Below are 72,089 nucleotides of genomic sequence, written 5' to 3'. Positions count from 1 at the left end.
TTTTGGAATCTTTCCATAGGCTCTTAATAAAATGTTTAAATAAAACTTTTATTTTAACATCATATTGGAGTGTCATGAATACAGTTTTAGTCTAAAGTAAATTAACATCTCTACACTTTACGTTCATAGTTGTGACATGGAAATCTAAGCATCTACTGTATGGAATTTTTGTCAAACTAAAATTATATGCTGCATGTGAAAAAGTTTGTAAATTATGACATTTGATGAATTTCAGAAATCTTTATATGCCATGTTAACATTAAAATGGGAAAAAGAAACTTGTATTAATAGCAAATGAGTTTTATAGTGTCTAATGCCTTCACAAAATATAAGTTAAAATCATAATTTAAAAGATATGTGAAAAAACCTCATATATTCAAAATTGTGTGAAAAATTATTAGTTACAACAATAAATTTGACTTTAGCCTAGGTGATAAATTCTTGAACTGTAAACAATAAACTAAAGCTTTATTTATAATATAGCCGTGTGTCACCTAACAGCATAACGACATTTCCGTCAGTGATGATCACATGTATGACAGTGGTCCCATAACGTTAAAATGCAGCTGAAATTTTTCCAGCCCTTGTTGAAGTAGCCATTGCAATTTTGTAACACAATATGTTACTAGTGTGTTTGTGGTGATACCAGTGTGAACAAATGTACTAGGCTGCCCATCAGATAACAGTATAGCACAGAAAATTATTTACAGTACATAATACTTGCTTTTTAGTCAGATTTGGCAAAATACCTAATGTTAATAAATTAAAAGGAGGAAAATTTTATTTTGGTTTATGGTTTCAGAGGTTTCATTCTGTGGTCATCTAGCTCCATTACTTTGAGCCTGAACATCATGATGGTGGGAACATGTGGAGGACATGGTTGTTAATCTCATGGGACACAGAAAGCAGAGAGGAAGGGACCACGGACCAGGTATAACCTTCAGAAGAACATCCCCAGTCACCTACTCCCTGCAGTTGTACTCCACCTCGTAAAGTTTCTAGCATCTTCCATGGTACCCACCAGCTGGGAATTAAAGGTTCAACACATGAGCCTGTGGGTGACATTTCATATTCAAACCTAATACTTGTTAATAGTAGAAAAGACTGTTATTAGTTTATGTATTTACTACCATGCCTTTTGTCAGCATTTCAAGGTGCACTTCTAGTTATTTTAAAAAGCTTACTGCAAAACAGCATGCCACATGATATGGAGAGCAATTTGATACCTCTAGTCAAAATTGGTTTCTAGGACTATTGGTGGTTATGGAAGCAGATAAATTTTTAAAATTTTCTTTAGAGTATGTAAATGTTTGTAGCATATAGAATAAGAACTAGGAATATTATTTAATTGCATTCCATAGTTCAATGTTAAAACATATTTTTTGCTATTTTTTTTGTGTTAATTATAAGTGGTTGTAAGTGGTTGCTTAATTACATCAAGTACTTATAGGTAATGTTTTTACACATTTATGTCATCTAAATTCTATCTTTAATTCAGTCTTCATCATTGTAGAATTTTACTTTGGATCTTAGATATTTCATGAGGTTTTTTTGTTAGCATATAATAGTTATATAGGGTATACCCTGTGACATTTACACATATACTGCTATATATATTATATTCACCTTTCCATTGTTCTCCCTCATCCTCCATTTCCCCCTCTTAGAATAATTTCAATGGGTTTCATTCTTCTGTTTTCATACATGAATACAAAATACACCCACCATGTTCACCCTCCTTCATCCTTTCCTTATGCTCTTCCCTCTCCCACTGGTACTCATTCCCAGTCAGGACCTGTTTTACCTTCCCATCTTTCATTTTCTTAAGTGTATATTGATAGTTCAAGGGGATTTTTACCCTGGTATTTCATACAGGTATATATTTGGTTTAATCATATTAATTCCCCCATTCCTTACTCTTTCTCTATTGCCATGTTCCTCTATTATTCAGCAGCTTACAGTGCCTTGCATTATATTATCTCCATACAGAGGCAATGCTGCAATATTATTTACTCTCTGACATTTTCTTTCCTTCTCCTGTCTCTTGGTAGTGCCACCAGACAGACCCATTAATACAATCATGTTATCTCAGATACATAGGTAGATAGGTAGATAGATAGACAGATAGATAATGTATTTAAGATCACATATGTATTTATGTGTACATTTATCTTATAGGTCTAGCTTTGTGCTTTACTTTTAAGATCTCATGAAGTTCTTATATATGGTTCATTCGTGTTAATTTTTAAAAAACTTTTAAATTGTTAATTAAAGGAAGTAAGATTTAAAATCATTAGACAAATATTTATAAACCTATATGATTCATGAAGAAACTTTTATTCACTGCACTAAGCTTTTATTTTTAAGTACTAGGGATTTGACTCAGGGCCTTGCACATACAGGAAAGCACTCCACCATTTGAATCACCCTTTTAGCCCTTTTGTTTCTGCCTTCTGTTGTTGAGATGACCTCTCACTAACTTGGCCAGGGCTGGCCTCAAACTCATAATCCTCCTGACACACAGCTTTTAATAAAAGAAATATCACAGGATTCACATAAAAATGATTCTACATTCACATGTAGAATCAATTGACAAAATATGAACTGAAGCAAAACTAGTACTAGTTCAAAAGCATACTTAAATCTATTCTTTATTTCAGCTGTCTGTGTAAATTGGAATTATATATGATATATATCTATGTGTATATAAGTATGTATATATATATATATATATATATATATGCATCCATGTATGATATTTATTAGCATAGAAAAAAGAATGGCTAGAGTATTTTTATTGCTATAGCTCCAGCTGAACAAATATTCATTGAATTAACTAATATAAACTTATATATAGATAGATGTCACAAAAAAAAAAAGAACAATTCAAATGGGCTTATGCAAAAAGGGAAATTCATGAGGACACAGGAAAGTTCCAGGTGTTTCTCAAGTGTGAGACTTGGCTGGGCCAGTGGCTTACACATTGCCTGCAGGTATGGGTCTCTCTGTGTGCCTATCAGTTCTGCTTTCTTCTGTGATGGTTCTCAGACAGGACCATGTGACATGGTGGCATCAAGAATCCAACAATTGTTCTTAGTTAATGAAATAGTTTATTCAATCTATTTTGCTTTCTCAACATAATTCAAAACAAAAAGTCCAGAATTGCTCTCGTGTTTCCATCATGAAGCATTTACTTTGGCCAAAGAGCTTGAAAATGCTTTATTCCAGGCCCAAATTACAGCCCATCCTGGAATTCTGAGGGTAGATACTGCTCCAGATGAATAATGTGAACTAATATTATGGGAAGAACAAATGATTCTTTGAAATCTAGATGCCTTATAAAAAGAGGAATAAAGGCATGCTAGCTAAACAAAGGGACAGATTTCACTCTGAGACACTTCCTGATTCTGCTCTTCTCCAAAAGTCCAAAGATCAGAGGTTTGGAATAACGACTTAGGCCTTGAGTAAACTTTCACAGACATTCAGAAAACAGACTTTCATGCTACTAGGCATTGTTGACTACCAATATGTCTGAAAGTGCTGCCTTATACTCTAGGGATAGCACCCATCTGCTTTAATGAAAAGTAAAGAAATGGTGGTATCAGAAACCATAATTAAGACCAAAATGAAAAGCATAAGGCATCCAATATCACACTTAGGTTTGTAAAACTGGACTACTAAACTGACAAAAAATGACTTCACATTTCCTATCAAAATATAAGCATGAGACTATTTGGAAATTTTTTAAAAATATGAATGATAAATCATATTAAATAATAAAATATATTATAAAGAAAATTTATAAAACATGCTAGTATTAAGTGATATTAGGTTAATGATCAGAGAATAGATTCAATTATATCAAATATGAAAATCAACTCAAATAAGGCAATGTTTTCAAATTTATTCAGAAAAGATGATTATACAAAAAACAGTGTTAGGAAAAATAGATAGTCATTTGGAAAAATGTAGTTGGATTTCTCTTTCCCTAAGTCCTTATACCAAAATAAATTTTAAATTGATGCAACATTTGAATATAATAAGTGAAAAATTTTAAAGCACTACATTTAAGGAGTCTTAAACATTTCCTTGGAGCAAGATAGGACCTTTTTTTTTTTTTTATTCACATGTGCATACATTATTTGGGTCATTTCTCCCCTCTTCCCCCTCCCCCACCCTCTCCCTTCTTCCCCCTTTTAAACAAGACAAAAATTCAGAAATCATTAAGGAAAGATTTTATAAATAGCATATAAATTCAAAATAAAAAAGGAAAAAGAAAAGTGACTAGGAAACATGTTTAAATTAATAAGAAACTGTTAATTTTTCAATTAGAGTAACATTATGCTTAAAAGTTGACACATATGTGAACATATTCATCAACACACAAAGGTGTATATCTGTGACTGTAAATGCATCCAAGACAGTTTAATCTACAAATGGAAGCTGGAGTTTGGGGTATTAATGTCTTACTTTCCATTATATTTTCTTCAACTTCTTGATTTTTCTTACTGTTCTTATGGGTTACATTTCCTTTTCTGTGAAAAAGGTCAACATTTGTAACTGTTATTTCCAGTCATGGTAAAACAGTTTAATTTGGACTGGACCTCTGACACAAAATAAGTATAAAAGCTGGGAAAATTTTATAAAACATGTGTTTTAAAGTTCTGGAAATCAAGCAATTTTTGTAGACCTTGAAGGTCCATGATCCTTGATATCAGGGAAGTGTATAATATGAGCTTCCATCCTTTCTGGCCTTTTCTCTGAAGTTATTTTCCAAATGTCAGACAAGGAAAAGGGAGCATAAAGTAGGAAGTGGGGGTGCCACACTGATTGGGACATAAAGGGCAAGTACTTGGGGAGGAGAAACATGTGAAAAAGAGTCCAAAAATTGTGTACACATCAGCCTAAATCAATGGCTGACTCCTAAATTAGGTACTAACAGGGTAAGACTAAAATGAAACAAAACAAAGCCTAGAAACAAACAAACGAAAAATACTTAGTAGTAATAAGATCTGGTGGGCTGAGGGTATAACTCAGAAGTGGAGCAAAGGCTTAGCATGTGTTGGGTCTTGGGTTCGATTCCTAGTACCAGAAGAAGAAAAAAGAAACAAATGACAAAAATCAAGACAAAGAATAAAAGAGAAAGAGAAATCCACAGATGAGTTAGATATGCTAGTTACAGTTAGTTATCAGTAAGGTTGGTTGCAAAATTTAAGAGAAAATTAAGTGCAACAAAAGAAAATGATGCCTTGTTTTCAAAGGAGCAAATACAAAACTTCTAGCTGAATGGGCATTGCTATGGGAGGCAGAACAAGTGACCAAAAAGAAAAGCAAGCAATTCATCTAGAACTCTTTAGTAAAAACAATCCCTTAAAAATGAAACTAAAGTAAAGATATTACAGATAAATAAAAGTTGAGAGATTTTAGCACCAGGAAGCCAGCATTATAAGAAATTATAAGAGAGTTACAAATATTAAGTAAATGTAATAACCTTATGGGAAACCCAGAGCCTCAGCAAATAAAGATAACTGCTGGAAAAGGTAAACACAAATTTATAGTGATTATTTCAATGAGCAACAATGATAATGTCTTATAAGACACATCACAAACATAAAAGAAAAATTTATGATAAAAGAAGCACAAAAAGAAGAATGGAGTTAAACTGAGAGTGCTTGCACTAAGAGATGATGAATGCTCCAGTTTAAGGAGTCTGTATTTTTAAAGTGCAGACTACAGACTCCAGAAAGTACCAGTGTAAGAAAAATAAGAACATAGGGCTAAAACTTCAGTGGAAGAGGAAAAATGAAATAATTAAATGAAAACAGGTATAGTATTATCCATAATAGTATTCAATAGGTCCCCAAGTATTTCATAAGGAGGTATCAGTTGTCTCATAGCTTTTTAGCATGCTAAAGATATCATATATGTTGATTAAGAAGTTTTTTACATCTTAGAAAATAAGTTGGGTCAGCAAATAAGTCTCTAAATGACACATTATATACCTAATTAAACTTATTTCTTATTAGTGTGATGCTTACCATCACATTTAAGATGCTTATAATCTAACTACTAACACTTGATATTTTTATGAAGATGTATTTAAAATATTCAGGCATTAGAACTTCAATGTTTGGTTTGAGCTCTGATCTCTGCCTTCATCTCAGGGAAATAAAGAAAATACAATTAAGAATCTAAAGATATTATTGAAAAATTAGTCACAAATCTATGTGACTTTGACCACATCAATGCCTCTTTAGTTACTTACATCTACAACTGAGGGAATGAATGGTAGTTTAGATGAACACTGAGACAGTTTAACATACTATCAATCCATGAAAAATGTAAATTTATATACACACTTATCTTCACACACAACATAGACACAGATTTACAACTGTAGTTCCAAAGTAGCCTAAGATTTTTCTTTTTAGTCAAAACCATACCAAAGTTACTAGGAAATTTTCCAACATATGTGTTCTGGGTAATATTTACATAATTATTTCTTCCTATTGAGTATGTCGATAATGGCATAACAATAAACCAACTAGGAGTTAAAAAAATCCCATTATTAACGAGTTACAATGGGTTTGAATTCTTTCCTTCATTGATGTATGATAATTGAAATAATTTAAGGACATAGGTGCAAAAATCTTCACAAAATATTTTCAAAGCAAATTCAATGGTCCATTTAAAAGATCATAAGGGAGATTCCAAGATGGCAGCTAGAGGGAGGAAGCAGAAAGCGAGCATCCTATAGTGAAATCTTGGAGAGATGCTGGAAACACACTTAGCAGGCATAATCACTGAGAAGAGGCATAACTTTGACCCCTCCACACCTCCAGCCGGCACAGAGAATCTCCACTTCACGTTAAACGGAGAAACCAGGAGGGCCCCAGGGCTGCTAGTCGCCCATGCCCAGATGGCTTGGGAAGACGTGGACCAGGTGAGCTTCGCAGTACCTCAGTACTCCCACAGACAAGCCTGGGCCAGAGCAGCATAGCCCCTGGACAGACCGACCCCCACCCAGGGAAAAAGAGAAACTGAGTAATAAGCAATAAGAACAATAAAGACACGTGGGAAAGAGGGTGGGGTGCCCTGAGCACCGAAGATTGGGGGAAGGGAATCCTTCCTGGGACTGTAAATAAACAAGCTGGGCAGGCCGGAGAGGCTCTGGCAGGAGCAGGGGCGCACGCCTAGCAACCAGGAGTGGGAAAGCTTGTGAGAGTGGCAGAGGGAGGAAAACTCCACAGGAGAGGAGGGAAGACCCACTTCCCACGTGAGCTGTAAACAAACATGGCGGCTGGCAGGGGCAGCAGCACTGCCCAGTAATCAGGAGCAGGAAAGCTTGTGAAAGTGGCAGTGTGAGGAAAACTGCACAGGAGAGGGGGAAAGACCCACTTCCCACATGAACTGTAAATAAACACACAGGCCTGAGAATGCAGGGGCAGTGTCACCTTTCCCAGTGCTTGGAAAGGGGAAAGCTTGTAGCAGAGGCTCACAGGAAAACTCTGAGTAAACAATGCCTGCAGGGCCAGGTGAGTGCTAAGTTCACCCCAGAGATCAGCATAAATAACACCTCCAGCAGCGGGCAGACAAGCCACAGCTGCAGATACCATTCTCAGAACTGTCTCCAGACTCTTTTTTCTTTGTCTCCCTACCTTTGATGAGAGAACAACCGAATTACACCTGCATGCTGAAAAACTTACTGAAACTGTATTGCATTTGAACTTGGGACACTTGGTAGGGTTTGTGTGTGTGTGTGTGTGTGTGTGTGTGTGTGTGTGTGTGTAGTTTTGTTCTACTTTATGCGTCCCCTTTGATGAGACAACTACAGAACAACATCTGAGGCACCATCTCCAGGATTGGAGACTGAGACGGACACCAAATTATTAAGACTGAAACTTCATTGCATTTGAACTTGGAGGTTTTTTGGTTTTTTGGGTTTTTTTTTAATTTTCTACTTTTCATCTTATTTTAATTCATTTTTATATACAGATATTTCTTTCATTTACTTATTTTTTATTTTTATTCTTATCTTTTTTTTATTTTTGATTTTCAATCCTCTCTCTCCCTAATGTCTGTTCAGCTTACTGTCAATTAGTACACTAATGCTCCCTGTTTATACCTTTGAAACTTTCTTGTCTGATACCTTGTTCTGTTTTCTCCTTCTTGTCTGTGTATTTGTTTTCCCCCTTTCTTTAACTTCTTGCTTTCCATCTCAGCTCACCCTTCCATTCTAAATATTACCATTGTTATTATTACAAGCTAGAAAATACATAATTGCACACAGTACAGGGACAGTAACAACACCAAAGACAATGACGGGAAGACAGAAAAAACAGGGAAACCAGTTTCCCCACAGCAAAAAATTAGTACAGGAACCAGAGGGGAATGAAGAAAACAGGTACTCAGATCCACACTCCAACAAAATGAAGATAAACTATGCCAAAGGACCCAATGAAAACCACAAGAATAATTTAAAAGAAGACATACTACAGGTACTCAATGAGAATTTTATAGAGATAATACTGGATAGGGTCAACCAAAATGTACAGGACACACTCAAGAAATTCCAAGACAACAAAAATAGAGAATTTGAAAAAAGCAAAAGAAGAAATAAAGGAAACCATAGAAGCACTGTATAAACACCAAAGTGAAACAGAGAACACGATGAATAAATGGATAAATGAACTCAGGACAAAAATAGACAACATTAAAGACGAAACCAGCCAGGATATGGGAAACCTCAGAAAAAAGAATGAAACAGAACTGCAAAACAAAACAGAAGGCCAATTCAGCAGAATAGAACAAACAGAAGACAGAATCTCAGAACTTGAAGATGAAATGGTAATTAAAGGAAAAACCAAAGAACTATTAATTAAACAACTCAAGACCTGTGAAAAGAAAATGCAAGAACTCACCAACTCATCAAAAGACCAAACTTGAGAATCATGGGCATCGAAGAAGGAGAAGAGGTGCAAGCGAAGGGAATGCATAATATATTCAACAAAATAATAACGGAAAATTTCCCAAATCTAGAGAAAGATATTCCCATACAGATGCAAGAGGCCTCCAGGACACCAAACAGACCAGATCAAAATAGAACTACCCCACGACATATCATCATTAAAACAACAAGTTCAGAAACTAAGGAAAGAATATTGAAGGCTGTAAGAGAGAAAAAACAAGTAACATACAAAGGTAAGCCCATCAAAATCACAGCAGACTTCTCAACAGAAACATTAAAAGCAAGAAGAGCATGGAGTGAGATCTTCCAGGCACTGAATGAAAATAACTTCAACCCCAGGATACTCTACCCAGCAAAGCTATCATTCAAAATAGATGGAGCAATAAAAGTCTTCCATGATAAGCAGAAACTAAAACAATATGTGACCACAAAGCCACCACTACAAAAGATTCTTCAAGGGATTCTGCACACAGAAAGTGAAACCCAACTTAACCATGAAAAGACAGGCAGCACCAAACCACAGGAAAAGAAAAAGCAAGAAAGTAGAGAGTAACCTCAACTTAGGTACACACAATCAAACCTTCAAACAACTAAGACAACTAAATGACAGGAATCACCACATACCTATCAGTACTAATGCTTAATGTTAACGGACTTAATTCACCCATCTAAGGGCATTGCTTGACAAAATGGATTAAAAAGGAAGATCCAACAATTTTTTGCTTACAAGAGACCCATCAAACCGACAGAAATAAGCATAGGCTTAGGATGAAAGGCTGGAAAAAGATTTACCAAGCCAATGGCCCCCAAAAACAGGGAGGAGTAGCAATACTTATCACTGACAAAGTAGACTTCAAACCTACATTGATCAAATGAGATAAAGAAGGACATTCCATACTATTAAAAGGGGAAATAGACCAAAAGGAAATAATAATCATCAACCGGTATGCACCCAATTTCATCAAACACACAGTGAAAGACATAAAAGCATATATAAACGCCAACACAGTGATTGTTGGAGACTATAACACCACATTATCATCAATAGATAGGTCATCCAAACAAAAAATCAATAAAGAAATCCAAGATCTAAAATATACACTAGATCAAATGGACCTAGTTGATGTCTACGGAACATTTCACCCAACTTCTACACAATATACATTTTTCTCAGCAGCCCATGGAACTTCTCCAAAATAGATCATATCCTAGGGCACAAAGCAAGTCTCAGCAAGTATAAGAAAATAGAAATTATACCATGCATACTATCTGACCACAATGCAGTAAAAGTAGAACTCAGCAACAAAAGTAAAGACAAAAAACATGCAAACAGCTGGAAACTAAAAAACTCACTACTTAATGAAGAATGGATCATCGATGAAATAAAAGAGGAAATTAAAAAGTTCCTGGAAGTCAATGAAAATGAAAACACAACCTACCGGAACCTATGGGACACAGCTAAGGCAGTCCTGAGAGGAAAGTTTATAGCCATGATTGCATATATTAAAAAGACTGAAAGATCCCAAATCAATGACCTAATGATACATCTCAAACTCCTAGAAAAACAAGAACAAGCAAATCCCAAAACAAATAGAAGGAGAGAAATAATAAAAATAAGAGCTGAAATCAACGAAATAGAAACCAAAAAAACCATACAGAGAATTAATGAAACAAAAAGTTGGTTTTTTGAAAAAATAAACAAGATCGGTAGACCCCTGGCAAACCTGACTAAAATGAGGAGAGAAAAAACCCAAATTAGTAGAATCAGGAATGCAAAAGGGGAGATAACAACAAACACCATGGAAATCCAGGAAATCATCAGAGACTACTTTGAGAACCTATATTCAAATAAATTTGAAAATCTTAAAGAAATGGACAGATTTCTAGATACATATGATCATCCAAAACTGAACCAAGAGGAAATTAACCACCTGAATAGATCTATAACACAAAATGAAATTGAAGCAGCAATCAAGAGTCTCCCCAAAAAGAAAAGTCCAGGACCTGATGGATTCTCTGCTGAATTCTATCAAACCTTTAAAGAAGAACTGATACCAACCCTCCTTAAACTGTTCCATGAAATAGAAAGGGAAGGAAAACTGCCTAATACATTTTATGAAGCCAGTATTACACTTATCCCAAAACCAGGCAAAGACACCTCCAAAAAGGAGAACTATAGGCCAATCTCCTTCATGAACATTGACGCAAAAATCCTCAACAAAATAATGGCAAACCAAATTCAACAACACATCAAAAAGATTATTCAACACGACCAAGTAGGATTCATCCCAGGGATGCAGGGGTGGTTCAACATATGAAAATCCATAAATGTAATAAGCCACATTAACAGAAGCAAAGAGAAAAACCACTTGATCATCTCAATAGATGCAGAAAAAGCCTTTGATAAGATCCAACACCATTTCATGATAAAAGCTCTAAGAAAACTAGCAGAAGAAGGAAAGTACCTCAACATTATAAAAGCTATATATGACAAACCCACAGCCAGCATTATACTTAATGGAGAAAAACTGAAACCATTCCCTCTAAAATCAGGAACCAGACAAGGATGCCCACTATCTCCACTCCTATTCAACATAGTACTGGAATTCCTAGCCAGAGCAATTAGGCAAGAAGAAGGAACAAAAGGAATACAAATAGGTAAAGAAACTGTCAAAATATCCCTATTTGCAGATGACATGATCCTATACCTTAAAGACCCAAAAAACTCTACTCAGAAGCTTCTAGAAATCATCAATAGCTATAGCAGGGTAGCAGGATATAAAATCAACATAGAAAAATCATTAGCATTTCTATACACTAATAATGAGCAAACGGAAAAAGAATGTATGAAAACAATTCCATTTACAATAGCCTCAAAAAAAATCAAATACCTAGTGTAAACCTAACAAAAGATGTGAATGACCTCTACAAGGAAAACTATACACTTCTGAAGAAAGAGACTGAGGAAGACTATAGACAGTGGAGAGATCTCCCATGCTCATGGATTGGTAGACTCAACATAGTAAAAATGTCTATACTCCCAAAAGTAATCTACATGTTTAATGCAATTCCCATCAAAATTCCAATGACATTCATTAAAGAGATTGAAAAATCTACCATTAAATTTATATGGAAACACAAGAGGCAATGAATAGCCAAGGCAATACTCAGTCAAAAGAATAATGCAGGAGGTATCACAATACCTGATTTCAAACTATATTACAAAGCAATAACAATAAAAACAGCATGGTACTGGCACAAAAACAGACATGAAGACCAGTGGAAAAGAATAGAGGACCCAGATATGAAGCCACACAACTATAACCAACTTGTCTTTGACAAAGGAGCTAAAAATATACTTTGGAGAAATAGCAGCCTTTTCAACAAAAACTTCTGGGAAAACTGGTTAGCAGTCTGCAAAAAACTGAAACTAGATCCATGTATATCACCCAATACCAAGATTAACTCAAAATGGATCAAGGACCTTAATATCTAAACTCTAAAGTTGATACAGGAAAGAGTAGGAAATACTCTGGAGTTAGTAGGTATGGGTAAGAACTTTCTCAACGAAACCCCAGCAGCACAGCAACTAAGAGATAGCATAGATAAATGGGACCTCATAAAGCTAAAAAGCTTCTGTTCATCAAAAGAAATGGTCTCTAAACTGAAGAGAACACCCACAGAGTGGGAGAAAATATTTGCCAACTATACATCAGACAAAGGACTGATAACCAGAATATATAGGGAACTTAAAAAACTAAATTCTCCCAAAACTAATGAACCAATAAAGAAATGGGCACGTGAACTAAACAGAACTTTCTCAAAAGAAGAAATTCAAATGGCCAAAAAACACATGAAAAAATGCTCACCATCTCTAGCAATAAAGGAAATGCAAATTAAAACCACCCTAAGATTCCACCTCACCCCTGTTAAAATAGCCATCGTTAGCAACATCACCAACAACAGGTGTTGGCGAGGATGTGGGGAAAAAGGAACCCTCTTACACTGTTGGTGGGAATGTAAACTAGTACAACTACTCTAGAAAAAAATTTGGAGGCTATTTAAAAAGCTAGACATTGATCTACCATTTGATCCAGCAATACCACTCTTGGGGATATACCCAAAAGACTGTGACACAGGTTACTCCAGAGGCACCTGCACACCCATGTTTATTGCAGCACTATTCTCAATAGCCAAGTTATGGAAACAGCCAAGATGCCCCACCACTGACGAATGGATTAAGAAAATGTGGTATCTATACACAATGGAATTTTATGCAGCCATGAAAAAGAACAAAATGTTATCATTGGCTGGTAAATGGATGGAATTGGAGAACATCATTCTGAGTGAGGTTAGCCTGGCCAAAAAGACCAAAAATCGTATGTTCTCCCTCATATGTGGATATTAGATCAAGGGCAAACACAACAATGGGATTGGACTTTGAGCACATTATGAAAGCGAGAGCACACAAGGGAGGCGTGAGGATAGGTAGGACACCTAAAAAATTAACTAGCATTTGTTGCCCTTAACGCAGAGAAACTAAAGTAGATACCTTAAAAGCAACGAGGCCAATAGGAAAAGGGGACCAGGAACTAGAGAAAAGGTGAGATCAAAAAGAATTAACCTAGAAGGTAACACACATGCACAGGAAATCAATGTGAGTCAACTCCCTGTATAGCTATCCTTATCTCATCCAGCAAAAACCCTTGTTCCTTCCTATTATGGCTTATACTCTCTCTACAACAAAATTAGAAATAAGGGCAAAATAGTTTCTGCTGGGTATTGAGGGGGTGGGGGGAGAAGGAGGGGGCAGAGTGGGTGGTAAGGGAGGGGGTGGGGGCATGGGGGAGAAATGACCCAAGCCTTGTATGCACATATGAATAATAATAAAAAAATAATAAAATAAAAAAAAAGATCATAAATCATAGCCAAGTCAGATTCATGACCATGGCTCAACACACACAAATTGATAATTGTAATACAGCATATACACAAAATCAAAGAAGAGAATCTTATAATTTTCACAATAGCTTCAGAAAACACCTTTTAACAAAAACTATCATCCCTTCATGGTAAAAGCCATGAAGAATCTAGGGGTAGAAGGACTTACCTCAACTAATAAAGGACAACATGGTGAATGGAAAAAAATGAAAGCATTTCCTATAAAGTCACAAACAAGACAAAATACCTGCACATCCATGCTTTTCACAGCACTGTTCACAGCAGCCTAGGTGTCCATCTGTGGATGAATATGTACAGAAAATGTGCGTGTATATATATGTATATACACACACAATGGAGTTTTACTCAGTCATAAATTACAAAATTATGTCATTTGCAGGAAAAATGGATGGAACTGGAGACCATCATGTTAAGTAAAATAAGGCAGTCCCACAAAGATGAATATCACGTGTTTTTTCCCCCATAGGTGGATTCTAGGGGAAGAAGGACATGCAAGTGAAAGAGGGGCTACTAAGCATGTCAAGAATAAGGGTAGAAGGGTACAGTGAAGACAGGACAAGAAAGGGCGATGGAGTAAATACAATCAAAGTACGTTATAACCATACATGGAAATGTATCAATGAAACCTTTTACTTTGTGCAATTCATAGCCCCTAATTAAAAAGTTAAAAACAAATGATAAGACTTCAGACAAAATTTTTAAAAAATAACTTTATTTGTATTTTGTAGCCATCCAGGGAAACTTTTCAGTGAAATGCAAATATAGGTTTTGATTACTATATGTCCTTGTTTTCAATTATTGGTTTTCGTTTTTCCTAACCAGGAAGAAAACTAAATTTGTATCAAGACAATCAACACAATCCTATATGGTATCTTTTCAGTCAGCCCCTCAAGTTTCAAACTTTGCATATATATGTATGTTGGGGTTTTTATGACAGTGTTAGGGTTTGAACTCAGAGTTTTACACTTGCTAGGCAGCTCTACTGCCTGAGCCAGGCCTCCAGCCCTTTTTGTTCCGTTTATTTTGGGAATAGGGTCTTTTTCCCTCCAGGCTGGCCTGAACCTTGATTCTCCTGTTTATGCTTCCCACTATAGCTGAGATGATAGACATGTGCCCCATGCCCAATATTATCTGTTGAGATGGGGTTTTGCAAACTTTCTGCCCCAGCTTACCTCAAACTGTGATGAGGATTAGGAATGATCTCAGCCTCCCAAGTAGCTAAGATTATAGGCATGTGCTACCGGTGCCACTGAAGAGCGTTCTCCTACAGTGAGTTCTCACTCTACAGTGTGAGTGGAGCAGGCGAGGCCCTGGACTCCCACAGACTGTCAATAAGCTTGCAGGAGAGATCTGAATTGTCCCCCTTAGATATAAAATCATCAGAAGGGTGAGGGAGGGAGTACTGTAACATAAATGTGTAGCTGGACTCTGGATTTTGAAGAAATGATGAAGGAGTCCTACTAGAATAAGCATATACACTTGAACAAAAAGAGGCTCCTAAAAATAGAGAAAGCTATAAGATACACACCTAAGAAAGAAGGTGCCTGGTCATGTCAGAAGTGACAGCTACCAGGTAGGATGGGATATGAGCTGACAGCCCAGCTAGACGATGACAGCTGTGAAGAAAGATGGCTGCCAGGTATAGATATCAACATGAGAGAAGGGCAGAAAATTCTTACCTTGGAATGAAAACTGACTGGCATTTGACTTCATATACCAAACATTTTTTAGACTTTTTAAAACAATGAAGTCCTTGCTCACAATTCAAAGTGATTTTTGAAAACTGAGAAGAAAAATCACAAGACTTTCCCAAGCTTCCATTTAGGGACAGGCAATATATTTTAAAGGGATAATTATAAAACAAAATTACATTTTCCATAGTTGCTGGACTAATTTACATTCTCAAAAACAGTGTGTAAGTGTTCCCTTTTCTCTACATCTACACCAGCATATGTAGTTTTTGTTTTTGTTTGTTTTCTTGATAGTAGTCATTGTGACTAAATTTCATAGCTTCATTTGAGTTTCCCTAATGGTTAAAGATGTCAAACATCTTCCCCTGTTTCTACTGGCATTTCGTACTTCTTTGTTTGAGTACTGTCTGTTTAATGCACTTGTCCATGTATTGATCTTTTGGGTTTTAAATTTTTTAGTTCTTTGTATATTCTGGATATTAATTCCCATGGGATGAATAGCTGGTGAAGATTTTCTCTTACTCTCTAGGCTGTGTCTTAAGTTTGTTAACTGTTTGCTAGGCTGTATAAAACTTTTAGTTTGATGCATCCCTGATCTTATTTCCTGTGCTATTGGAGTCCCAAAGTCTTTGGTATATCTACATTTTTGAAGTGTTTTTCCTAGGATTTGAAATCATTATGGAGGTACCTCAAAAAACTAAAAACAGAAGTAACATACGATCCATATATAATACTCCTGGCCATATACCTAAAGGAGTCAAAATCGGTGTAGAATAGAGATAGCTACATACCCATGTCTAATGCAGTACTAATCACAGTAGCCAAGTTATGGAAGCAGCTGCCTGTCAGCATATAAGTAGATAAAGACAATGTATATATGAAAGCAAAGTGTTTCTACATTGGTGTACCTCTTTTGTTGGGTACTGGTGAACATAGGGTGTGTGCTAGAAGTAGACTAGAAGCTATCCTATTGTTATAGCATGTTGTGTGTGTGTGTGTGTGTGTGTGTGTGCGCATGTTTGCTTCCTGTCTAAGCCAGTTTGTTGGGTTTCCTGTTGGGGTCAGTAGGGACCCTGCAGTTTCTTCCTCCTGTCAAAAATCTTTCCCATTAAGATCTCCTGTCAGCTTTGGTTCAGTACAGTGATTGGTAGACTATGATCAACCAGAAAACTCATAGAAAAATAGCAAGTCAGTTCCCACTGTGCACTTTTAATTTTAGTGGCTAGTCTGGGTTTAAAGCATGAGCTATAAGCTAAGCTATGTGTTTTTCTGTAGTGATATCACTTAGTACTTTTGTAACATGAGTAAAATTTGAGGTGTTTTGCAAGAAAAATAAAAAAGAAAATGCCTATATATACAATGGAATACTATTCAGCTGTAAAGAAAAATGAAATCATGTCATTTTTAGGAAAATGGATAGAACTAGAAATCATTGTATTAAATGAAATAAGCCAGACTGAGAAAGACAAAAATCACATGGTTTTCTCATAGGTAGAATGTAGATTTTACAAAAAGACATGAAAATAGAAGGGGACAAGTTGAAGAGGAAGGGGTCCAGGGGGAGAAGAGAAGGGAGATAAAAGTGGGAATGGGGGTGAATACAATAAAAGTATGTTAAATGCCTGTATGAAAATGTCATAGTGAAATCCATTATTTGTGAAATTGGTATACATTAATAAAAAAAGTTTAAAACCAAGAGTGGCAGTGCACACCTGCCCAGCATTCTGGAAGCAGGAAGGTCATGAGTTCAAAGTAAGCCAGGACTACATAGTGAGACCCTACCTCAAAAGATAACAATGAAAAAAAAAAGATTTTAAAACTTATGTTTTAATTACAAAGCACATCATACCTGCTTTACATATTAAGTATCTTCTTATGAAAGTATGTCATATTCAGTTTTTATTCTTTTCTCTTTTGAGGTGCTAGGGATCAAACTTAGCACCTCATACAGGCTAGGCAGGTGCTTTATCACTGGCCTATGCCCCCAGCCTCTCAGTTTTTATTCTTGGTAACTGCCTGGCTCAGGGTCTCCATGTTAGATCCATCTGTCTGTTCTCACATATGTGGACTTACTTTGCATGGATTAACTAACTTTAATATGGGAAAGGACAATGCCATGAATAGCTCTGGTTACTTATGTTCTGACTACTGATCCTCACTCAACCATTCCAACGTTTCAAACAGATGAAAGCCATCTACCAATACTGGGAGACAATGTTTATCTGCTGCTTAAGTCAATCAGCTTGCAGCATTTTGTTGTAGCAGCCCTAGGAAACTAATATAACTGAACCAAATGCATAGTTGAAAGCAGACACTTTGGGGGGGCAGTACTGGAGTTTGAACTCAGGGCTTCACACTTGCTAAGCAGGTGCTCTACCATTTGAGCCACATCTCTAGCCCTTTGTGCTCTGGTTATTTTGCAGATAGGGTATCACATTTTGCCCAGGCCAGCCTGGACTGTGATCCTATTTTGCACTTCCTGCTTTAATTGGGATGACAGGTATGTGACACCACTCCAAACTTTTTGTCCCAATGAGATGGGAATCTCACAGACTTTTTTTGCTACATTGGTGTGGAACCATGATCCTCCCAATTTCAGCCCCCTGAGCTAAACTACCGGCGCCTGGCAGAAAGCACACATTTTTGGATCTAAATTTTACCTCAATAAATTTGATTTAAAATAATTGAATATAGTTCATAAAAAGCTGAAATAAAATCCATGCAATCTCTGAGAAAGTAATATTTATCTTTCTGTTCATGTATATATTTATGTATGTGTAACTTATAATTAACTAGTGTTCACAAACGCTAAGCAATTTCAGCTACGTTCTTTAATTCTCATATCAGTGCCATAAAGAAGTTACCACTCTGCAATCACATAGAAGCAAACTATATCTAAGAGAAGTTTAATAAAACTTATAGCAAACTAGAAAATGCAAAGACAAAATGTCTCACTAGAAACTCAATGTTGTGTCATGGTTTATTCTTAATTACATGACTATAGTTGGTAACATTAGTTATCATGGAGGCAGATGACTATATTTTTATCTTTAATAAGAAAGTTTGCCTTCTACTTCTATGCCTTTTTTAAAATTCCCACTTCTAGTCCAGATCACAACTGTTCACTTCTTAAGAGTTGAACAGCTGAAAGCTCACTCCTTTAATCTCTTCCAAAATCTGGTACTTTTCCTGTTCTCTGATTATTTCTTTTCCAGAGTAGTCTGTCTTCCAGACTCGTCCAAGGATATTACTCATAATATTCATGAAGGTGCTGTTTTCTGCAACACATGCTGCTTTTAGTGTCCGCTGACATGATGCTTTCTTATTTGTGCTTTTGTTGGATGACCTTTTGGTCTTCACATACATGTCTGAAGAGCTAGATCAATTAACACAGGAATCTCTTGTTGTTCACCTGTTGCCTGGATGATGGAGGCCTCACTTAAAGGCTTTTGTGGATCTGGTGGCATATTGATCATTTGGACTAATTTAAAGGTAGGTGGGGAGGGTGAGGCTGAAGAGTAAAGACTGAAAGTGGGGAGGCCACTTGACTGGAAGTAAGAAAGCAGATTCTCCAATCACTTGGTGTGTGGATTTTCCATAAAAAGGCCTCTTTTCTACCATTACCTTCTTTGAGTGGAGGTGGTATGTGCTCTGAATTAATTATCAGTATGACTCCAGCTGCTGTCTATTTTCAGGATATTGATTCATCTGTGAGCAAGTTTGTCTTTCTTTTTATTTTCCTTCCCATGAATTGCTGGAGGGGGAGTAATTCAGTCTACTATCTCTTTGAAAAAGTATTCCACTAAGTCAAAATTTATGGAACACAAACTTCATGCTTTTCTAATGTTCTCTTAACCAGTATTCTTTTTAACCTTTTTTATAGGCCACTTCTACAGAAAGTGAAATCTCTGTTCCTTTTCTATAATCTTTCTATATCTAGCAAACTTATGGTATATTCAGGATTATAAAATTTTAGATAAGAGTATTTCCAAGCCTGGTGTGGGAGAAGCTAGTGAAGTTATTCACAGTTCCCATGGAAATGTCTATCAGGAGTGGCCTACTAGCTGGAACAAGGGTTTTGATTTAAGAGAAATGGAGAGATGAATTATATCATTCAGGCTCAAAGCCTTAGACAATATTGCTCAGTCCTTTAGAATCAGTGTTCCAGGAATGGGAACACAATCTTGTCTCTCAGGTCTGTTATGAGAATCAAATAGCATATGAAGCACATTTTTCTAACACATTGTTTATTGCTCAGCACATTATTCCCTGTGTCCCACATTCAGTCATCTGCAATCCATTGCTTATAGATGTATTAATCACATAATAATCGAGTACCTGCTTGTAAAGTTCTATAAAACACTAAGACTGATAAAATGTATTGAATACTTTTGCTTCTCTGCTCAAACTCTGAATACTTGTCTTTTGAACATGGGGTCATCTCTGAGCTCCAAGCATGTATTTTGTCCCTAGAGAGATTGTGTCCCACCTTTTCTGTGCCTTCACTTACTGGTCCAGACGTACACAGTACATCTCTTGTTCTCTGCCCTCAAGACACATGACTTTTAGCTGCTATTGTTTCTAGAATGTTCTTGCAATAAAGTATTTGCACATTCTGGATTTTTTGCGTTGTTTTTAATGCAAGGAATCTCCCCCTCTCTCGTCTCTTCTTGTCCTTAAAATTTAGGCTTTAATGCCAATTCCTCAGGAAAATTATTTTTTGTCCTTAAAATTTAGGCTTTAATGCCAATTCCTCAGGAAAATTATTTTTTGTCCTTAAAATTTAGGCTTTAATGCCAATTCCTCAGGAAAATTATTTTTTGTCCTTAAAATTTAGGCTTTAATGCCAATTCCTCAAGAAAATTATTTTTTGTCCTTAAAATTTAGGCTTTAATGCCAATTCCTCAGGAAAATTATTTTTTGCTCTGTCCCCTACCCAGTAAAGTCTCATTTATCAATACTCTTGTGGTATTATCTTCGTAGTTATGCAGTCCCACCGCTATCATGTATTTGTATTATAACCTAAATAATATGTCTCTCATTAGACTCTAACTTCCTGAGGACGTTTTTGCTTATTAGCTTATCTACAGTGATTAGCAGATTTAAGAAACTCGATATTTTTCAAATGAATGAAAGCATTGAAAAAAGGTTCAGAAGAGGCCATTATTTGTTTCTTTTTTTGTTTCTGATTATATTGTCATATAGGTTTTTTAAAAATCTTATTTGTTTTACCTTAAGGACTCAATCAGGCTGTGTTTTAGCATTTCTAATGATAGTTTAAATTAATTCATGCATTTTAAATATACATCTTTGATTCCTACATCATCTTCTGTACATATTTTTTTAAAGTTGAGTTTATCCACAAGTCTTATGTAAGCCCTCTGCTTTTCATCTTCATGAATGTAGGCATAAATGAAATTGACAACTATTATGGCTTTAATTAGAAAATATTTTGTTGTTGTAGAAAAGTTGGTTTCTGTAACTTAATGAACTAGTTAAAGGATATTTAATTGTCAGCATTGTTTTACACACTGATTGTTTTGTTCGGTGTGACTTAAGAATTGGAAGAATAAGTAAAAATAAAGACTATTTCATTGTTTAGATGTTATAGCTGAGTTATAAAGAGTGTGCCTGCCTTTTGAAAATCTCAAAAGTGATATAATTTAGCTTACTTCCAACAAATTAATGAAAGAGGATCAGATTATTTCACTAAACTTATTTTTTCAGCTCCTGAATGTTATGGTGCCTGGGTGGAAATAGCACCTTAGCTAAGTTTTTAAAATCAATTTAAACAATGTAATTCTTTATGCAATAAATTTGCTTAAACTCCAAATCTGAATGTGGCATGTTCACAAAAATGACAGCTTGTTTCTTTGCTTATCTTACTACATAAATTAAGAAGAGGTAACATTCCTTCTAAAAACATTGTAGAAATGATAAAGAACAGTAAAGGTTTTTTTAGGTACAATATTGAATGGAAAAGTGAGCAGTATAATATGAAAATTATCTAACAGATTAAGAGACAAATTTCTCTTCTTTGAAATGCAGAGATTATTTTTAATAGATAAAGAAAACTAAATTAAGATATGGTTTAGTTAACTTTAAAAGCTAAAAATAATGATGTTACTACGATTGTATTAGCATGGACCTGTTTTAAATCTACAAACAGATGTCTATCATTTTCATTAGCTATACTACTTTATCTTAGTGTTGACATTCCATTCTGATGATGTGTAAGTATATTCACCTATGGGCTAGCAGAATGGCTCAGGCGGTAGAGCACTTGCCCAGCAAGCACAAAGTTTTGAATTCAAACTCAATTCTGCTAAAAAGAAAGTGCGTGTTATCAAGAATAAAATCAGGAATTGTTGGAATATTTATTCAACTACACAGACCCACCCACTAACTAAGTAAAAATCACTCAGATAATTGTGTTCTTATGCTCCTCTCAAGGAGCTTATACATAAAAGTTTGAAGAACTAAATACAACACAAGGCAAATTTATAAATTAATGTAGTCAAATTAAAAGGTCATTATATAGATAGCACTTAATTCTTATCAGGAGAATTACAGGAAAATTCATGGAGGATTTCACTTTTGGTGAACCATCAAATGATCAACAGCATAGTACAATAGGTGCATAGTTTTGCCCAATGTAAATAATCACAAAAATAATGATAATAAAAACTATTACATACTGACTACACATGATGTGTTTAATATTCTTTTCATAGTATATTGTACAGCATGTCTCAAATCTTAGATTAATCTCCCTGACACATCATGTATCCCATTTTACAGGTGAGGTAACAGAAGAACAGAGTTAAATAACTTACGCAAGGTCACACCTTGTATAAAATACATATAAACAATACCATGAAGGTTCTTAAGTGCTTTTATGATGGGGTTGGATTTTCTTAAGCAATGGAAATGCAAGAAATTCCTTTGGGAAAATATTAATATGCACTGAAAGAAATAGAGGACACAATGAAGAAGTTCTGGGTTGAGACATTGTAACACTATAAGAAATTAACAATGGAGATAGAGATAAATTTTAAAAGCCTTATAACTGACAGACTGAGGGGGATTCCCTGGTGAGGATGAAGTAGTGAGGAACAGAAGACAAATCTGGATAGTTATACATACACTATTTAAGAAGATGGTAATATAAGTCTTGGAAAAACTGTTCTAACACAATCTATTTTAAGGTTTGAAATTTTTAATGTATCACTTTTTATTACCTGTATTTTGAACCATGTAACTGCCTGTCAATTCTTGACTGGTGATCATGAAATTTTGTTTATTCAAAAAGTGCTTTTCTGCAGCTATGTTTGTGAATCTACCTTTTCTTCCTTTTTGTCTCTTTTTCATGCCCAACTCTCTTGCTTTCTCTAATCCCTGACTGTAACTTATCTCCCTCTTAACTGCTCCTAACCACCTTCTGAAAACACTTGAAATATTTATTGCCTTATCAATTCTTCTATAATTCCAATCACTTGTTTTTCAGATTCTTCTGCTTTATAAATTCATCTCTGATTTTACTCAAATTTTCTCTAGTTATAATACTTCAAAATATAAGACTGTTTTCTCTTCCATGTAAAAATACCTAAACAGTTAGGGTGACTTTGAAGACTTCTGGTTTAAAATGTTATTTATATTAATGTCAGTAAGTCAAATTGAGACTTCCATCAATTGTGCTCATTTATGTCAAAACAATTTCAAAATTAAAGCATCCATGCAAAGGGAGCTAAAAATAATCCTTTAAAACATGATTAAGTTTAATATGTTTATAGGAAATGGATAAATTCACCATCAGAAAAAAGTACCAAAAGTAACATTTTATAGGATTTTAGTCTCAAACACAATACATTTTTCATAGAAACAAATATACCACCAGTATAAGTACCATAATATGGCAACATTTATACACAGCGCCATTTGCCGTCATGAAACTCAGTGGCAGTGGTGATGCAGTACATCAGTTCATCTTTGTTAGACTTTTTACTATTATACTTCCTGGCCTGCAGGAGTATGTGCCAGGATACAAAAGAAAATGCTGACCTCAATTTTAACAATATGTAGAAAGCTCTGGCTGTTCATACTTAAACTCATATTAACTGTATGATCACTAGGAATATATTCACATCACTACTTTGATTTTATTCCATTTACTGTTAAGACAATTCCAAAGCAGCAAAATATTTTAACAGGTTAATTTGGACATTCGAGGATTATTTTATACAAAGTAACAAGTGCAAAATCAGAACTTAAGAATCCATACACCTAAACTTAACAAAAGAGGAAAACTGAATAGGTACTAAGTGGAAAACAATTTAAGATTGAGAGTAGGTAACACCATAGCATTGGATTGGGGAAAACATGATTAAAAAGTTTCTTTCAATTTTAAAATTGATTGTTGTTAAATGTACCAGATAATTTTCTGAGGGCCCTTCACATTCACCGTTTAGACTTGCCTTATTAGTGGTATATACAAAGCACCATATACTATACGAAATGTAGAACAATTATGACTATGTAATTAACTGTAGAAATAACTGCTAAGAAAATATAGCAATATTTAACACAGGATTTCTAAAACCATTACATATTCATTACTTTCCCCAAACCTAATGTCCCATGTTTTAGTTTATAGACTTTGTCTATCAAGATTTATATGCATTTGTCATTCCTGGGGGACTGAAAATAGTTGCTATCTTCTGTACAATAATGTTACAGTTTTATACAAACTTCAGAAATATGGCATTTGGAATAGTCTTTTTGATCCCCTTCCAAGTGTTCCACTTCACACAACAGCAAATATTCTGAATGCCTTTCCTCCTGGAGGATTTTGTAAACTGCAAAAATACAAAAAAAATATTGATGTCATCTGCACATATAATCCTTCTAATAAATCAAGCTCTCTTATGACAGCCAAGAAAGTGGTGCTATGAATCCAGATGGTCAACTTTCATAGGTGACTATAATTTATAGCTATTGGAAAGCTCTGGTGAGATGACACAATTCTTTATATCTTGGTTGTATTCTGGACTGCAAGTTTACTAAAGGAATGTGAGATGCATAAAAGAAATGATAGTAGTCTATAGAACTTCACAGATTATAGACCATGCTTTCATGTGTTACCTCCTTTGAGTCTAACAAAATAGAGTTAGGCAGCTGTTATTCTATTTCACTGGGGGGGTGGGTGGAGTTTGCTGAGACTCAAGTTCAAGACTGATTTACATAGTCAAAAATTAACTCCAACTAAAAAGATAGCTGATATTTAAGCAACACTGTGGAGTACTAGCTTACTATCATTTTCTATGTTTGACAAAGTTAAATTATCTAATTTATTAGTTCTTAACATCTACAGTTTCAAAAAATGTTAGTGAGGAAATTTAATGGACAAAGTTAGAAGGACCTAAGAATTTCTTCACTAAAATGGAAATACACACACACACACACACACACACACACACACACAGGCCAGGTTTTTCATACAAGTGGATGGCAATCTAAAGTTGCTTTTATTTATGGAAAACAGACTAAAATCCCCAGGAAGTGAATGCATCTGGTGTGTTTCTTCTTTGTACACAGTGATATACTTGGAAAAATGTGTATCTTTGAGCCCCCAGACCTATTGCTAAACCTAAGCTCTGAGATTCATTAAATTACATGATCTTGAGCACACCAGATATTTAATCCATTTTAGCCTCAGTTAACACATATATAAATTAAGCTTTATGCAAACAAGATTATTAGGCTGTTGATGCATCTGAGCTAGTATACTTAAAAGAGTCTTGTAGTGTTTAGTGTCTGAAATATTCATCGTAGGTACCCAGAAATAGTTATTATTCTCATTTTTTGAGATACCATCTATCAATTCACAGTTTTAAAATAAACTTAAGATGTATGACAGGTAAATGAACAACATCACTTAGTTTAGATATTAAAAGGCCATATCAGGTTCTATAACTCAATAGTCCATTTTATATGTCATATCTGCTTACCCAAGCCATAAGCCAAATTACAGAAAAGTAACTTTCTTAACATCAGCCTCTTGACATAATCCCATCTAAAAACAGATGCTAAATGTAGATCTTTTTGTGAGATGACATCCAGATAGTATGTGGAAGACAATCTAGGTACCCTGAAAGTGCATTTTTGCTGTTCTCTAGAGAAACTATTAGCTGTGTGAATCCTCCCATGGCAATTTTGAAGAACATAAGAAATATCTAAAAGGCATTTTTTTGTATCTATGCACCAATAAATAAAACTTAGTAGTACATCCATGACCAATGATTTTTTTAAAAAATCACTAACAGTTCATTTCTCTTAATGCATACTAACACTTGATAAAGTGAATCATGTGAATGTCCTCAGATTACCAAAATATATAGCAGTAGTAAATTAAACTGTTAGATAACTCAAAGGTCATTTTACACTAGGCTAGGCATCCAACTCCCAATAAAACGAGAATTTGGTTCTAGGGAAAATCAAACCCACTGTTTTTGTCGAATACTTTGTCAGATCACTGGATTAGAGAAATATTCAGTGCCTTGCTCTCTTAGAAAGAATATGTAAACTAATCTAGAAAATTCAAAAGAGGATAAAGGAAATTTCCTAATTATGAGATCAATTAACAAAAGAGTGCTTCTGACTCATAATCAGATTTTCATGTTGATTTTTATAAGCCTGCAGGAGACAGGCACCTCTGGTACTGCAGCTCTTCCCATCCCTGGAAGACCAGTTGTTACACCAGTGTGAAAGGAAACACTAGACTCAGCCACATCACTTACAACCCACCCTAAGGACAGTCTGCTGGAAAGCAATTGGGAATAACAAGATAGACCATATGTTAAAAATTTACATAAATGTATATTGCTTTATTTTTACCTTTCTGAAAAGATCCCATTCTGAAAAGAAGCGGTGTACACCTTTCTTTTGTCCACAGGCATAACATCAACATAACCACCATGATTTCGAACCACCCCAGCATGTAATGCTGCTCTGCAGATACTGGACAGCTGAGGAGGTAAGGAGAAAACCTGCCATTATTAAGAAATGCCAGCTGCACCTGCCCAGACTACTCCTCTCCTGGACTGGCACTGCTCCCATCTGTCTGTATAGCTGGTGAGCAGATATTAGACGATGTGTTACACGTAAAAGAATGCCACAGAGATCACAAAAGCAATCCCAAGCAAGTCTGAAGGCAGATCTTAAGGGTGGTTGCTATGGAAAAATCCCTCCACCATCTAAAACAGCAAACATTTGTCCTGTCCAAATGACAGGCTTTTATCATCAGACCAATAAAAAGCAAATTAGCTCCTTTTAACCCTTTAAAAACCTTTGCCATCCTTAAATATTAGCCTCTGCTAGTGTATATTGTATACCTCATTCATGCTATATTAAATAATGTAATCTATGCAAGAGTTTTTGCTGAAAGAAAGGCTTCAAGGGAAATAAATTTCCTACCTAGACTTGCAAAGCCTATCATTCAGGTTTGAAGGATATGACTGATGTAATACTAAGAATATTTCATGTATATACTGTGTCAGCTATAAAATATGAAATGAACAAGATTGCTATGGAAGAGAAAAATTAAGTTCAATACTTTGAAATTTTTAAAACTACAAACTTCTAAAAGTCCAATAATTTCTTTGGCCCACTAAAGTCTTCCCAAGATCTTAACTGCTTTTATTCCAAATGTTCTACTGAAATTCACTGGTAGTTGAGTATAGCACAAGGAAATCCCACACAGGAAATACTTGAACTGTCTCAGGTCAGAGCAACCTACCTCAGATCCCCATGGGCACTTTCCCTACCCCCATGGTGTGCTCTGTTCTTACCTCTATGCTCATGTGGGTGATTAAATATGCTTTTTTAAGTTCACATAAGTATGTGTATCTTGCATGACCTTGCTTTGTTACTGTGCTCTGAACTCTGTGGCATCAGTCAGTATGTATTAGCAAAGAGAACCTGAAGGCCTAGCTGCGAAATCCTTTTCATGCTTTTGCTATGTCACAAAATGCCATAAATCTAAAACCTTGTGGCTTTACTCTGAGAAGTAATTTATTCAGCATTTAAAAATACCAAACTGAATTCATAATTGTATTCAATATGGCTCCTAACAGATGGTATTAAAAACGATTCTGTACATATTTCAGTATTTATCTTGTTCTGTTAAAAAATATTGCCAGCATTTTTGCCCCAAGGCAACAAAAGTGCTTGGATATAGCAGTCACTAAATCGCAGCACTTACTGTGTTTTGAGAGTATTGCTTTGCTTATGACTATGCAGGCAACAGGCATTCCTACTGAATTCAAAGGTTGGGAGAATTTGTTTTCCATATCCATACTTTATAAGTATGTATTATTGAAAAGAAAGAATAATTAATCTGTAGATATAGTGAATTTTTTAACAAATGCAGAAATTAACATAGTCTGTAAGAAACTATAAATAAAATTTAAAGTAGTAGCATGCACAAGTTCTAATTTTATAAGTGGAATGAAAGAGAAAGTGTGGTGGGCAAGAAAGAGTGAAGAAGGAAAATGGTTGGTTCACTTCCACCTTCCCATAGAAATCTTAATTGAGGAGATGATATCTTTTGTAGGAGCTGGAAAGATAGGTAGTTAATGGTTGAATCTCTGACAGAATTTACCATGTGATAACAATCTTTACACTTTCAACTTACTCTCCAAAGACCTATATAATAATACATATCACCTACCCATTTAGATAGGAAAACAAAATTATCTTAGGATATAAATTCTTGCAAAATCCTAATTAGCAAGAGATGATTTAAAGGTATAGAAATGTATAAGATATTTTAAAAATCTTACCAGACATGACTAAAATTAAAAGTTCTGGTGCTTAAAGGGAAATCCTGTAAAGATGATTTCTTTGGAAATCTCTGATGAATTCAGATATGCACACTTCTACACATTTATTTTTTCAACACATATTAATGTAAATGGTACTTGCTCAAAGGCTGATGTCACTGTGTGTTCTAAGTTCTGTTAAGGCAGGAACAAGCCAATCTTGTTCACAGCTTCGCAGTTATACAATAGGTGATGAACAAATTGTCCATCTGCTTCCCTCAAAGAACTTATAAACTAATAAAAGAGATAAGTTAACAATCATAGCACCTAATAACACAGGCTAAGTGCTAAAAGAAAAAACAAAGCAATAAGGGTTGAAAGAAGGATGATTTCATGCTTTCATTCAGAAAGTCAACAATGTACTTTACAGCAAACGTGGCAATAATTAGGATATAAAGACCATGATTTTGAAAGATAGAAAAATTTCAAGAAAGATGATTTCAAACAGAAATAAGATAGTAAGACAAACAAGAGGAACAGCAAAAATCCAACTACCTGCCTGCAAGACATTTAGGTTGCAAATAAGAATAATGCCAATCTGAAGTAAGAGAGACTCAGAATTGGGGGATTTCAAATGTGAAGCAATTGAACTGGAAAATACTTGGACTTATACCTCATGAGAAAGGCAGGGTAGCAGAAGGAAGTTAAGAAGGTGAATATGGTTGATGTACTCTCTATACAAGACTGAATATAGAATTTTTAAACTGGTTGAAAACACCGTAAGAAAGGGACTAAAGCAGAAAGAAGAAAAATAGAGGAGATGAACCATATCGGGCTATAATACATATATACATGGAAGTGCCACAAGGAAACTCCCTGTGTAGCTATGTTAAACAAGAAAAATGTCATTTTTTTCATATATAAAAATTAGGGAACAGGAGGACAGAGTAGGTCCTGTCTAGGGGATTGGTACCTATGGGAAGGAGGGTGAATATGGTGCAAATACTGTGTACACGTGTACATAAATGGAAAAATGATACTTGTTAAAACTTTCCAGGAATGGGGGGAGAGGGAATGAAGAAGAATGGTGAAGGGGATGAATTCAAGTATGACATATTTGATATATTTTAAGAACTTTTATAAATGTCACAATGTACCTCCACTCAGCACAAAAATAAGAAAATTAAATTAAATTTAAAAAACATCAACCTGAATGAACTTGTCAAAAGAAATGAAGTGGGAATGTACATATCTCAAGCCTTTCCTGTTGTACAACAATGAATATGTTCATCAAGGTGAGCCTTCCTAATTTTGTTTTTGTGACTCTGTCTTGGAAACTGCTAATGGTTTGCAAATATCCATGGCATAAAATTTGAAATCTTGAGTGTGCAGATCCATGCTGTCCATCTACAAGTTTCAAAGGAGGACTCCTCTCTCTCCTAGACTAATTTGTCTGTTGCCCCTCTTACATCCAGCTCTTCTCAGCTCAAAAACAAGCAAAACTGTCTCTTATGCTCCAGGAAGTGCATCACTCAAAGTCTTTGAAAATGACATTCTCCCCGCCCAGAATGTGTTTGCTAATCCTTTTCACCAACCAGCACTTCAAACCTAGCTCAAAATGCACTAATCCATACTGAAGTCATCACAGCTAGACTTCCTTGTCCAACCCACTAATGTCATCTATTACAACATGCTCCAGACTAGTTCCCTTCTGTGTATGTTTTAAGGAATTATCTGATCTTGGTCCGATGTTATTTCTCCTCCTTTTGCAGTGAAGATATTGTTTACACATCTGACAAATTCTTAATTGTCCAGCTCATACTTAAGATAGTGACAAGCCAAAGGAACATTAAAGAAAAGCCAACTGCATTTTCCTTCCCAAGAATGCCTCCAGCCTATTTCTCTTTAAATGTCTGATATGAGATGCATGGGGAGGATATGAAGAAAAATTAGTCAAAATAAGTGATTCTACACTCATATTTGCATGTAGATCTTGATTTTTCTATTAAATTGACAATTAGATTAACTCTTCTGAGACTATATGCATCAGTTCAGAAACTGCTGCCTTGCCCTGTATGTAAAGGCACATGTATACACTTACATGTACGAATATGGAGTTACATACACAAATATGGAGAGCCATAGAGCCATATAAATTAGGACACTTACATCAGAATAAATGCGAGATCCAATTACACGAGCATAATGTGGATTTGCTTGCATGCAGTTACGAGGACAATACACTCTGAAAAAAAATAGGTATAAAGTAAGCTGGTTACATCAACCTTTCTTATTCTTAAAACCAGAGCATTCATACATAGAAATAATTCAACATTGTAAACCATATTCATGTTTTTTTCTCTCCTAAAATGGGTCAATTGCACAAGCCAGGGAGCTGACACAATTTCTCTGTTTACTTTATCCACTTCTAGGTTTGAGTAAAAATATGATTCTTTTTTCTTTTTAATTTAGCCAGGGAGCCTTCTAACTTGGAGTGTCAAAGTAAAAACATCAGGAGGCATCTCTGTGCATCTGAGAATTTGGTTCTGTGTGTTTGTAGATTTAGTAAACTTGGAAAATCTGAGTCACTGTCTCACCTGATAGTTTCTCTTCACTACGTTCACAACTTTTGCATCTTTTTATGGCTTTAATCATTATCTATAAAAGTTGAGCTCCAAATTTGCAAACCTTTATTCTACCCTTATCCCTTCCTTTATCTCACACCTTACATTCAAACCAGCAGTAATTTCTACCACTTATACGTTAAAACATATCTGAGATCAGGGCATCCCTAAGCACATCAAACGCTGTATCTCTGGCCTCTTTGTTCTACTGTCTAATAAACTGCAACAGGCTCTCTTTGATCTCCCTGCTTGACTTGGCCCTCTCCAATCTATTTCCACACACTTGTGGGGAAACATACAAGCTCAAACATGCATTCCTCTGCTCCAGATATTTTAGTGGCATCCATGTCATTGAGAATAACTGACAAGATCTTTAGAACAAGTACGGCACATTTGGTAGCCTCCTTACTTAGCTTTATATCCTGCTCTTCTCGTACCTTCTCACCCTGCTCCAGGCACATTGTCCAATGGTCATTTGGTCATTCCTCAAACAGAAACAATGTGCTCCTATCTCAGGGCACATTATCTTACTCTTTTCACAGAGTGCTCTTTCTCAGATATCCTACTGACTTACTGATGTTTTACTGTCTCAGCTCATTTAAAAGAAGTTTTCAGAAGTATTTCTTTTTTAAATATATTGACCATTAATTAGTGTTTAATAAAACATTAAATCTATTCCTACAGTTTAAGAAACTGCCAATTGGTTCTCTCTCTCTTTCATACACACACACACACACTTTCTGTAAGGTTTTATGGTACTAAATAACAGACACAGTTTATTTTGGGGTGTCCTGCCAGCTATGAACCTCCCAAGAACATGACTGTGCAAATAAACCTGGTCTCTTCATGTTCCTCTGAGCTAAGTTCTTTTAATTTATTTACTCCTTCCATTCTCTCCAAAGTAGACTACACCTCGAGGTCCTTGGGGATATGAAATTCCAAGACAGACATCCTAACCATATGGTTTCCTAAAAGTTATAAACTGTCACATAAGTAATATCATTATGACATAATTTATAAAACTATGAAAAATTTTATGAGAACGGGTAATCCTGGTTTCACCAACTTCTAAAATTAAAAAAAGTTAACATGGGGAAGAGGCTTTCCAGATTACTTAAGGTAAAAATTATGCATAAGTCATTACTTCCCTGGATTTGTTATATTGGTGAAAATAAGTCAAAATTAAATTTTACATCATTTTCATTTCCATTTTATATCCTATTTCATTCCTGAATAGGCCAAGAAATAGTAAATGTTAACATTTTACTAGAATTTTGTCTTTTGGAGTTACCTTAATAAAGGTAACTTTAGAGATATAAGGTTGCTATTTATTGAGAATCTGCTAAAGAGAGGTTTTGTTGTACAATGCTCCACAGAGATTACCATTGTTATTTTTGGTCCTCAGAAACCTAGTCATATGGGCAACATATGCCTATCATAATACATAGAAATACCTATGAATATATAATTATAAATTCCTGCTTTTTTACATATAATGATGCTAAAATTTACTTAGCATAGCAATACATCTTTCCTTCTCCTTATAAAAATGTAATAGATGACTGTAGACATATGAGAAATCTGAAAAAACAATTCAACGAAATTGTCTAAGATTAGAAAACAAACCATAATTTAATCAGATCTGTGAGCCTTATAGTAGTATAATTAGTAAAAAAAAAAAAGTCTACTAACAAGAGACTACATTATTATAACAAAAACGTTTGACAGATAATTTGTGTTCAGATGCTAAAAAACCCTAAAATGTATTTCGACAGTAAAGGATACTTAAATTACTCCTCACATTTTGTAATTTGATTTCAGTGAATATACATGCTGAAGAATTTCAAAATTCTCAGCATACAACAGGTTAGCTGACCAAATATTACTACAGTGTTCCTGAATTACAGTAAAGACAAAAAGATGTGGTTCTCAAAAGGAAGCAGATTTGCTATTCCTATGTGAAGCAACTATCATCTCTGTAATGGAGAAATTCCCTACAGACAGAAAATGAAGTATTCACTTATTATGTCAACATCACAGATTCTGTTACCTTGTAAACAGCCAATCTCATTCTTTAAGTGAATCATTGCTTTAATATTAAAAGGGTAAGTGATGAGGTTTTTCCAAAGTAAATAAGTCTTGCCATAAAAATTAGGCACCTTACATTTTTTAGCAAATATAGTTTGTCATAGTTTGTCAAACTACAATTATATTAGTGGTTTTGGAAGTCACGTGAATATTTGCACTAATGAAAGTAGTGTGAGAAGAATTAAAACTAGATATGTAGGTACATATTTCATTTTTCCTGTGTACAGATTATGGCTTATGGCCATAATACTTCTAACAGTTTCATCTTAGCTTGGTCAAGACAAATGAAACTCTTTTTTTTTTTCATTGTTTAATAGTAGATAAACGCTATTATAACTCTTTAAAGTGGAGAGATGGGCATTTTGACTTACCACTTGTAATTAAATTAATCTACTTTAGGAACTGGATAACAATGTTAGAAAATATGAGCTATATCATTTTAGTGTCTGTTAGAACTTGTTATAGAATGAATGTTGCCATTCCAAAATTCATACTTTGAAGTCCCAACCCCCAGTGTGACAATATTTTGAAAGAGGGCCTTTATGGAGGTAATTATGCTTGAGTGGTTCCTAAGTGTGGGGCTCTTTTCCAATAAGATTAGTCTCCTTATAAGAACACATACAAGAAATGAGGTCTTTCTCCTGCCACCACATGAGAACAGAAGGAGATGGTAGCTACCTATAAGCTAGAAAGAAAGCCCTTATCAGGAACCCAGTTAGCTGGCACTTTGATCTTGGACTTCCCGACCTCCAGAACTGTGAGAAATTCTCTTGTTTTTGCCATTCAGTCTGTGACATTTTGTTGTAAGAGCTCAAGCAGACTGATGCAGCACTATTTGCAGTACATATGAATGTACAGATAACATGCACAAACCTTTCTATTATGGAGTGGCAGAAAATAGTTCTGCATTTAGAGAAGGCACAGTAGGACAGCGTGGAGTGCACACAGTTAGTGAGGTCCCACTGCTCCCTCTCGCTCAAGAGTCCAAGATCATACAAAACTTTGAATCTTAGAGGCACCAGAATTTCAGGCAAAAACAAGCACCGCAAACCCAAAGTAACACACACACACACACACACACACACACACACACACACAATTACATTCACTGGTTAAAAAAATGAGAAAATTTAGAACACCTTACCTTGGACAGTGTGAGGCAGGCTTATGAAACGGACAGAGCTGTTCCACAGTGGTTTCACAAGTCACAGCTTGAACTGAAGAATTAAAGTGGGGAACAGTAAGTGAATATGTTAAGAAGCAAAAACATACTACACAGTAGTAAGGATAAGATAAAGAAAGCACTAACCTGTTACTTTAGAAACTGTGAAGGAATTAGCTGACCGATATTTGCTGAAGATAAGAAAACAGAAATGTCCATCAATTGCTTACAGGAGCATGATTCCTGGCACTTTGAAGGTCTATGTGTACTTAAAATTTGAAGAACTTTTATTAAAATAGCTAAATAAGTAGTGATAGTAAGAATACATAATTTATTTCATACTAAATCCACATTTCCTTCATTTATGAACCAGATCATATAATTTTTAACATTAGAGTATGGTTTATTTTCATTATCAAAATTAAAAATTTACAGAAAATAGCATAAAGCAATATATATTATGCCTACATATTTGTCTCATATCAAAATTAAAACTCTCAAACACTTATTCTCTGTTTCCACAGAACCAATAGTAAATACAAGGTAATACTGTAAAAAGAGTACAAAACAGTAATTATCTTAAAGGAATATACATTATTTATTTTTTGTTAGCTTTGGTAGCTACGTAATAGGTCTACATACAGCAAATGAATAAACCTCCTCATTATATTCATTATTAGAAAGCAGGAATATATGACTATATATACTATATATATCAAAAATTTAATTGGCTTTTCCATACCCAAATTTTTTTTTTCATTTTTCTTTTATTATTCATATGTGCATACAAGACTTGGTTTATTTCTCCCCCCTGCCCCCACCCCCTCCCTTACCACCCACTCCACCCCCTCCCTTACCACCCACTCCACCCCCTCCCGCTCCCCCCCTCAATACCCAGCAGAAACTATTTTGCCCTTATCTCTAATTTTGTTGTAGAGAGAGTATAAGCAATAATAGGAAGGAACAAGGGGTTTTGCTGGTTGAGATAAGGATAGCTATACAGGGCATTGACTCACATTGATTTCCTGTGCGTGTGTGTTACCTTCTAGGTTAATTCTTTTTGATCTAACCTTTTCTCTAGTTCCTGGTACCCTTTTCCTATTGGCCTCAGTTGCTTTAAGGTATCTGCTTTAGTTTCTCTGCATTAAGGGCAACAATCCATACCCAAATTTTGAGAAAAACATCTGTTACAGAGGTAAGGCTGCTATGTGATTGCATTTTAACACAGTACATATTCTGCATACATTAGCTCACAACTAAAGGTCTAAAACACAACAACCTTTTATTTCTCCCAATTTCGAATTTATTCAATGATTATTTTTCATCATATCTATAATATGACCTCCACCCACACTCCACCACAATTATAACTCAGTAGGTGTAGTGCATGTCACATTTCAATAGAATTTCTATAAGAGGCAATAAAAACTTAGTTTAAGAGACAAAAGTAAATAATAGAACAAATATTCTTTAATTCAACATCAAGTGTTTGGTTTACTAAATCTAATAAGCACTAATTATTTATTGGTGGGAATTGATAAATGCTTGCTGAGTGAAGAAGCTAACAGATATTTCACTAAAGAGTTATTACTAATGGTTAAAAAACACACATCAGGTCTTTGAACAAAACTGCACATAGAAGATCATTCTACAAATTGGTAAGAGTTTTTAATAAATTATTTTTTATAATTATGAAAGCTAACTTAATTCTACTGTGAAGTTCATATAATTATACACTTTTAAAGGAAAGAGACTATGTCATATTTCCTAGAATAGCTTTCTGTATGAGGTTCAATGTTTATTTTCTTACTTTGAAGAAAAAAGACACCACACAAAGATATTTAAAGAGTCCACGTTGTTCTACTTCCTATAGAATATATATAAAATTGTGCAGTATTTTAGAATTAAAGTATACTTAATGTAAGAACATTTTAAAAGTTAATCAATGCTTTTCATGTTGTGTTAAATTACACTTAAGTGGACAAAAGGCAACAGAATCTAGTACATATTTAGATAACTTTTAAAACGATCTTTTACCTAGTAAACTAATTAATCTTAATAGCAAGGTTACTGTTGCATGAAATAGCCATTTTCTCTAAACAGAGCAAAGAACATGCAAATTAACACACCTTCTCTGGGTATTTTCTGACATAGCTAAAAAATGCATAAGAATTAACTGAAAATTTGTACATTTTAATGAAACACTTGAAAATTCAGAATTTTAGTACTTTTATAAAGCAAAAATGTTGAATTCTGAATTTATGTCTTTTTCTCTATTTTATCTATGGAAACTATGTAACTAAAATGAACCTTGAAAATTATCTTCGTTCTTCACATATTAAATTCTTTTATGCTCTGCTCTAAAAGAACGTGCCAGCTCATTTCTATAATTTGAAATGATCTGTTCTGAAAGATCATTCAGGTACTTACCCAATGGTTTGAACACCATTTCTATTGGATTTGATGAAATAATGTTTTCTTCCTTGTCGAGTGACATCTACCCAGCCTCCTTCATTGTCTATTATACCATAATGAATTGCAGCTCTACAGATGCTGGATTGCTTGAAGGAAAGGAAGAGACACAAGGACATTAAAATATTCTAACTCTGCATAAGATAAACACAACTTGTAACTTCTATGACTTTAATTAAATACACATTTATGAGAAAACATCTATACTTAATTTAAGTTGCATATTCCACATTAAAAAGTTAAATATTTTATGGAAAGATTCTACTCCTGAATAATTATACTTGTAATACTTACCATTTCATAATGTACACTGCCAATTACTTTTGCTTTACTATCCAAACAGCCAGCAGGGCATTCATACCTAAATGAAAGCAATTGGGAACAAAATTGAGTTTCTCTGAATGTCAGTACAAAATGAAAATATTTCTTCTATTTTGTCAGTTGATTTTGAGAATAACGGTAACTATTACCTATTACAGGTTGTTCCCTTACACTGGTCTCGTAGTCTTACTTCACAAGAAACAATTTGGGCTAAGAGGAAAAAAATATACCAAAATAATTCTGATAATATAAAAACTTATACAATTTATTATAGGTACTATAATGACATGCTTTTTTTCCATTCTAAAAACATTTAGGTAAAATATAAATGGATATGCCATCTATGTAAACTTGAAAGTGTTTACAAGTGATGCACAGGTCTTACACATTTGCTGTGTGCTGATGACTTCATTTCTGTTACTGTCATCTGATCTTGTCCGAACATGGGTGTCATGGACTTGTGCCTGCTGCCTCTCAATTTCATTTGTTTCTTCTTCCCGAGCAGGATAATACCTGTCTGATCCTTCTGTTAGAGAGACAATATGAATGCCATTTTGCATGAGTACAAATTATCAAAACATGAAATGCCTTTTTACACATGTTTAATATTTAAAATAAGAATAATCAGTACTTCTTTGGCACAGGTTTTGGCTTAAGGTCATGACCTCATGTACTGCATTAAAGTAAATGAAGTCAGCCTTTGGGACCTTGATTCACTCATGTTAGCATCTAGCTGTTATTTGATGGGATCATTTATAAACTATGCTTATATTTCAAAATGGAATCATATTCTTAGTATTTTCAGGCAAATCCAGTTAGAATTCTGCAAATTTGAAATACGGCCTCAAGACGGATTATCATGGCACAGTTATTGACTAAGATACAATTTCCTTGAGAAGGTTTTATTTTCCTCTCTCTTTTAGAAGGGACTTCAACGTATAAAAATTTAAACTGGATAATAGAGAATAACTGCAAGCATTCAATTTATTTTTTTTCCAGATTGGGATATATCAAGAACTCATTATTTTGGAGAGGTACTTATTTTCATGTGTGTCCAAGAACTCAGAACCTAGAAAAAAGGAAGTAGGAATTCAGATGAAAGCAACATTAAATAAAAATAGTGGTCACTGATAAAGGCCAGGTAGGTTGCTGGTTTGGGGACAGAGAGAAAAAAATATACTCACACAATGAAAAGATGCTGCAAATGTTTCCAGGACTTTAAAAATGCCTTGCACAACAGGGTGACATAAATGAGTATTTCTTGTCTGCTCATTACAGCTAATGAACATTCAGTCATTAAAGGAAGACAAGATATATCTCTTTGTGAGCACTGAAAATAGGCTACATTTATTCAAATATTTTCTAACACACTCAATCTAAACCACCTTCATTTAATAATCATTTAAAAAATGCAAAGCAATAAAAATGTCTGCTTGAATGCCCAAGAGTGTGACTTCTCACAAAGCTTTATCACATACATTTTATCTTCATGCACTTATAAATGGGACACCATATTTATATTTACATTTTATGACTTCAAAAGCACTTGAGAGCACTAATTTTATGAGTTTTATAGTAATATTATACTTTTTTGTTATATTAGCGTTAGAAATTAGCATGGGCCAGTAAGATACATGGAGGTATGTCTATACTTTCAAAGCACTCAAAACAATTCGTGTTAAATAGCTGATTCCTCAAAAAATTCTAACAGTTAGGAAAATGACCCTAGTCAACAGAATTGGCTTTTTAAGAATATATATTTCACTTAGAGTTATCTCAAAGTAAAATTAGAAATGGTTATCTGAAATAATCATGAATCCTTCCTTTAAATACACATTGATAAAATAAACATTAGTATTTTAATAATTATCATTTAAAAATAAACTTTAAAATAATTACATGTATTTTTAAATGGCTTCTTCAAAATACTTGAAGGAGAATTTTGGGAACTATTCATGTAATAATTAAGTGTACTTTTTGTTAGTTATTTTTGTTTTTGTTTTTCCGTGTTATTTTTGTTGGTTTATTTTATTTGGTTTTAGTGGTTCTGGGATTGAACCCTGAGCTACAACTCAAGCCTTACTAGGTTTTTTTATTTGTTTGTTTTAACACAAGTTAATACAGAGTTGGATTAAAATATAAGACAAAGTGCATGTTACAAGAAGATAGCACCTACCTTTGTAGCAGAGATTTTCTCTACAACCCCCTCCAAAACTAGGTGGGCAAGCAGAACAGGGCCTTCCATGTTTATAAGGGGCGTGGCCCCACCAGTTTCCCCTTAAAAAAATGGTACACTCTATTAAGAGACAGTCTAACAGCGTGATTCATAAAATGATACAAAATAGCACTATATAAGGTTTTCCTAAGTAATGATCTTGATGTGTTAAATTTAAGAGATTTAAGTTGTAGTATAGAATACCTTAGGTTACTAGGTTTAAATATAGATTACTGTCACATTCTTTTGAAAATTTTCAAAGAAATTGTTATATACACATTTAAAACTTAAAAACTCAAAGTTTTAAAGAAGACTAAACTCTACAATGGGGTATTCACCTATATTCCATGTTTTAATAAAAGCAGGTAATAGATTTAAATTTGACCATAAGAATATTTACATAAAATTTTTACTGTATTCATTCAAATGGTTTTACACAGATGAAAATATATTTTGTAACTAATCCATAATTGATCATCCTTAATCAAAATTACTGAATAGTTATAGAACAGAAAAGCTCAGTGAGTGAAACTGAAGATATAAAGATTCCTGTCTTCTCAAAATTGTATTTTCAATTTTCATATTCCTTCTAAAAATTGATTTTTGAATTGGGAAATTATTGTAAGTGCCATATTAGATAAGATAGTAAAAACAATATGTTTTATTTATTACACTGAAAATGAGAAAAAATCAGGAAGACAAAATTGTCTTCATGTTGTTAGGAAAAGTTTGTATATCAAAGTCTACTCACTTTGGGGAATAATTGCATACCAGGTAGACAGCTTTGGGCCATATCTGCCCCCAGATGTTCATGTTGTGGCATAAATTAATGGCACAGCCTATTCTGCTACTTGTTGCCCATACCACCTGTATTAGAGAAACAAAGGCTCAGAAAAAGCATGCTGAAATGAAGTAAGACAGAAACGTGTCTGAGAGGAAAATGGATAAAAACTGGGAAACAAACAGTAATCATTCAAAATGGAGTAGAACAATATCCAAGAGGGTATTTTTCTTGGTACTTTGTGTTGCACTTAATTCCAACTTTAAAAGAAATAAGCAGGTAAACAGTTTGATCTGTTCAGCATTTGCAAACTGCAAACTTACTAAATAATTCAAAAGTTTTATCTTCACACACTCATCTGTTTTATTAACATTTCTATGAAGAAACTCAGCTAACAAAGGACCAGTATTTTACATCTTAAACAGAAGGTAATGGAGCAAAAATTTAAGTGCTTGAACTTCTTCCACAGCAGGATCTGTTCATTATGCCACTAGTATTAACTGGTTTGAAGCTGGTCTTAATCTCGTCACATGGAAAGGCCTACAGAACATAAGTCTGCTTTACATTCACAGATAATTGGTCATAGAAATTCCAGAAATTCAGATCAGTAGTGAGCTTCCTCTAATTGAATCTGCCTCGCATTGTTTAACTTAGAAGTTCAGAACATATCTAATATCAAATATGAATACTGAATATAAAAATATACATACAAATGCTGCATACATATAAATATTGAATGTCACTGGTAAATAAGGCAATTTTTATTCTTGGAATAAAACTGTGACTTTGAAGATGGTAAACTGCTCCTCATATACATATTTACTGGGGCCATATTAAAATATATTTCATATGTAAAAATCAATGAAATAATGTCTTTTTAAGTAAATATATGGGCTTTTTGTGATAATTATTTTTATTATTTATAGATTTGAATACGCCCATTCCATGTAATCAGTACCTATGTAAGTTTTCTTTAAATAACACTATCAAATAACATAAGACGCACCTTCAGTAGCCTGTATTCTCCTGTAGCTATTACAACTCAATAGGAAGGAACAGGATATAATACACTCAAAGCATACCTGTGTATAATGAGTACATACAGGACCAGAACATCTGAATGGACAATATGGGTTGCATTCATGTTCGTATGGGTAGCTAAAGTCTCTCACTTCATCATACCATGCTTGTACATGAAACGTTGGGGGCCTGTATCTATTACAAGAAAATAATCACAAAGAACAAATAAAATTGGAGAAAATATAAAACCAAACATTTCAAAGTAGACCGATGAAACTTGGTAGAAATATCTTTCTATGGAAGTAGCAAATTTTAAATACTTATGTACATTACATTACTAATATATCAGTGGCTTCAAAAAAGAAAAAAAGAAAAAACCCGATGATGGTTTTAGTACAATATGTTTTTTGTTGTTTGTTTACTGATTAGTTGTTTTTCACACAGGCACTACATCTTTGAAATTTTGCAATAATGAGTTAATAAGCATTTTATTTCAAACATTTATGTCTTCAGAAACAAAAAGCTGTACTTTAAGCTACCTTCCCCAATGTGCTCCCAAATTCTGTCCAATGGATGGCAGCAGGTTTGCTGGTCCGTGTTCCCACAAACAAGTTTCAGCCCAGGATTCTGCAGATCTTTCAAGCTCTACATCCCATGTCTACAGGGTAAAACGAAAACAAAATACAAACATGCAATGTACATATACAGAGTTCCGATATGTCTTCACAATGTAGCACTACTGAGTTCTTGCAAAGTCTACATGTTGGTCTGGGTTATCATCTGTCATCTAGATTTTCTCTAACCTCCTAATTAATTACATGTTTTTTCTCCTTCAATTTTCCCTACAAATGTTTAGAATTATTAAAATGATCACAAATACATTTCTGTGATTCCTCTCCCTAAACACATCCAACAAATCCCATACACATGAAGTGTAAGGTCTCGGTTCCATTTCATAAAACACTCTATTCTTTGCTAATGCTTTTTCCACTGCCTGACAACCTCCAGTTAGTTGTCAGACAAACTCCTATTCTTTTTCATCTTCCAGTCTTCCATAACATAGTCACTGTGATACCCCTCACAAAGCTATGCCATATTTCTCTGCTTGGTACTTACTATGCTGCAGCGTTAGGGCTTATCTTTCTCTTTCATAAGACTGTGAGTTGCCTGGGTACAGTCACTTAACTCATGCTGTTATATTTGGCCTATTTTCACTTGTCTGTCAAATAGTCCAGACAATTAATAAATGCTTATTAAATACATGAATACATCTGATTTCTATAATATATATATATATGAGTTTGATATTCAACTTGTTATTAATTTACAAAATAGTCAGTGTGCTAAGTGTGGGAGTAAAATCATAGATGCCAGTAGAACTAGATTTGATCTTGACACAATCACTACAGCACGCTGGGCATGTGCAGCTCTGGGAATAGAACACGAAGACAATGTAATGGGTAACAATGAGGTTATGGAGAAGCAGACAGACTGGAATGATATTAGATATTTAAATTCCTTGTAGTTGATGGATGACTGAGGGAAAAGAAAAGGTGAAGACTGATATGGTTTAAAACGGGGGAGAAAGAAAATAGGGGAGGGGAAACATATTGTTATAATATGTTTATGTTGTTATTCTGTGCATTACTCTGGTGCAATTTCAGTAAGAATGAGTACTAGAAAGATGCAGGCCAAGTACACAGTGAGAATATATGACTATATTTCCAAAGAAATATTATGTGCTCTGAAGACATGAATTTTGGAGTTATTCACCCAGAGATTAATTTCTTCAGAAAAAACAATGAGATAGTAAAAATAAGCCAGGGAAATGAGATTTACAAAGTTAAAGGCAACTTAAAGAGGATTCAATTATATAAATGATGGAACAAGAGATTTTAGGAGAAGAGAATGGGCAACAAAGTCAAATGCCATTGAAAGGTCAAGAAATACAAGTTTTGCTAAGTAATAATTCATAACTAAGAATGAATCCACGACAGGTAGACAAATCAAAACACATAGGGTTCAGAAGCAAATGGAAAGAAAATCAGAGAAAGCAAGTGTGGGTGACTCTTTCAGTATTTCAGAAGGGAAAAAGAAAGATGAGGCAGAAATTAAGAAACACAAGAGCCAGAGTCTTTGGAAAATTTGTTTGCTTGCACTGAATTCAGGAAATGGAAAAAACATACCCATGACTGTAGGCTGAAAGAAAATGAACATTTATCCCTCTCCAATTGTGAAAATGTAGAATGTTTTCAAAATCATGAAGAACAATTTATACAAAATTAAAATGAGTACAAAGTATATTCTTATGATAGTGCATCACTGTTATCTACCAAAAATACAGAAAATCATATTTATATACAACCAGAAATTTAAAAACAGTCAGAGTAGTCAATTTTCTAAAAATTTTAATTTTTATTTTGAATTAATTTCATACTCTAGATATCCAGTTTCATATTTACCAATATGGGCATGCTATCAATTATTTGTTTGACTGAATTTTATTATGTATTTTATTTATTATACAAAGATATAATTCAAATTGCTGCCATCTTTCCAAGAAATAATCCATTTGGATGAAGTCCCCAAAAATGGCCAAAATGCTGATTTCTGTTTGTGTCCAGAAAGTTGGAGAAATAAATAGGCTTCCAGTCAGAAAATAGGTTGTCCTTAACTGACAAACAAAATTTTGTCTTCAATCAGGTTTTTGCATAATCCTTTAAGTCATAAGCAAAACTACACTTATCCATAGGTTTGTAATCCAGTACCTTTAGGTTTAGAGGATAGCCAGGAACCAGAGGAAAATCATAAATAGATCCTAAATGACCTTAAAAACAGCCTAGAAACCACTGTGGTGGTTTTAAAATCCCTGTCTACAAAAGGTATAGACAGTCAAATTCCCCTCTCTTCCTTCACTCTGAGCTGGACAGTGTCTCACTTCTAACAAATGGAATGAGGCCTGGAGACTTCTAAAAAGCTAGGTTAGGAAATACAGCTTTATCAGGTTCTCTTTTCAAGACAAATCTTGACTAATCTGAGTCAACAAATTAGGAATTGAGCCATAGTGAAGAGGTGGCAGAAGTCAATGTGGAGAGACCACACAAAGAGACACCACGAATTGTGCCAGCTGTGTGAGATGCTCCAGCCCAGGAAGGAGTCCTGTGAGTGCACCTCTGGGGAACAACAGTTAAGGGCTCAGTAGTACGTGAGAGACTCTGAATGAGGACCAAGCAGAAGAGGCCCTAGAAGAGGCCTTTACAGAAGGTAAAGACCTTTACAGAAGGTCAATCTACGCTGGTTTTACACATGATTCTACAATGTTAGATTTCAGGGTTTTTTTTCATACAAATTGAAGATGGACCTTCTTTTTTTAGTTCCAAACTCACAAATCTGTTTATTTCAAGTTTGTTTATATATCTGTTATACAGCAACTGGAATAAAATCTAAAATACATCATTCATATTCTATAAGCTAACTTCTTATTTGTAAAATGTGTGAGTTAAAATACAAGGTAATTCAGAAAGATCACTTCGAGGACTAAAATTCATTTATTCTGCACATACTATGGCTAAACTGTTTTTAAGGCATGACTTAAGTTTTTTGTTTAATTCATTGAAAATAGAGAGGGAGATATATTGAATAAACTATAATATTTATAAAATAAGTTCATATAGTATTTTAAAATAAGAACTAAGGTAGACCTGGCACCAGTAGTTTACAACTATAATCCTAGCTACTCAGGAGGCAGACATCAGGAAGATCGAGATTCAAAGCCAGCCCAGGCAAATAGTTCTGTGAGTCCCTATCTTGAAAAACCCTTCACAAAAATAGGGCTGGTAGAGTGGCTCAAGGTGAAGGCCCTGAGTTCAAGCTCCAGTACTGCATAAACAATAACTGAGGTAGAAGGGGCATGCAACTAAATTTAGTTAATTAAATTTGTTAAACATTTGTTTAACAAATATTAATTAGTGACAATTTAAAAGTAATTAGTTAAAGAATTTAATTAAATGTAAGTGTTTAGGTGAAGACCTATAATACAGAGAAAGAAGAGTCTTGAAAAAACAAAGTATAGAAAATATAGCTGTCCTAGAAGCACTATCATCAAAACCTGATGACAGCATGGCACGTGTATATTTTTATTCTACAACATGACATTTCAGGTTTTAAGACTGCCAACAATTCATACCCATCCCATTTAAATGCAGGTTGGTTTCCATACATTTCTTCTTAAATTCAGGCTTGTAAATTAAATCAAGATGGCCTCAGAGGCTTTTTTCCCACTCTGAACTATTCACCCAGCACTAATTTAAAGTCAACCTCACTAAAATCACTATTTCTTCATAATAATGGGTACTTGAGGTTTGCAGAAATGAAAACATCTCTATTCCCAACTGCGTTTCTAAGTCGTTCTTTCTTTGAGCACAATAATGGCTTCAATGAAGTATTATTACTAAAAGAAACACTGAGAATAGTGTTGACAGACTTTGCTTCCAATGATATTTTAAGCCAATCCAACATGGAGACTTTCTAGTTTCAAATGTGTGTTATGTGGCCTGTTTTTCAAGTAAAAGTCAAATATTCATTTCGCAAAGAATATCTATTGTAGTTAATTATCAAAAAAACATAAATAGCACAAGAATACAGAACGGCTTATGTTTTTGCAAAGCAGATTTAGCTTTACTAGATTTCCAAGATAAATGCAAAAAAAGTCATAACTGGTTTTTAAGTATCATAATATTAGTAGCTTCATTAAAAGACAACTAAACAGCAGCCCATGATTTAATTTACAATTTAATATAGATTTTTAAAATATGCACTACCTTCTGGCAAAGTAATGATTTAATGTGTCATTGAGAAGGCAGATGCTGGAAGTCTAGATCTAGTCTGGAAGTTCTTGTCTTACCTTCCCAAATTGATTTTTAAAACCATTTAAGCATTTGGAATAAACTGAAAAATGATTTCCACAAACATCCTGTAACATACGTAACTCAGATTACCACCCTGGTACTACAAATCCTACCTACCTATTCTGAGCACTACTGTCAGAAGTAATGACAGCTGTTGTAAACACCCCTCCCTTAGTGCACTGTGTTCTGGACATATAAAAACAAGCTCACTAGTGATCAATTGTCCTCCCATTTTCTTTTTCATTTTTTGGTGTTACTGGGGTTTGAACTCTGGGCTTCATGCTTGTTAAGCAGGTGCTCCACCACTTCAGTCACAGCACCCACTCCTCCTCCAATTTTCTTATATACATAGAGACAAAAATAAATCTCCCCTTGTCCAAAGTACTCAAACCATAGGCAATTTAAACACATGACACACCCTAGAAGAGTTTTCTTTCCTATTTAAATTATGTATTTTCAGGGCTGGTGGAATGGTTCACATGGTAGAGTGCCTGCTTAGCAAGTGTGAGACCATGAGTTCAAACCCCAGTACCACCAAAAGAAGGAAAAAAAAAATTAGGCTCGCATGAATCATGTATTTTCAAATCTACCTCCTTGTTTATGTCAAGTTTGGCTTCTGTTTCCTAATCTGTTATATCAGAAATTTGGAATAAGTCTTTTAAAATTCTTTTAGCTTAAAAATGCTATTATGTGTACTGAGAATTTCTTAGAGAATGTCCTGAATTAATTATTAATTGCAGCTCCCCAGAGGAACTTAACAGTAAAATGATATTTCTGGTGAGAATTAAGACATCTCTCAACTAAGAAGCAACAACTATTTTGTGATATGCAAGATCACACATCCAAGTGGTTTCACAAGTTCTGATTGAGCTTAATCCCTGATGCAAAAATCAGTTGTTTCAAGTCATTAGTTTTAATGTTATTCAAAGCAGACAAATATAACAGAAAACAGTAAAACTTTCCAGCTAATAAAAACATACTAAAAAGTTAAAGCCAGGCTCTTCTTCAGCCTTTATACTATGGTAACAAATTTGAAATAAGGCACAGATTTCTACATGGAATTTTTCTGCACAGCTGACAAGAACACCAAGATTTTTCAGTTAGCTTATGAATGTAGATGTGGTTAAAGAAACCAAGGACATATAGGGCTATCTTTTTCTAAATGGCACCAATATAAGATTTTTTTTTTCTCGAAAAATAAGTTTATAAACTTTCTATCTTATTTAAAAATTAAATCATGTGTGCTCTCTTTAAGTCAAGAAACAGCAATAAATAAAATCTGATGAAGTTTGTACAAGTGCTCCTCTCTCTAGAGATGCCTCTAAGGCATTCCAATAATTTATTATTTTATGGACGTAACACTTTGGACAGTTCAGAAGACAACAGATTCAAATTCCAAACACAATTCTTCATTATCAAATCATTAAAGCCACCTTCTTTTCTCCCAGGCAGACATCAATGAAATAAATAAGTAAACAATTCTGTGCTGAAGAGTGTCTGATGTTTTTGTGACTAAATTATCTGGTATAAAAAAGCACTGTAGAGAAGAGCTGTAACACATTCCATAAAATTTGGAGATTACTCCTGGTATTTAACTGCTATGCTTCACCTACTCTAAAAGACTTTGTAGTTAGAGGGAAAAAGCACAAGGCTCAGATTTCAAAGGAGATCCTTATGTTACCATGCACAGAAGCACTGCCAGCTACTGAGAGAGAGAGAGGGAGAGAGAGAGTAGCAACATCACCTCAAAGGTACACACTTTAGGCTTTCCTGGACCTTACAGAGATGTGGGACATGTGAGCCAATGCTTCACTTAAAATCTACTTTCAAACAAAACCTATGACCTTAAAAGAAGTAGCAACCTAGCCTTGTAGAGGGACGCCTCTTCATTTTATTAAAATTAATTTCTGAAATGGAAATTTAATATGCAGATAACCCCATTAGATGATTTCAGTTAAACCCATTGTTTCAATATTACATGAATACTATATGCAAAATTATAACAGAAGCAAAATATAAATATAGGATTTCTACTAATTAATCTCATCTCATTGTCAAGGCCCTTATATTCCACACCTCCTCAACCTAGACCCTCTAAAGATGACTCTAACAAACTTGAATATGCTTATAACCACAAAAGGATCCTGTAAAATGCAGATTTTTTAATTCATTTATTCACATGTGCATATATTGTTTGGGCCATTACTCCCACAATGCAGATTTTGATTTAGTAGTTCAGGAGAGAAATCCAAGTTGATGACCTGTCTAACACCTGGTGCAGTCTGCCACTGAGTGACCACACTTTTGGATAGCAAGGTATGTAACACTTGACCATTCACATTTCTGGGCCACTGAATCCATTAGAGGTGTTCTCCAACAGCAGTGTTCTTTCTTTCCCCTTCTCCTTTACTTAAGCTTTACTATTTTTCCAAGCAATGTCCACATTCCTTCTCCTCTTGGAAGTCAGTCCAACTACAATACTCCCTCTATTTCACAATCCTCTCAATCTCTTTAAACACAGAATTGATTAATTGCTATATATTCTCCTATCTCTGTCTCTATTGCTTTGGGTCTCAATTCCAAACTACAATTTTAAATTAAAACCATGTTTCCTACTTTTTGTGTTTTTCCTGGCAACTAATAGGAAATTTGGCTTAGACCAGAATAGATCATCAATATGTGTCAATTATTTCTAGTCTCAGTTGGCCTAAGAATGGGCTGACACAAGAACCAAAATTCCTTACCTCAAACACATATGGCATACTACTCAAAATGCACCTATGATATGCACAAAGGTCAGGCAAATATGAGTTCCTTTTGTTAATGTCATATCTTCCTAAAACATTTTGATAAATCAAAGTCTGCAAAGCCTTCATTACTTTTACTGTCATTTAAAAGGGGTATTTTCTTGCTATTTGAGGAGACTTCAGTATTCAGGGAAATCCTTAGTAATTAAAGTACAATCTAATTTACCAGTTTTTTAGCTCTTGATCTAATACCTATGATATTGGATCAGTTTATACAAATGATTACCTGTGTTTAGCTTATTTATAGCTCAGTAAATTTTAGATAGATGGAGGATTGACCTAAAAGCCCAAAATCGACTTATAGTCTAGTTTGTATTATACTTATGTGTCAATAGTAACATAGATTTTGAAGGTAATTTTGCAAAATGATTTTATTTACTGCACTTGGGTATGCCTAATTTAAAAAAAAGGATGGATTAACAAATGGAAAACTTCCCTTTGGACAAATTAGTAGAAGAAAAAGTTTATGGACACGTAGAAACTGATACCTATAATTTAACATCAAAACTTCAAATTAAACCAAAGACTAATTAAGAAATATTCAATAGGCTGTCTTTGAACATATGCATGTAGTATATTTTGGTCCTCTTCCCTACTCAATATCCTTTCCTTTCCCCCTTCTACCTCCCATTGTTTCCCCCTCAGACTGTCCCCTTTCACATTCATGTCCCATCCTCCTTCTCCTCCTCCTCCTCCTCCTCCTCCTCCTCCTCCTCCTCCTCCTCCTCATTATCATCTTATCATCACCATTTTAAGTCTAGGTTCCATAAGTGAGTGAGAACATACAATATTTGGTTCTTTGACCTTGGCTTATCTCACTCAATATGATGATCTCCACTTCCATCCATTTTCTTGCAAATTACATAATTTCACTTCTCTTTATGGATCAGTTATATATGCCATATTTTCTTTATCCATTTCATCATTGCTGGGCACCTTAGCTATTATAAGCAGAGTAGCAATAAACATGGTCAGGTATCTCTCTTGTATATTTATTTGTATTCCTTCAGATATGTGCCCATCAGTGATATGGTGGAGTCATAAGATAGGTCTATTTTTAGTTTTTTGAGGAACCTCCACACAGCTTTCCACAGTGGTTGTACCACTTTGCATTCCCACTAATAGTGTATGAGAGTTCCTTGCTCCCACATCCTTGTCAGCATCTGTCATTTGTTTTCTTAATGACAGCCAGTCTGATTGGGGTGAGGTGAAATCTTAGTGTAGTTTACATTTGCATTTCCTCTGTAGCTAAGTATGCTGAACATTTCTTCATGTGTTTATTAGCCACTTGAATTTCTTCTTCTGAGCATCATCTGTTCGTTTGCCAATTTATTAATTGTATGATTTGTTCTTTTGCTGTTTAATTTTTTAGCCCTTTGTAGACTCTGGATATTAAGACAGTAACATGAAACCCACCTAATATTATATGAAAAAGGGTGAAGGAGGTAGAGTGGAACTAGAATATATAATGGAGGGGGTGAACTGTTCAAAGTTCATTGTATACACATATGGAATTGCCACAATGAGACCCTCTCATATTATTCATATATACTAATTCAAAATATAATAAAACTACTAGAAAGAAGCATTCAAATGCATACTTACATGCTCATGTGCTTTTGAAATAGAGCTGTTCATTTTTCTTACATTGCTGTATTGAGAATCCAGGTTAAGTCTTCACTAATAATTCACGTCTCACAAATGATGAACCAGAATGTTTCTAGTTACTGAAAACTACATAAGCCCTCTGTTTTTCTGGGTTTTTGACAGCTAGAAAGCTCAAAGCTATTTTGGTAACCAAGTACATTCTATTAGATTATTAAGCATTAGAGAAATACGGCTTTAGCATTATCTTCCTGAATATTTAAACAATGACTATGATGGTGATAAACAATGGCTGTGATGAATACACACACACACATGGCTTTCAAACTTTTTATTTGAAAATCTGAGAAACAACAGTGTGAGAGCCATTCTTCATTTGTCCCCCCATTGCCCCCTCAGCCCCTGCTGTAGTGTTCTATGCCTCAAAAGGCTCAGCTCCTCACACTGCGTCACCTCAGGCTCTCCTGCCCTCGGCTTCCAGTTGGATGTAGTCATGGAAGACATGGGTTGTCAGAGCATAATTTATACATTACTCCCCGAGTCCTCTCCCTTCTGCCTCTCCATGGTGTCCACATCCACTCACATGGGCCTTAATCCCAGGCTCCTGTCCTCACCAGGCTATGACATCGCTGTTGCAGCCTGGCCTCCCACCATCTCCTGTGGGCCCTCTTAACCCTGTCCACAACTCTGCATACAGAGCTCTCATTATTTTTGTTGAAACCTTGTTAATCATGCATTTGTTTACTGTGAGAAGCAAATATCTGAGAATAACAGTATCTCAACATTTTTATTAGCTAACTTCCTAATATTTTAACTGACACATACTAGAGCTTAAAAAATGTTCTCTTCTTTTCATTATGCTAAGAACCCGTTTAACGCTGGGCATGTGGCTTGTGTCTGCAATCCGAGCTACTTGGAAGGTGGAGAAAGAGAGGATTACAATTCAGTATCAACCTGAGTTAAAAAAAAAAAAATTACGGAAGAGCCCATCTCAACAAACAAGTCAGTGTGGTCAGTCACTCTGCAATCCTATCTAAATGGGAGACATAGTTAAGAGGGTACTGGTCTAAGGCCAGCCCTGAGAGAAAATGAGACCTATCTGAAAAACAACCTAAAAGCAAAAAGGACTGGAGTTATGGCTGAATCAGTAGAGCACCTACTTAGCAAGCACAAGGCTCTGTGTTTGAACCCCAGCACCAAAAAATTTAAAAAAAAAATAACCTGTTGAAGTTGCTATGATTAATACAGAATTTTATTTCCATTAGAACACTGCTGGTATTCACATGACTAAGGTAGAAATTCAAACAGAAAATTTCAAAAAGTTGAAAAACAAGATAATCACTGCTATCTAAAGTTCCAATGAAAAAGCAATCTTAGAATATAAATTTCAGTCAATATTAATTATAAAACAAAGTTTATAGGAAGTTATCCTAGCATCTCTTAGAATCTCTTGAGAATTAACTAGCTAGACACCTTTGTTAGCATTAAATTTCAAGACATTTCCTCTTCAGCCTTTAACCACCTCTGAAGATTGGGTGACATACACACATCAAGTTAAATGTTTCTTTGTGGGTATGCAGACGAGAAAAATAAACAGTGCTATGCTGTTCAAGCCTGTCATGATTAACACTCAATATAACAAGGTTCTTTTCATCATTTGAGAAAATATGTCCTTAAATATCTCCGTAATAGAAGCATGTCTGCCACATCTTCCCTTCTGAATCAACTGCACACCTGTTTCCCTATCAACAACATCCTGACACAGTTCTCATGGCCCAAATGCTTTCTGCAGTGGTTCCTAACACAGAATGACAAGAGCCTTTTCAAATACTGTTTCAAAATATACCTATTCTAAGAAGGCTCTCCTCTTCACTGCCTTATTCAGAAATTCTTTATGATTATAGGCAGTTTGAAATGACTACGTAATTCTGTTGTCATTTCCCCAATAAGCTAGCAACAAATAGTTTACTTAATTGCACTTATTAATTCTGTTTACTAATTAAAAGAGGAAAAAAATGTTAAAGTCACCAGATCACAGTGTTAGGTTATTACCTTTGACCAGTTCAGTAACTCACTAATTTAAGTCACACATTTGGGTCAATAGTTTCATAATATAATTTTTGAGTTCCTATACTAATATATATGTGTATATATATATATATATATAAATACTGAATGCTACATATATATGTACACACACATATATATATGTAGCATTCAGATTACAATGTATACCTCAAATGCACTATTTGATCTGTACCCTGATGTGCTTTGTCTAATGTCTGAATACTTTAAAAGTTGATCCTGTACTACCATGTCTTTAATTATCTGTTCTCTTCAAAAGTTGCCAAGTCAAACGTCTCCAACAGTCAAGTGGGTTACACCACAGGAGGTGGCTGGATAGAGTGGACTGGCCAACGGCAAACTAGAGAAAGTATTATTACTTAGATTATTTTCAATCTTCTTTCTATGAAATTCCTTGATATACTAAACATTGCCCATATCTGTTAGACTTCGAACTTGAAGCAATACACAAAACAAGTGAACTTAAATTTCCTTAAAAATTCTTCCACAGACCTCCAAAGTTACTATTTCATAATGTCCTATCCCCAGGTCCTCTTCCTTCCTGCTCACCCAATCTCAGTTGATGATTTTGCTTCATAGCTCACTGGGAAAAACAGAAGCATTCACCACACACACAAAAAATTCCCTTTTCTTTTTTCTTTTTAAATTAAATACAGCAATCTACTTGCTACTGTATGAACAGCCTTGGATTTTCCTTCCACAATAAATGAACTAACTTGGTAGCTATATTTTCTCCCTCCTATGCTGAGCACTTTCTCAACTTATTCATTACTATTAACCTATATAGTCTCAAAAAAAAAAGTTTTCCCATAACCTACTCTATCTTTTCTCCCATTTCTTTAGTCTCCTTCATAGCAACATCTTGAGGAGTTAAAGTTATTTCCCTGTTTCTCATCCCGCATCCCCTTCTTACCTCCTCATAAGACTTAAGACTACCTCACACTGAAATTTCTCTTATGAAGCTTATCAATAGCCCCCATGTTGACAAAACCATTGTTGACTTTTTTCTCCATCTTATGCAGTTTTTCAGCAATACTGAAAAGGCTAACTTCTCTGTTGTTGATCTCTCTTGTCCTGACTTTCGGGACACCGGTCTATCCTATCTTTTCCTGCAACCTTGCTGCCCACATGTTCTCAGCTTCTTTGCCAGCTTCTCCATTCTTTCCAACCTCTCCATAGTGCTGTGCTCCAGGGCTCAATCTAAGACATTCAAGCCTTGCTCATAAAAATCTTCTTGAAGGTTATTTAGCCAGTTCAGTTTGGATAGTTTCTACCAATGTTTGCATGATTTTCACATTTTTCCAAAGTCAAATCTCTTCATTGACCTTAAAGGGAACTAAGGACAGCAAGGCATCTCAAACTAAGCCTATCCCCAAACATAACTCTTTGATTTCATCCTCACCTTCTCCTGTTTCTCCTCCTGCTTCAGCACAAAGCAATCATTAAAACCTAAAAAATATCCTATGTTCTTCCTTATCCTTCACCCTAAACTCTAAAACTACTAACAAAACTGGCCAGCAGTATTATCAAACACTGAAACTACCCACCATGTCTATTTCCTCTCCATGTTTATCATTCTCACTCTGGCCCCAAGCCACTTTCATCTCTCACCCAGATTAGAGCAATGGACTCTTAACTCACCTTTCTGCTTTCAGCTGTGGCCCTCCTTCAGAGTGTCTATGACACCGACAATTATACCAACCATCTCAGTGTCTTACATGGAATTGTTGAATGGCTTTCCATTTCACTCATTAAGATCCAAATTTATTTTCAGTGTAAGATTCAAAAGGATTCTAGCCCATGCTTATAGGTCTACTTCATTTTTACCTCCCTCATTACAGAACATTCAGTTACCCTGGCCTTCTTGGTGAAACTCCAACCTTGTTTCTGACCTAAAGACTTTGTGCTCGGTATTTATTCTGCATAAGAAGATAATCTTTGAACCTTTGTTGAGCTGAATCCTTGTAAGTCATCCCTCAGTTCAAAGGCCACCACTTCAGAGGAGCCTTCCCTAACCACCTAGTATAATTAGTTTCATGTCTATTATTCTCTGTCATCTCACTCTGTTTATTTTCCCTAAGTTAGACTTTTTTATACATTAATGTATTTCTTAGATTCAAGTTTATTGCCTGGCTCAAATGCTTAGTCAATGCCTATTGAAATAAATGCATTTTCTGAAACATAAATTTACCAAAAGCCTTATAATGTGGGCAGCAAGGGTGGAAGAAAAGATAGAATAAACTATTGTCCCAAAAGCCAGGAGAAGAGTGATCAACAAAAGAGAAGTCAGCTTTTTTCAATATTGCTGAAAAACTGTATTAAAAAGTTTCTTAAAATTATGAAGGCAACAAATATTGAGGAAAATATGGAAAGGGTTACTTAGACATTCTTACTGTCGTATCCTCTCCAGACAATTAAACCATATGTAATTACTTGGTTGTATAAATTCCCAAAAGGAAAATGTGTGAGAACACAACCTGAACAATAGCAAGGAGACAATGTTCCTGAACTATGTCTTCACTGTGATTATATTTAATTATGAATGAATGTTTTCAATTTTTCTTGAAGGCAATGAAGGTAAGAAAATATGCAGTGAAATTTCATTTTCCTATTTATTGCCACTATGTTTTCTACTTGAATGATTTCTTCTAAAGCTAATTATTTCTTCTAAATTTGGTTAGAAAAGTGTTAACAATGTGGATACTACCTGTTCCATAAGAGATATTGCATGTTTAATGAATAAGTGAATAAACAAGCTAGTGTCTCCCATCTCTTTCTTCTTTTAACCAGTCTTAGACTACTATGACTCCATTCGAACTGTTTTGTCAAATCTCCAATGACTTCCATAAAATTGTATTTTCATTTCACTTGAGCTTCACAAGCAGAGTTAATCATTCTTTCTGCCTTTCTTCATTTGGCTTCCAGGCCATCATCTCCCCTTAGATTTCTTTCTAATTCTGCATTCCCTTTGCAGTTCCTCCTCACCTTCTTCGCCTTTGCACTTGAAAGGGTATCAAGAGCTCATGTCTTGAACATCTCTAGCTATACTCATTTTCATGAAGACCTCTTCTCTCCTCAAGACATTACTATCTAAATGTTGATGAATCCTAATTTTATTTTCCAGGTAAAACAACATAAGTCTAATTTCCATGCATTCAATTGTATACTTGACAAATTCTCTTGGATATCTAAGCAAATTTAATACATCCAAAATCAAGCTTCAGCTTTCTCTATCAGAAGATGGTCTGTCCACATTCTTTACCATTTTAGGAAATGTCATCTCCAATACTTCCACTTCCTGTGGCTACATCCCACACCCAAAATCTTTCTGTGCTACCTCAAAAATAAAATAAAATGATATATCCCAGGATAGTGCAGTGATGATCTGGCTAGAAATCAGACTACTGCACTATTCTACGTCTTGTGCTAAAGTGCCCATCTACTACAGAAGGAATGGTATAAAAAGTCAGATTTGGGGTGAAGAGGGCAGATCAGGTGGAAAAACAACAGTCATCACTATCCTGAGGCATGAGGAGGCAGAGTTTGGGTTTGATGTACTTTAATGTCTTGGAATTACATCAGATACCAAGTAACTGGTGATTTCTGGCATCTCTGCAACCATTCAAGTTGAAGGATCCAAGATCTTTCCCACTGATATTTAAACTAGAGTAGAAACTAACATTAGTTTTCAAAATCTGGTAGCCAAGCGTTAGGCAGATTTAGATCCTACACCAGAAGCAGGAAATGCCAGTCCATAGGGTTCCTGGCCAGTCATGAAATTTCATTAGTCTTGCAATAAAGCTTCCTTGAGCTGTTCAAGATTAGTGTTAGGATTACAAAGATATTATATTCATACTCCTGTCACTTCTTACCACTTTATGGCTGTCACCCTACTCCTAGCCACCATCATCTGGACTACTGCAATTGCTTTGTCTCTGCTCACACACTTGCCCCACCTAAAGTCCACCTTTAACAAGACCAGAAGAATCCTAAGATCAGCTTGTCCTCAATTCAAATGCTCAAAAGGTTTGTTTGTTTTTTTAAATCACTGACTAAAGGTAGGAGTCTCCACAATGACCTGCATCTGCCTTCCCCAATTTAATCTCTGACCTCATTTTCTAAACTTCCCAGGCTCACTCTCTGTCAGCCACATGGGCCCATTCACTCAGTCTGGAGATTCCAGGTTTCACAACCATTCCATGCTTATGGTGTTCACTGCTGAGCCCCAGACAGAGCCTGGCATTTGGTAATGTTCCAATGTATGTGAATGAAGAAATAAGCAGTGCACAAGCCCCAAATCACTACATCTCTTCTCTTGCCTTTCTAAAGACCTAGATAAGTTGCTCACATTTAAGGAGGCATCATTAATCTACCAGAACACCAGGGAGTTACTCTAAGGTAATTAGTAAGTTCAATAGAACAGGGCTATAACATCACTTTCTTCCTACAGTACTGCCATCTACCAAACAATTTCCAAAAAGAAAAATACATTAATTTTAAAGTGTCAATTACGTTTAAGAATTCAAATTAAGGTTTTATTAACTTTAAAATTTTGTAGATGAAGATACTTAAAAAGCATAAGCTTTATTGTGTATAAACAACAATATTAAAGTAAAATAAAAATATTTTAGAAATGTTAGACTGTTTTAAATTTAGAATAGAGAAATTTTAATAACTTTAAATCATGATCCTTTATGAATCAACAGAGATTTATGAATCTTTATTGCATACAGATAGTGTATATAAAAGCTAAAAATATTTAACTTTTGAAAATTACCAGACAAGCACCAATATAAAGAGAAAACTACTTCTTTAGAATCAAGAGTTTCAATAAAACCTTAATTTCAATGAATTCCTGACACTTTTAGATTAAGTAACGAGTAAACACTCAGCTATGTGTAAACAAGCTAGGAAGCCAACATCTTTTCATCAGCACTTATTTTGGGTATATGTTCCTGGTGACAGAAGATACAGATTTATGAAAATAAATAGAGCAACTCACAAGCTAAAGCTCACTTTCACATATCCCAGACTAGCATCACCCTGCTCAACAAACTGGGTTATTCCATGTCCAGTTTCTAGAATTATGTGTTATACTGAAATGAAGAAGAAACAAACCCAAAAAACCTGATTTCCAATTTTAAGCATGGCCATAGCAAGAATGTAAGTGATGAACTGGAATCAAGCGTTCAGTTGCCTCAACATGCACTACAGCCTGAAAGTGCCACCAGGCTCTGGGCCTTTTGTTGCCACCCCACTCCTGATATTCAGATGCATCTTGTTCTACGTTTGGAGAAGTGTCACGCCAAGGTTCTACCACATGTGAGGTGAGAGTAAACACACATAACCTTCAACCCTCCAACAGCCTGCCAACAGTTCTCAGAGACATGGAAACAGTGGTAATAGTAAGAAATGGTTTATATAATTACTCTGTGTGTCCTTTTTAAGCCAATTGTCCTGTGCTAAAGTACATTCTAGATATAGGCATGATTTGTGCAGAAGTAAACTATTTCGGATTTTAGTCAGTCTATAATGTAACAAGAGGTAAATAATCCATTAATTCATTTTATCCTTTAAATTTCAGAACACTTTAATGTCTTTACTATTAGCTCGATTATAACTGCACTATTTTTAGTATCCTATGTATAGGATACTAAAACTAGAAAAATGCTTGTGCATTATTTGAAGTGTTTATGCCTTTCCCTGAAGTGTTTTCAATTTCCACATAGTGTCTCTGGTGTTAGTGTTATCTTACCATCTTGACCTCTTATTTTATTTCATCTTCTTTACCTGTATTCCATAGTTGTCTCATCTATTAGCTCACCTACTCTTTCATTCATCCTTTCATCTAACACATAATTATTGATCCTTCAATAATATATAATCAATAAACATTTACTTTATTTAACATATGAGCACAGCTGAGTGACAGCACAAATTTTTTTTTAGAGAAAAAGTCTGCAAAAAGTGGGCAAAATTAGAAATAAAATAAGGACAGATTGGTAAAGTCTGCTCAGTGGGAAGCTGTGGTATCAATGGAGGTAAGAAATAAGAAGCAGAGATGAGGATGAAATAGTAGAGATGGATTCAAAAGACATTCCTGAGTTGAACTCTATAGAATTTGGCAAGTAGTTGTGTATTTGTTTCTGTGTGTGGAAATTAGTGGCAAGACTTAAGGATGTGCCTAACTGAGGCTGTATCAATGATATTCATTGAGAAAAAATCCAAGACAAAAGAAGTTAAGCAGGTACGGGTAGAGGAAGAAGATATGGCAGTTAGTTTCCTTTCCAGACATCTTCTGCTCCACATTACTGTGCAACGATATTCACTGAAATGATCCAATGAACAGCAGGGAATATAAGAAAGAAGTACAGAGGCAGCTGTTGAACTGAGATATAGAACACAAGCCATGAATACATGATGCTCTTTAAAGTCAAAGGAGTAAAGAAGGCCCTGGAGGAAGGAAGAAGGAGAAAAGCAAAAAAACAAAAACAAAACAAAACCACTGGGGAACGAACTTATAAGAGATGAGCAGGAAACAAAGTCATGGGGATGAAATCAAATGAAAAGGTCTTAAAACACATAGAAGATAAAGCTTGAAGAAATGGGATCTGTTCAATAGTATCAAATGTCTCATCTCACCACAACCTCTGGGTTTTATATTTTTCTACCAATTTAACCAATGAAAGAAACAATGCCTGGAATGGTAGCCTACTGTCAGAGTTCAAATTCCAGTAAGAAGCAGAGAAAAGATGTGACCCTGCTGCTACTTAGATCCAAAGCCAGTGACTTCCCTCTAAAATCTACTTCCTCTTCAGCAGCAGCTTCATTTGATTATTTAAAGGCTCCCATTTCTCAATTCACCCTGAGTTAAAACTTATCTCTCTCCTTGGGATTACTGACTTCTGTGTCATGACTCATTTCTCCCTTCCTTGATTCCATCACAGCACTGTGCTTTCATCAGCCTAATCCACTTCCAGTTCTCTGTAACTAGCCTTACAATTCCTACCATTCTGCCTCTGTGTGCTCCTTTCCTCTAACTGACCTACGCCCTCCTCTCTTTCCTACAACTCATAGTGCCGACCACCTTCAACAAATAACACAAACCTTATCCTCCTCTCTCGTGTACTCACAATTAGTAATATTCACTATTCTGTGCTCCATTGGCATTATTCATAGACATAAAGAATTTTGTGTCAGTTTTTATTAGAAAATTTTCAAGTGTACCTCTTCTTTCTTCTCAATGAATCTATAAACTCTTCAAGGGATGATGCACCTTTCCAGAGTTAATTGTTAACCCTACAACTGAAATGAGGATAAGAGTGGGGATGTGACAATAAGAAGTGTGGACGTGGGTTGGCTGCCTTTGAACTAAAATAAGTACCAATTGTAAATAAGGTATCTAGCTTTCCAAACATATAAGATGAAGTGGATATATAGGGTGTAAGTGGCCAAAGGTGATGGCATTTATCATAGGGCACTGCAGATTTTACAGGAAATGGTCCTTTGGCCAGCTTTTAATTTTGTTTTATTCGAATAAAAACATTCAAAATAACTAATTGAATAAATTATATTTTAAAAGATTGATCAACATCCACTTACACAGCTATTAAAAACACAAATCAGTAGTATTTCTAATAAGTGGTATTTTTTAAACTTCCTCTTAAATGTGCATTCTAAAAAAATACCTTTCAGTATTACGGTGGGACACTGAGCTTCTCTGCAGCCTGGTCAATGGCCAAGACACAGTTCCAGTGCTAATAGTATCTAAGGGCAACACAACACAAACCCTGGCTGGTTTCTGAATCTACATTTCAAGGATAGAAAGAAACCAATGAAACGGAAAAGAAACCCATATAAACATCCCAGGCTAGACATCATACAATAGGCAGTTATTTTTTTTAAATCAGACATGAAAAGAAATCATAGAACTGTTCTTTCATGATTTCCATATTACTTAAATCACACAGAGAAACTCTCAGATTTCCCTTTGTGTGTTTGAACTCCCAAGTTCTTTCTTATTTTAAATAAAAAGCAACTAAATGCCTGTCCACATAGAATAAGTATACAGTGGGAGACTTGGACAGTCTACATAATTGACTCTGTTTGAAAGATAACAGATGAAGAAGTCACAGTGTTTTCACTGTGGACAAACATTTAAAATAGACAAGCAGCAGAAATATAAGAAATTAGAGATGTTATATTCTGCCTAGAATTTTGTGAAGAATTGGGATTTCTTTAGATACTGTGTTTAAACAGTATAAGGAGACATAAAAAATTATGAAATATGTCTTAGCAACATTTACTGAGACCTTATGGTATGTTTACAGATGGACTGAAATTTATAAAATTATGTCATTCCATCTTCCTAATAACCCTCCAGAGTGAACACACATCATTCTAGACATAAGGATATGAAGTAGACTGAAATTTGGAAATACCCAATGTCACACAGCTAGTGGGGTTCGGTGCCAGATCTTAAATCCTGGCCACCTAGTTCCCGGGGCTCCAATTCTTACTCTCTGATGAGTTCTCTTGGTTACTACCCACTGTCTTTGAGGTAAAATCTTTTGTTCCAATAAGAATTAAATTAATATAATGCAATTTTTAATGAGTAATGGGGAATTTGGAATACTTCCATGTTTCTTTAAAGTTACCTAAATGAAGAATGCCTAATATAAATACAAAAAGAAAGAAAAACTAGAATGTGTTCAAATTAACTACGCCCTGAAATGTACCCAAAGAAGAAATATTATTTCTAATATTCCTTAAATAAGCTTTGCTGTCACAAACTACTATTCATTGTCAGGATTTGCTACTGCATTCTTACTTCGTGGAGTAAGATATTAGATTTTTGAAAGTTTTCTAAATACATAAGGTATGCTAATAGTCTTAAAGAAGTAATTTTGTTTCTCAAACTTGCTAACTTACACTGAGTAAATATAAGACTATGAAGGATAAGTTAAATATTTTTATTTAATCTTTTGCCCAGGCTTATTTTTATACTTTAAACCTCACAAATAATAAATACAGTGAACCCATTGGCAAGCAGCTCCTTTGCCAAAGCATTCTAACATAAAGTCATCATAAAGCAGCCACAGAAAAGTATCCTTTACAATGCTATTTACATATTTTCTAAGAAACAAATATATATATGTATATATGTGTGTCTATGAATCAGCAATTCAAAACTTTCTTCAAATTTTTAGTCTCTGAAATTTCCACATCCACCATTCAAAAGAAAGTTCTATCAGTTAGGCATTAAGGCATAATTGTTCTACTAAGTGATTTAAAAGCCAATAAATACACTGGCTGTTCAGCAGCATGTTAACCTTCCTGGTAAAAGCAGAGTTTAGACTATTTAGTAGAATACTGCATCTGAAGGTATTTAATTCTACTCTGAAATTGAAAGAGCTCTTAGAAAAAAAGAGGAACACTAATAAAAGAATGTGCAGAGAAAGATATCCTCGAAGAAAATCTCTTTTATTACATACAGGATAGATGGTAAAGGATTAAAGAACAGAGTGAAGGAATGTAACCATGGTGGCTGAAAGTATAAATAAGCATTTCTTTTTTTATATACCACTTGAAAAATGTCCTTACCATATACTCCATATTAGAAGCTGTTGGGTACACCTGACTCCGCAATTTATTATGAAGATCCAAGATACTCTGCATGTCATCATCTGTGATGGCCCTTTTCCCTCTTTGCTTGGCCGTCCACCACTCACCATCCTCATCCATGTACTTTTCCAAAAGTTTCTCGAATAAGGTGGCGTTAGGAACCACCATGGCTGGAATTGCTCTAGCCAGGAATAGTACTGCGGTTACTCTGAGCCACTCCCGCGCGGTACACTTCATAATGAATGACCTCAGGATTTCCCCGGGAAAATCTCCAAGACAGGCTCTTCCACTCCTTTTGGCTATAATGACATGTCACGTGGTTAGGTTGAAAATATTGGCAGATATTAATTTTCTAATAACAGAAGCAAAACAGTAATTACAAGGAGAACGTGCCAGTTTGATTGGTCTACATAACAGCAATAAATGGATATCACTGTGAAATATCTTATCTTTACCTTTTTCCCCCCAGAGGACTTTTACAATGAAATTTCCACAAAATAAATAACTATACTTTCTAAGATATCCATGACAACAAAACTAAACCACAAAAGGAGCCCAGGAGAGTCGAAGCTTGAAAATAATTTATGAATTATAAGGTTTTTAAACGGTTACAGATGACATATAGCCTGCAAAAGGTATCATCCAACTATGTTTTATTTAGATGTAGAGGTCCATGTTTCTTTATAGAATTTTCAGGTATCATATTTTATTTAAGATATTATTTTATCCCAGCGTTCCAATTCTGGTTCACAGACCTTCATAGTGGTCTCAAACTTAGGGTGAACGTTTTAAAGTACAAAATGCTGTTCATACATGCATCCACCTGAAGAAGACTATGAACTACTGCGAATGAATGGTTCGGATCCCGAGAGGAAGTCTCTTCTTGTCCAGGAACAGGTCAAGAACTCTGTGTCCTTAACGTCTGTGCCTAACCAGTGGCGCGCACAGCAGCCCCCAGGAACTTCAGGGCTTTTCTCCCCGACACAGCGATCCTCCAACCCCCAAGAAGCGCGCGCCCGCGGCAAGGGGTGAATCCAACAAAGTCATTTCCAAGCATAAGCTCCCGGACATCTCCACAGCCCCGGGCTCCGCGTAGCCACCTCCCCTCCGCGCCCACCCGTTCTCTACAGGTCTCTATTTTTTCTGTTAACTCAGATTTTGCAAAGCAAAAGTGAGCTAGGAGAAACGGCAGCTTGACCTTACCTTCTCCAGCATGCAATGTCCCAGGACAGCTGAGCGGAGCAGGACGCACAGCCTCCGCAGCCGCCTCCAGCCTTCACTGCTCTGCACCCAGAGAGTTCTGCTCCGGAACGACCCGGGCGCGCTGCGTCCCTGAGCGAGGAGGGTGCTGACCGCAGCGGGCGCGAACCTCTGTCTCCGCGGTTCCTTTCAAACCGGGAAAAAGAGGCAAGCAAAGAGATCCCAAAGGCAATCGACGAGTTTTGGCAGAGAGGGAGTAGCCCGGTTAGCCTGCCAGGGTGAGCGCCAGGCGGTTTCCGAGCCTAATCTGCAGGAGCGAGGGGCGGGGACACAGCAGCAGGACTCGGCGACGACCTCGCGCTCTGGCGGGGTGCAGCCTCTGCGCGCAGAGCCAGGCGCCAAGCGCTTCCGCAGCTCGCTCGCGCTCGCGGACATTTATTGCGGTCCCTGCGCACGCACGTGACGTGAGCGCCCCTTCTCGCCCACCCCCATCTCCACCTCCACCCTGCGCTGGCCCAAGGCCCGCCCAAGCCCTCCCTGCTTCTATCCCGCGGAGGGAGCCAGGGCGCAGGGCCTTTGTGGATCGACGTTGGGCTTGGAGACCCAGGCGGGGAAAGTCTAGACTCCGAAGGAGGTGTGCGGAAGGAGGGCCCCGCCGCATCTCCCGCCTGGCTGAGCTCCTGCGCTTTCAAAGATCCTCTTAGTTCCTTTCTGACAGGGTGCTAAAATGCGTCTAACAACCTTACAGAACTCGAGCCCACCCAGACAGCACCAGGTGGTGTGGATTGCACTGCACACCTTCAATCTTGCAAACACAAAAGGAGAGCTGGGGGGCGGGATGCACAGAAAAGGCTTTTCCTTTTATTTTCTCCAGAGGTCTCCATCTGTCTCCAGGACCTAGTGTCTAGACTGGAGAAGTCCTTCTCTTTGCTCCATCAAACCTTGATAAAGATCACTTAGGGAAGGGATTTCTAGAATGATGGGGTGCTCTGTGATTCGAGATTGCCTAACAATTGAGAGTTCAAATACATCTTTGTCTTCTCAAAATAAATGATTCCTGTTATGTTTGTATACATTAATGGAACTGATAGAAATTAATTTAGCAGTGCTAGATTGGCAAGAACTCTAACCTCAGCCCTACAATAACCATGAAAGAAGAGGGCTAGCCCTCTATTGGCCATGTTACAATTTGGAGTAGGAAAATTACTAATTTTAAATTCCTAAAATCTCACCCCACTGAGTGTGCTGATTCTACAGGCACATTTTTATTTAAAAACGTTTATCTATTTACCTACTTCCGTTCGGTAGTAATTATAATCTCAATATTCTTTATGTCCAAATGCTGGAGTATCTTGCATGTGACCAAACACGGTAAAAACATTCTGGTAGTGATTCTTATGTCATCTCAACTGCTGTCTCTTTCCACCATCCAACTGCACTTCTTGCTCAATCAAACCTAAAAATCTCAGTCCTAAGCCTCTGTGGAACATGAGAACTTGTTTCCTCTCACAAAGAAGAAAAGGGAAGCTTACCTATCAGAAGGTGTAAAGTTCTGGTGCACCTAGCACGTGCAGTGGCTCAAGTCAAACAAATTAGAGGAGGTGGTGCATGTCTGTAATGCCATCTAGGCAGGAGGCTTAGAAAGAAGGTTTCAGGTTGAAGCCTGCCTAGCAAAAAGTGCAAGACCCTATTTGAAAAACAACTAAACCAAAAGCGTCTGTGGACTGGATTTTGTGTTAGAGTGCTTGTCTAGCAAGCACAAAGCCAAAAAAAAAAAAAAAGCTCTGGCATGTATAAAACTTTCTTAGGTGTGATTTCACAGCACAAAAACATGTCTAAATATGCACTTTTTGAATCGGTGTTCCTAATTGCCGTACCCGGGGTTCAGGAAGCAACTTTTCCTCCTAAAATTCCAAAGTTCATGGTAAAAGAAAAATCATTTGCTCCTGCAGAACGTTGTTCTATACTACAATTTTTGAGTAAAAAAATTACGAAACATTAAAAGTAATAATATTATTTGAACATTTCCAAGGAGAACTTAAGTAGGGAAGAACTAAAAATGATAAGGAAATGAGCTTGATAACTCTTGAATGTGTCATTTATAAGCTTTCCTATACAATGGACAAATCTAATATATAAAGGCTTTATTTTAGTTAAATAAAACTAAATTTGGTTTTAAGGTTTTAATTCCAAACCTTTCTCCAGACAAGAAAAACAGATACAGCTTTTGACTGTTGTTTTTTATTAGTTTCCAATAAAGGCACTGTAGTTCATATTTTAATATAAAAGAATAACTTAAATATCCACTATGTTAAACATTGACATTTCAATAATATATCTTGCCTTTCCCAATATATGCCATTATGAAGAATAAAATCAAACAATATTCTTGGATTCTCAAAACAGATACTGTTCAGATTTTTATTTATTGTTGAGAAATCTGTGCGCAGACAGAATAAAACATCTTCTTCCACATAAAATTCATGTTAAAGTGGCACTTTGGTTTGTGGCTAAAGCTGTTACTTGTAAAGCCATGGTTGTTTTTAGCATTACTTCTTTCTTGTGGCAGACTCTCTTGGTTGCCTGACCAATAATCAGGCTTCCACACCTTTATTCCTCCCAAGCTCATAGCCTCCAATTTACTAGGGGTGTCCACCTTCTCGTGGCAAGCTGGCTTCTGGCATTCTCGCTGGTGAATGTAGATTAGTGAAAGCCCATCGATCATCACAATCGTTCCCTGCTACCAGTGATTGATTTAGCATGGGCATGTCATGCAACACTTGCTTCTGAAAGGAAGGAAGACACCTAGTTAGGGATGAAGACAGGGGTTGGCAATGGTTTTCTTTTGTAACTGTGTAAGCTTGTGAAACGTAAAGATGTAGATGTCATAGAGCAAAGAACAATAAGCCTGAAGGCAAAGACCTAGCTCCCCAGTCAAGCAGTACAGCAGTGTCTGAGTTTCCTTGCTATTGACCAGTTATTGGAACATCTACCACCGCCCCCCATTTTTATTGCTATAAGAGATAATAAATACATGCTTAAGTCACATTGACTTGAATATTTAGTTTCTTGCAGCCCAAAGTGTTCTAACATACATTTCTACAAAGACGATGCATTCCTTAGACATTCTTATATTTCCTCCATGAAACTTATTTTCTATTTATGTGCATAATTAGGCGTTATCTTAAAATGTATTTTTATGGGTTTTTCTCTCACTGCACTTGCAAAGTGAGTATATATTCACATCTAGTACTTCACTCACTGTACAGTTGCATAACCCTGTGTCTCATCTATCACTACATGTTGAGAAATTCATCTTCTACTAGGGACATGTAAGAATAGAATTTCTGTGTTTGGTTTTGGGGAGGTAAAATCAATGAGATGCAATGTTTTAAAATAGAACTTAAGACACCTAAGTTAGATTTATGAAACTTCACTAGTCATCAGACATTAAGTAGAACTTGACTTCCATGAGCCATCAATCCTTCCTTTTTAAAGAGAAATAACACTAGCCTCTCTCTTTGTCACTTTGTGAAGTAGGATGAGTTAATTATAAAGGCATTAAAACAGTAACATATAAGTAGAAAATACCCAATAATGGTTATATGTTTTTACTATAAGAACTAACTGGAGACTTTATATTTGCTATTTTATATACATTTAATGGGTTTTAAAAAGTGTTGTAGGGTTTCAGTATTAAGTCTTAAAGTAGAAGTAACTGGTTAAATACATTATAAAAGCATTCTATAATATTTTTGGCAATGCGTAGTAAATTTCTTTGCACAACTGAAATAATTCTACTTACTATAGGATAAAGTTTTTATTCTTATCTAAAGCATCCATTTGAAGACATGTATATTATGCAGTATTTCAAAGTTGTGTGCTTTCAACAATATAGATATATTTAATACATCTATATTGTTAAACAATATATCTATATTGTTGTATTAAATTTATAGATTTATAGATATTAAATATATCTATATTGCATGAAAAACTTTACTGCTCTAATTGCAAGTATGTAATTGATTATTAAAACTTTCTTATTAAAATGTAGCATACATATAAGTGCAAAAATGTAAAACACGCATTAATAAGCTTGTCCAAAGTAAACAAACCTGTGTGAAAATGACTCAGATATAGGTAGAGGACATGAGCATCCCTCTGAAAAATCCCTTTGTGGCCCTTTCCTCCCCAAAGTTAGCTAATATATCTGAGACCAGTTTTGTCTTTTAATCTTTACATAAATGGAATCATAGAGTAGATGAAGCCATTGTCTGACTTTATGTTGGATTATTTTATTCCATATTCCTGTGGGATTCATGCATCTTATGTATAGCACTAACTTGCTGTTTTTCTTTTATAACCACACTACAATTTATTTACCCTTTATGTTGTTGAATATTAGGATTTTCTCCCAGTTAGGATGACTAAAAATAATACTTTGAAGAACATTGTTATAAATGTTTTGTGTGCACACATTGACTCTTTTTTGTCTATAAAATTAGGTGTGGTGCTGGCGGGTCCTAAGGAATGCTTATGCAGAACTTGAGTGGGTAAACTGGGTTTTATGCTTTTTTCTTATTGATTTGTAAAAATTTTTTAAGTATTGGGTACAAGCGCTTTCTGGATATTGCAAATTTCTTACCCTCTCCTTTCTTTGTCTTTTCGTTCTTAATCATGTCTCTAACGAATGGGATGCTTTCCGTCTTTTTCTTTAGAGTTTGTGCTATGTGGGGCCCCTCAGAGAAGAATTTGCCTATCCCAAGGCCATGAAGAAAAGTCTGCTATGTTATCTTCTAGCTTTGTTATTTTTCAATTTCCAATCATGTCTTTGATCCCTCTAGAATGAATTTTGCGTCAGAGGGTAAAGAAGGAAGAATTTAAGATTACAATGCTTATATTAAAAGTCCACATTTCTTATTTTCATCACTGTGAAACTCTTCATGAATTTGTTCAAATTTCAGAAACAACAGATAGGAAAAGATCACTGTTATTTGAATTCAGAATTTTCATGATGATTCAGTTGTATTGCTTTGCTTAGACCCATATGGATGTGATAAACTGGAAAAACGATTACTTTTTTTTCCTCCCCTGTGGTACTGGGTTTGAACTCAGGGCCTACACCTTGAGACACTCTGCCAGCTTTTTTCTGTGATGGGCTTTTTCAAGATAAGGTTTCACAAACTATTTGCCCAAGGCTGGCTTTGAACTGCAATCCTCCAGATCTCTGCCTTCTGAGGAGTTAGGATTACAGGTGTGAGTCACCTACACTTGGCTATTTATTTCTTGATGGGCAGAAAGGTAATTATGTTTAAGCTTATTTTTACATTTGCAGCAAACCTATTCTACTGTCCTTTAGAAGTTTGACTGATCTTTATTTACTAAATGTACTAAATGTAAAAATTTTATTTCATCATCTGTGCTACCCTCTATGCATTTGGAAAAAAAAAACTAATCAGTAATTTTTGCATATGCTTCTTTGCTTTTCTTGATACTGTTTCCACTGCTTGAAATCTTTCATATTTATGAATATCTACACACAAGCCATCTTTCACCTCAAAGACTTTTGCTGGTTTAGCCAGCCTTTCTCTGTTATTTCCCTTTCTTGTAAATCTTACCAGTTTCTGAGTTCGAACCCCAGTACCACCAAAAAAACAGAAAGAAAAACTTACCACTTTCTGTTTTATAAATTACAGCTATTCATACACTTGTTGTATTTCTCCAACAATGCTAAAAGTTCCTTGAGAGAAAGTCATGATTATGTGATCTTTGAATTGCTTATACAGTATTTTAAATGAACAAATGAATTTGGGTTTTGGGACTATTGTGCATTTCTCAGAAAAGTATGGATGCACAAGCCTGTGAGCAGAAGAACTGGAATCCACATAAGAAACAAAGCACATTGTGATGCAGATAATTGTTACCTAGAGATATTTTCTCCGAGGGAAACATTTTATATTAAACTAAACATTTATGACATAAATATGCTATAGAGCTGATAGGCAATTCAGATTATTTTAAAAATAAAAGCTGGGGCACAACATTAACTACTCTCCACAATGTCTCCAGACCCACTACCTTTAACAGATTTTCAGTGTTTACTAGTTTAAAGAGTGCTACCTTCTTTATGCTGTTAAGATTAAAATTATGCATAAAAACTTTTCTTTTAAAAAATGTGATTGTTTTGAGATCATTCATTCATTTCAATAGATTCTTCCTAAACATCCACAGGAAATTGTTTACTAATGAGAGGGGAGTAAAATTATATTTCAGGACCATTTTCTACTTCATTGATATTTTACTATGTGTGTTTTGATTACCTGGTAGGTAAATTCCCATATATCTCTATAACCTACATGAAGATTTAAGGCCTAAATAGTGTTTGCCTCTGTAAATTTTAAATTATAGAAAAAGCCACAGACAGAAAACTGTCCATCTGGGCTGAAGGACTGTATTTAGTTTCTTTAAACCACAATATCCAGTTCAGTAGGTTAATGTTAAAACCCCTTAAAAACTAAAGGGGTATTTCTGAAGTACCTTGAGGGTGGCACAAGAAATCTGGCTACTGCTTCAACTTTTGCAGGTCGCTTTTCTTTCTAGAGGTGCATAAATGCTTCACAATGTGCTTGGGGTAGAGGTTGCCTTTCAGGTTTGCCAGGACTGTTGAAAGAAGCCATTGTAAAAGGAAAAGTACTCACTCTTTCATCTGCGGAATTAATGTCAGAGACAAGCTTTTCATCCCAATATAAGGATGACCAAAGCTTTCTCAACTGTCATTAGCTAGCCTGTGGAGACATAGTTGGCAAAACCCCTGATGTTTATTTTAAATGGTGATCCTAAAGAATCATATTAAACAAATGTGAAACAAAAATTCCTAGTGTCTGACAAATACCTACCTTCTACAATTAAGAAATTGTGTATGTGTACGTGTGCATGTTGTGCTTAAAGATTAAACACATTATTTCACTAGATAAGAAGGGAGAGATTTTAAGAAAATTTAATTTTACGTAGATAATCTGTGGGGAAAATCCTGGAAATTTGGAAGAAAATGAGCAACTTTTCATTTACAATGTTATCTCTAAACTATGCTCCCAAAAATAAGCTGAAGAGTTAATACAGATTTTAGAAATGCATTTGATCTAAAAAAAAAAAATGGGAATACTGCAAAACAAAAGATTTGGAATGAACTAATTTATAAACAACAAACAAAGCACATGAACAAATAGGAAATAGGCTTCACAAAAGGATCTGAGGCATTCATAACCCCAGTGTTACATAACTGCATGGTTCACAGAAGGTTGCTTTGCTTCTGCTTCTGTACCCATTCTTGATTTCTTACTGTCTTCTAAATATTCCTGTCTTTGTGTCTTTTGCCCAAGTTCTTTCCCAAATTATAACATCTTTCTCATTTGCTGCATGTATCTCCCTTCCCTTTTCATCCAGGATTATTCTAAGAAATTGTCCTTGTTGTCCAAATATACAAATCTACCTATATCTTAAATCTACTTATATCCTAAAACACTCAATGACAGTTAAGATTATCAATAAAACCATGTTTTTCAGACTTACAAAGACTGGCTTTCAGAGAAGGTTTAATTACACTAAGGGTCCAGATAAGGATTTTAAAAAATAAACTCTTATTGAAATAAATATTTTGTGAAACTCACTAAAAACTTTAGAAAAAAGGGAAGAAAAGAATTAAGAAAGAGTATACAAGAGTAATTTGATTAAACTACATCCAATGCATGTGTTGATTATATAATGAAACTACTTTGTGCATGTGACTTACACTAATAATACCAAATAAATACTTAGTAGCCCAACCTCATAAGAAGCATAATTAAATTTAATATGTATTTTCTTGAATTTAGGTATAAAAATGTGGCTTTCTAAGGAAGTAACTTTTCTTTTGTGACATTCATTGCAAAGTAAGTACAACCCATGTGGTGATAGATTGAATTATTTGGCTACAAATCTTTCTCTTACTTTGTTCTTGGCTAAGTGACTTGCTTTGCTCAATAGAATGTGGGTGGAATTGACAGTGCCTAAGGCAGACTGACATGGCAATTTTCACTGGCCTATTGGAACTTCTTCCTTTTGTCATAAGAAGAGTATGTCCAGGCAGTTGTCACTCTTAGGTTGGGTTTGTCCAAATTGGCCTAAACTTAGAATCCAGCCTATTCTAGTTGAGGCCAGTCAAGACAAAAGTCAATCTGTAAAATCCATGAATAACCAGTAAATGTTTCTCTAAACTATTAATATTTTAATGATATCTATTGTACAAAACTATCATAGCAAAAGCTTGACTGAAAAGTAAGTAGTATATTTAATGCACTAGCCCTATGAAATAGTACTATTGAGATTCAAAGAGATTAACTGAGCTGTAATGACAGTAAACCTGAATGCCCTCTCTCCATCATCATATCTGCCTCACCCTACTGCTCCTTTTTCTTTGTTGAAGGTACAGGTAAAAAAAAATCTTTTGACAATGCAAAACAAGTAAAGAACATGTGTGTTAAGCATTTTGTTTCGAAGTTTCTACCTCTTACTGATGGCTAATTGCCCTTATCATTGACTTATCATTTGAGAACTTTTTTGAGTCTTGACAAAATCGCAAATACAAGGAACAGTGCTTATGTATCTGATTTTTAAGAATAACAGGAAGATAGTGGATAAAATGTTATATCACTATACCATTGTTATCTAAGGTTAAAGATTGCTTCTGTTTTGAAGAAT

The 72,089-nt window shown here is 35.2% G+C and overlaps 1 protein-coding gene across 1 annotated transcript; it reads right to left on the bottom strand.

Moving 5' to 3' along the window:
- Positions 1 to 21,805: 21,805 nt before the first annotated feature.
- Positions 21,806 to 63,820, bottom strand: Crispld1 (cysteine rich secretory protein LCCL domain containing 1). The gene is made up of 15 exons (XM_020152486.2): positions 63,354 to 63,820; positions 62,130 to 62,449; positions 41,662 to 41,780; positions 41,185 to 41,317; positions 40,073 to 40,188; positions 39,283 to 39,383; positions 37,492 to 37,632; positions 37,256 to 37,316; positions 37,080 to 37,146; positions 36,744 to 36,874; positions 34,461 to 34,504; positions 34,296 to 34,368; positions 30,609 to 30,684; positions 26,515 to 26,645; positions 21,806 to 24,476 (listed from the first exon to the last, which is right to left on the bottom strand). The coding sequence occupies exons 2-15, from the start codon at positions 62,385 to 62,387 to the stop codon at positions 24,425 to 24,427; spliced, it is 1,503 nt and encodes a 500-aa protein (XP_020008075.2). The 5' UTR covers positions 62,388 to 62,449; positions 63,354 to 63,820; the 3' UTR covers positions 21,806 to 24,424.
- Positions 63,821 to 72,089: the final 8,269 nt, after the last annotated feature.

The sequence above is a fragment of the Castor canadensis genome, chromosome 3, assembly GCF_047511655.1.
Source record: "Castor canadensis chromosome 3, mCasCan1.hap1v2, whole genome shotgun sequence".
NCBI lineage: Eukaryota > Metazoa > Chordata > Mammalia > Rodentia > Castoridae > Castor > Castor canadensis.
Note: the sequence above shows the minus strand (reverse complement) of the source record. Positions and strands in the feature narration are given on the sequence as shown.

Coding starts and splice junctions, on each gene's coding strand:
- Crispld1 (XM_020152486.2), bottom strand. CDS start 62,387: ATGAAGTGTACCGCGCGGGAGTGGCTCAGAGTAACCGCAGTACTATTC. Junction 37,147..37,255: donor AAGGGAACAACCTGTAATAG/GTAATAGTTACC, acceptor GCTTTCATTTAG/GTATGAATGCCCTGCTGGCT. Junction 24,477..26,514: donor AATGGGATCTTTTCAGAAAG/GTAAAAATAAAG, acceptor GTATTTTTGCAG/TTTACAAAATCCTCCAGGAG.